Raw genomic sequence first — 54,203 nt, 5'->3', positions numbered from 1 at the left:
AGATCGGACGAAAGAAAAACGCGCATATAATCCGTCTGAAACGTAGAGAGAAGTGTTTGCGCGTCGCCAACGCGCCGGTGTCCTGCGCGCGGTGCGCTGTCCAGTCCTGAAATAAGGGACATCCCGAGTCTTAGTGGCAAACACGTTTGCCACTGCAAACGTGTTCTGTTGTAAAGGCACATTGAATGATATAACGGCATGGCACAGTAGAGTCCTGGCGAACAGAAAAACATTACAACTCTTTGATTGGCCAAACGGCATCTACCCATAGGCAAACTGTGTCCATGTTGAACGATCTGACTACCAAGGTTACATAAACACAACCAGTAGATGCACTGATCTGGAAACCAAAATCAAAGCACCTCAAGCAGTGATAGGAAAACTGAAATATTTTACCCTTGGGAGTAACCTAGGCAAACCTGCCTCGGAAACATCACACCCTGTTGATAGTGAGGAAGAGTGTGGTCACATCCTAGGAGCAGGTGACGAAGAGTCTGCTTATGCTTCGCCCTACTAACATTTACAAGCATACACACACACACACACACACACACACACACACACACACACAAAAACACACAGTGGTAGGGACAGTGGTGACAATGTAGACATCCGTGGCGGTAGAGGGTGGAGGGGATGATGGTAGTGGTGTATTTAATGGTGGTGATGGTGGGATGGATATTGTGGTGTTGAAGTTAAGGTGATGCTGGTGAGGATGATGGTGGTGGTGATGGTGGAAGTAGTGATGGATGTGGTGTTAGTGAGGTGAAGGTGGTGGTAGTGGTGTTTCTGGTGATTGTGTTGACGTTGTTGGTGGTGTTGGTCCAAAGTGATGATGGGGATGGTTGAAGTGGGTGGAGGTGTTGGTGGTGATGGAGATGGTTGAGGTGGGTGGGGGTGGTTATGTGGGTTTGTTGGTGATAATGGTAAAGCGGTGCTGGCAGTGCTGACAGTGGAGATGATGGCAGAGGAGGTGGTGATGGTGAGAGTAAATTAAGATCCCATCCGTGGTCTGGAGTAGACCGCGTCTCTGATACTTGAGGAGGATCAGATTACTCTTCAGTATTTCATCATCAGTCCCAGGACCCTTCCTCTGTCCCAGAACCAGTCCCCCAGGACCCAGAAGGGGCAGACTCTCTAACCTACACGCTCACAGCCCCCGGAATAATAATTGAGAACTGATCTCAGAGCTGGGGCGTGAAAGGTTTCTTATCATCAAAGCAGAGAGATAAAAAGTCTTTAAAGATTCTCCTTAAAGCAACCCAAAATAAACGTATAAAATAGAGCAATCTATGAGTTCTCAATTCCTGGAATCTCAGCGTAGCGATTATTTCTAGGTACTTCCTGCTAAGTGTTGAGTTATTTCAGTCCAGGGGACCCACTGCGGGGACGAGAGGGGCTTTACACCCAAACTCAGACTCACAGGGCTGCTGGCTAAGCCGTGCGTGTGACTAAACCTCAGCAGCTGCCTGCCACCACGACCGTCACTAGCCATAGAGTAGGCAGGATTTTATTAACATTCTGGTTTCATTTCGTAATTTCACGCTTTTATTTTGACGTCACTGTTTCTCTTCTAATACACACACATGTGAAATGATGTGTGGACTGGAGTATATCACACCTGTACACAACTGAAGGGAAGAGATAATCCGTAGAGATGGAATAAAATAGAGAGAGAGAGTGAGAGGTAGAGGGAGTGGGGGGGGAGACAGAGAGGTGATGATAGAGAAAGAGAGAGAGCGTGAGGGAGAAGAAGAGTGTGAGAGGTAGAAGGAGAAAAAGAGAGAGAGAGAGAGAGACTGAGAGAGAAGGAGATTGCGAGAGAGGAGTAAGAGAGACAGAGAGAGAAAGGGTGAGAGAGAGAGAGAGAGAGAGAGAAAGAGAGAGAGAGGGGGGGGGGGGAGAGAGAGGGAGAGAGGGAGGTGTCATCTTTAGCCGGCTAATCAGACAGGATTCAGAAGGCACTAGAGGACATGAGAGTCTGACGTATAACAAATAACCTCTCTGTCATAACAGACACATACACACACACACGCACACACACACACACACACACACACACACGCACACACGCACACACACACACACACACACACACACACACACACACACACACACACACACACACACACACACACACACACAGACACACAGGTTTATGTGTGTGTTTCTTCATCTGTGTCTTCATCTGAGAAGCGTGCCGTCGAAAGTCATTTCCCCCCCCCACACTCCCTCTTGCCCCACCCCTCCCGACCCCAGTGGCTGGCGTTGTCTCCCTCCTGCTTCATCATCATCCCCAGCTGGCTCCCAGGGGCCCAGGGCACCGCCGATGGATTCACTTCCAATACACACCCTCTCCAATCCTTATCAGCAGCATCTTGGTCTTTAACTGTTGACCTACAAACAGCAAGTAGGCCACCGCCGATCGCACAACCCTAGCTCCTCCTCCTCCTCCTCCGCGCCTGTTATCCTTTTCACCCATGAAAAACGCGGCAGGTTTGTTTGATACGCTATATTATAAACTGGTACAGGATATACACTCACCGTGCCAATGTGGAAACGAGACACAGGGTTTATCGTAGGACACACATTTGGTTCACTGCTAAGCGGGTTGGAGATATCTGTTACCACGATGGGTTTAACTTGAAGTGAGCAGTGTAGTAGTATAATCATTGCTACAGTATATTAAGTACCAAGTAAAGCTGCCTCAGTGTTCAATAAATATCTGCTCTGTTGCGTCATTTGATGTCATTGCTGTGCTCCTTCCAGACTCAGATGATTGGCTCATAGATATATGCTAAGTGGTGTATGAGATAGGCTTATGGTAGGCTTCATGTAGGATACATGGAGATGGCTACATGCTTTGGGAAATAGGATAGGATATATTCCATATGCTATCTGCTCTACGTATTGGGACATAGGCTAGGCTATATGCTAAATGGTATGAGAGTTATTATATGCAGTATTAAGAGAGGACTATATCCTATGTAGGATATCACATAGGTTATATGTTTAATGCTATATGCTATATGTTTTACATTTATTAAGGAAAACATCAACAGTTCTGAATTTATGCAAACAAAGCACACAAAAAGCTTATTTTGCTTTTTTTATTTTTCATTTCTGTTATATTTATCCTCTGGTCTGACAGGCCAGCACCAATTGAAAAAAACATTTAGGTAGGCCTAAATATCCCCACTGAAAGAGATTAATCAGGAAGTAAAAGAATTTAAAACCCCATGCAAAGGGATACAATACAGGAAATCAATCCTGGTTTCATTGCTGCCTGAATGTTGCTAAATCCATCTCATGGATTGCTTGCGTACAGTATTGTGATACATCTGTCTCTGTTGGGTATTACTGGGTTTAACTGGTGGTATTGGTGGTATTGGTGGTACTGGCGATACAGGTAATCATGGTGTCAGGTTAGCTTTTTGGGCAATAAAAGAGTTGACAGCTGGACAAGTCCAAGACCTCGTTGACCTTTGAACTCTTGCATTCCTTTGGCAAACTCGACCTCAGCGCCATCTGTGTTGGTGCCACAGAGGTTTAAGCTTAGAAGACCCGCGGTGCACCTGTCAGCCATCGTTTAGGGTTTATCTGAGGTTTCATGCAATGCATGATACATGCAAATCTCTGGAAACTGTTATCATTTCCAAATGGAGGGAACACCCTGGATACCGGATTAGAGTGAGAATGATATGATGTGCCAGGACGCACTCGTAGAACCGTGAAAAACACACCCTAACACACACACACACACACACACACACACGCACACACACGCACACACACGCACACACACACACACACACACACACACACACACACACACACACACACACACACACACACACACACACATACATACTCTTTAATGATAATGGGGTCTTCTCGGACCCTGGCCAGTGCCCCAAGGATCTTAGAGCTAGGTAGATATTGACCATCCATTGGAGAACAGCTGATTCATTACAGGCCGAATCACAGATAAGTGTCTGTGTTGATGAGGAGATGAGCTCTTTTTAATAGGCTGATCATTAAGTGGCTGATGTTTGAAATACAAATCACTCATTTGTTCCAGGAGCAGTTCCATCTGTTGCCACCATTTTCTTTTTTAGACAGAGAAACATGGGAACACAAACACACAGACAAACACTTGGAAGCAAACATGCATTTGCACATGCATGCACAAACAGCCAGGTGCTCATGGACAGAAACAGCCACACACACAGAAACAGGCGTCTCACAGACACTCACAGGCGAGCACACAAACACACACAGAAATAAACACATAATGTGTACAGACATAAAAAAACGCAGAATGCAATTTTACATTCCGAATGACTGCATTTTGGAAAATTACAACACAACGTCAGGCTAGAACTGTCTATCTCAAAATACTTTTTTGGTTGAAACTCCAGTATAACTGAGGTTTTATAAATGTAACCCTTAGAATTATATCAGGAAACCACATAGAACGGTGTTTTACCACTCAGTATTTAAACTTTTTGTGTCCAAACCCTCTGTAGGAAAACTGTGAGTACTTCCGCCGTGTTAGAAAATGAGATTAAAACTCGATGTTCTAAGACATTTAGGACTGAGTTACCTTTAATGTTTGTCACAGCAGATAGTAATGTCACCAAGATCAATACTAGCTTGATGATTTCCCCTTGAGCTCTCCATATATATTTTGCTCTTGCTTCTCCCTCCCTCTCTCTGTCCCTCCCACATGCCTTTTTCTCTTTCTTTCTTTCTCCCCCCCAACCTCTTGTCTCTGTCGCTTTATCTGTCTGTCTCTCTTTCTCTCTCTCTTTCTCTTTTTCTCTCTCTCTCTCTCTCTCTCTCTCTTGCTCTCTCTCTCTATCTCTCTATCTCTCCCTCTTCCTCTCACCCCTTCTCCAAGGGTAGATGTCTGAAGCTCACTCAGCAAAGTTTGCACCACACTTTTAAGTCGTTGTGGTCGCGAGTCATTAACCATGTTATCACTCCCGCCAAAGTATTCATTGACAAACCCGGCAACAGGATCATCAAGTCGTAGTTTGCTCAACCCAAAGAAGATCTATATATCACTGAGTATGAAGATAATAACTGTAGCTTATGTGTTTTGATTGGTAACAGTGGTTAGATAAGCAGCAGTATCGACAATCCTGTGATTGAATGTATTAATACATTTATGCATGAAGACATATCATAAAATGTATTTGAGGGAGCATAGTATAGTGTGTTTGTGTTGGTGTAGATAAGGTATGTTCCAGGTCAAAGGTTCTGGTCCTTAATGATTAGATCACTGTTGATTTGAACAATAATATTAATATACATCACATCAAATGAGAGATGAAAACTCACAGAACATGAGCCGAGATAGCTCAACAGCTCCAGATTATTTTCCTCGATGATGTTTAATTATTTTTCAGCTTCTCGCCACGGGCGTTCTTCCGAAGACAGTTATCAAGACATGTCTAATTTCCAATTCCCTCCCGCTCCTCTTCATCTTCTTCATCTCCCTCTTCATCACAGGCCTTTGTGTGACGTATTCTAGAGGGACGAGACTCACACACACCGCACACAGTTCTGTTAGCTCAGGTGATTGGACGATTTCAGTCAGTCTTCCTCTTTGTTGAAGACTGACTTGGCTCCTGTGGTTTTATGGTAATTGTCAATGATCTTGTTTATCTTCAGTCTAGATTTAGTTATAAAGATTGAAGCTGTTAAGGATGGTTAAGTTTAAGTTGGAAATGGATGGGTTCAGGGATAGAGGCGATTAAGTCAAGGTATTAAGTTCAAGATGGTTACGTTTAGGTATTTGATATAATAATATATATAATATATATAATAAATAGCCTTGAGGGGCAAGGCAGTATGAATAAGCATTGCATTATCAAAATAAGAGAAATATCAGTAACATCAAATAATAGTAAAAGCACAATACAATTCCCCCTAATACCCCCCCCCTAAAAAACATCCATCCTCCACCTAACCCTCCCGTGTATGTCTAGACCCCTCATAATATTCTCTGCAGCCTGTTTTCCTTCAAGAAGCTTCCCTCCTGTACAGGAGCAAGGTCAGCCATGTCTTTATGTTGTTCCACAAAGGGACACGCCCTCTCCTCGCGTGGATGGCACCGCAGCGTGGATGGCTGCAGTTAATTACATGTCATTTGAGGTAATGAACGTTGAAATGAGAGCCTCCCTCTCTTTCTCTCTTTCTTCCTCCCTCTTCTATGGCTATCTTTTATCCCCCCCCCTACACCATTCCTCCTCACACCCCTCCCCTCCTTACCCTTCGTCACCTCCACGATTGAGGGTGAACACTTATCACTATAGAGAGAGAGGGGGGGGGAGAGAGGGAGAGAGGGAGGTGTCATCTTTAGCCGGCTAATCAGACAGAGAGAGAGAGACTAAGGTGGTGAATAAGGTGAGAGATTATATACAGTGTGACTATTTAAAGGATTTAGTGTTCGGTACGTTTGATGTGTGATTGATTGATGATTGATGATGCTGCTAATCACAAACTACAGTTAGAGGGCTTTGGTGGCGACATCCAGGATGTGTGCTGGAAAGGAACTGGGTTCGATCCCCCATTTTGCAGCCTAAATGCTAAATTACTCAATAGTAATGAATAGTACAATTCTATGGTTCTCATGGTATTCACGGTTAATGTTTGTGCTCAAATTATTCACTGTTCCTTATCTGCAAATTTATGCAAACATATTCAATGTGATACATGCACACATTTCACCTTTCAATGGATGCATTTATTCATAGAAACATAGACCTCCTATCGATGGCTATTGGTCCAATAGTTTATACCCCGAGCGGCTGAGATGTTAATGGGGACTTTTTGTTTTAGCCTAACTTTGTTTCTCCAGGGATCTAATTTGTCCCCTGCAGCTTGTCGTAGTAGCGGCCTAATGGAGGGAGAGCAGAAGGAGATGGAAGCAGTTTGTCAGGATGGGAGAGTATCTATGGCCGCGTTGCTTTACTTTACAGCGAGCAAGTTAGCTTAATGTCGTTAGCGCAGCACTGATGGAAATATCTGGCCGCTGCACGGTCTGGTCGGACTTGGGATGTCACGACCCGCCTCACCCAACATGGAACACAAAATAAATTGGATCTCTCACCCCTCCCCTCCCCTCTCTCCCTTTCTCTTCCAACCTCTCTCTCCCATTCTGTCTCCCTCTCTCTTTCTCTCTCTCTCTCTGCCTCACTCAATTATATGTAAAGCTATATCTCTCTCTGTGTTTCTGTTTCTCTCTAGCTCTCGGTCTCCCTTTTCTTCCTCCTAAAATTTTCCCTCTCTGTCTCACCAACCTTTCGGCAAATGGGTCCCCTCTCTTAACCTCTCTCTCTTCCCCATCACCTTCTCCCTCATGCTGTATTTTCATTTCCTATCTCTTTCTCTCTATCTTTCTCCTGTCATTTCTCTCTTTCCTTTTCTCTTTCTCTCCCCCTAACTCTTTTCCTTATTCTTTCTCTCTTTCCCAATATCTCTCTCGTACATTATCGCTCTCCCTTTCTTTCGTCTCTATTTATTGCTCCCTGACTCTCTCAATACATCCTTATCTCTCTGTCCCCTATCTCCGATGAAAGTGAGCAGACCCTACAAAAACGTATAAATAAAAATGGATGCCTCCCTCCAAATGTCCCCTTTTCCCTACCACTCTTTCCTTTACATCTCACCTTCTCCCTCATGCTTTATTTTCATTTCCTATCTCTTTCTCTCTATATATTTCTCCTGTCATTTATCTCTTTCCTTTTCTCTTTCTCTTCCACTATCTCTTTTCCTTATTCTTTCTCTCTTTCCCAATATCTCTCTTGTGCATTATCGCTCTCCCTTTCTTTCGTCTCTATTTATCACTCCCTGACTCTCTCAATACATCCTTATCTCTCTGTCCCCTATCTCCGATGAAAGTGAGCAGACCCTACAAAACATATGAATTAAAATGGATGCCTCCCTCCAAATGTCCCCCTTTCCCTGCCACTCTTTTACTTTACTTCTCCCTCACTCTCTCCCAACCTCTCACTCTCCCTCTCTCTCTCTCTCTCTCTCTCTCTCACACACACTCTTTCCCTCCCTCTCTCTCTCTTAGATAACTTAAACTTTAATGGTAGTGCCCGTACAGTAATGGCTGCCCACAGGATTCAGAACCATACAGATAGGAATATCCAATAACCAATGATGATGTATTCGCTTGTTTGATGTGATTATTTTTAGTGGATACATTTAATTCAGATTTTGTGTTTGTATGTGTGTGTGTGTGTGTGTGTGTGCGCGCAACTGACTGTGTGTTTGTGTGAGACGTGTCTGTGTTTAAGTGATTGTGTGTGTTAGTGTGTGTGTGTGTGTGTGTGTGTGTGTGTGTGTGTGTGGGGGGGGGGTGTGTGTGTGGACGTGTGTGTGTGTGTGTGTGTGTGTGTGTGTGTGTGTGTGTGTGTTTGCTTATCTCAAAAATGCAGTTTTTAGGTTCTGCTGTTAGTCTGTGTACTAACACTGTTGCACCATGAAACTAGATTCATATTTTTCTGGTGCTTATTCCCATGATGCATTGCTCTAACCTAATACCTAAACGTAATCAGCTCTAACCTTAATACCCAAACTGATCATTGCTAATCCATTATGACTATTATTTACAAGTCACTTCATTTCCGATACATGTCATTAAGGCCCAGGTTTATAGGGTCAGGTGCCTTGCTCAAGGATGCCTACAGGTAGACTGTGGACATTGGGGCTCGAACCCAGAACCTGTCAAACTTGACCAGTACGTGTGTGTAGCATCTGATCCTTTGGTCAGGTTGATACTCACAGCTGTGCTGGTGGAGGGAGGTTGTTCTCAGATGTTTCTGAGCTCTGGCATCTTCTCTACTGATCTCTAGTGTTTTTGAGAAGGGGCTACTGGGGGGGGGGTTAGAGAGGGGAGTCCTGGTTGGGGAGGGTGGGGGCGGATTGGGAGGCTTGGGACGGCTAGATTCTGCAGTGTGGGCTTTGCTGGCCCTTTATGTCCTCTCTCTCTCTCTCTCTCTCTCGCTCTCTCTCGCTCTCTCTCTCTCTCTCTCTCGCTCTCTCTCTCTCTCTCTCTCTCTCTCTCTCGCTCTCTCTCTCTCTCTCTCTCTCGCTCTCTCTCTCTCTCTCTCTCTCTCTCTCTCTCTCTCTCTCTATGTCCATCCATGTCTCCCCCTCTGCTTGCCTCTGTCTCTTTCTACCCCTCTCTCGCTGGGTCTCTCTATCACTCCTTCTCCCACTCCCTTCCTCCGGTTTCTTCGATCTCACTCTCTCCCTCGTTCCCGCTCTCTCCTTTTGTCAAAAGGTTGTCGTTTCAATTTCCCTGCTGCCCTTGTTCCAGTGGCAATCTGAGAAACACAGTGTGTTGTGTGTGTGTGTGTGTGTGTGTGTGTGTGTGTGTGTGTGTGTGTGTGTGTGTGTGTGTGTGTGTGTGTGTGTGTGTGTGTGTGCTTGTGTGCATGTGTGTGTGTGTTAGTGTTTGTGTGTGTGGAGGAGGCCCCCTATATTGTCCGGACACCCAAAACATGTCATTAGTGATCTTTCTATCTGGAAGGGGTGCAAGGCCATACTATTAATTCCCTATTCAAACTCTACAATCCAATTAAAAAATAGACCCTATCGGAACAATGTACGGGAGGGGTGGGGGCGATATAAGGGACGTCCCCCCTCCTCGAGAGAGACAACAAGAGGTGTGTGCGTAGGATGGACGGCGGACGCGCCATATGGCCGTTGCGCGGCTCATCGACTTGATGGAATACTAATAAACGGCCATGTGACAACAGCATACTAAGCGCGCAATTAATATTCAAAGATATTCCGGCGCCGTATGAGGGCGAAGACCCGCTCGCGACTTTCCTCGCCAGCCGCGTGACAGCCCTGTCGCGTGAGATGTCCTTATTAACCTTTTCTCCCGCCGCACTTCCGCCCAGCCGCCCGGCCGCCCGTGGCACCCGGCACACTGGCGAGGCGCAGTCGGCGGGACGGTGGGTTCTTCCTCTGCCACGACATGGAAACAGAACTTCTGCAAGGCGGTTTCTGACAACCGTCGGTGACAGTAGGTGAATAAGAACATAATGTACCACAAAATGTTGTTTTCGCTTTAGGAAGTGGAGGAATGAAAGTAAAGCTGTGGGTAAGTTCCCTGTCATATCAGACACTTTTATCCAAAGCAGCTAACTTCTTCATTGGGCCGGTATGGGTAAGGGCGTCTAGGGCGTCCCAGAATTATGAAAACCTTGGGAGTTGCCGGTTCGATTTCCCAAATTGAAGGGTACTGGGTTCAATCCCAAATATCGGCACCTTCAGTGGAGGCATCCTTTAGCAATACGCCCTAATAACCAACGTGTTTATCAGTCACCTGTATATGTAAGTTGGTTTGGATAGCGAAAGTTTGTAAAGTTTCTGTGAATTCACTGAAATAGTAAACAATTAGTAAAAGTAAGTAAATAATTGAATAAACTATTTTTCTTCTCTGGATAACAGCGTTTGAATAACAGATTTTTGTGTTTTCCTCTGCTTATGTCTCTGTTGTTTAGTTATTCTTGCTAGGAGACCCCCGCAGGGGTGTTCTGTCACACATCACACAACACCTGCTCTGTCTCCCGAGGACGCTGTGCTAAACAGATGCTAAGCTAGGCTAAACAGATGCTAAGATAAGCTAAACAGATGCTAAGCTGAGCAGATAACGCAAGCATAGGAATCCCACAAAGGGTCCGTCACTGCAGATGACTGTCAGTGTGTGAGGTGTCACTTTAGCAACTTTAGCCATTAGGGCAAAAGAAAGCTATTATCTTGGCTACGTTTATTGTTCCGCCCTGCTGAGCTTTGGCTGTCAGATTTTGTGATAGGGATCTCAGTTCTATCCATCCATCTGGTAAAAGTGCAGCACAGAGGCAGAAATGGTAATGGTTGATTCAGTTACAGCTTCAAACAGCCTCCTTAAACCTCACCCAAAAACAATATTTTCCCGAAATTATGGCTAGGAGGACCCCACTAAATGGGTCCCCTGAAATGCATTTAGGGTCACATAATATTTCTGGCGGCAGATTGCTGTGTTATAAGCAATAGATATTTTCAGGTACAAGAGTTAAGAAGACGTGAAAGGGCTTAATCATTCATAGCCACAAGCAGAATGTTACTTTAACTACTTCACTGGTATAGTGATATTATGGGCAGATGTTGACAGGGCTAAAATAATGTGCAGTGAAGCAGATGCACAGCAGTGTGATGGTTGTAATGAACACTTATGACACCCATGGTATTTAGTGGTAGTGGTACCGTACAGAAAATCTCACGCTGGTGTTGCCCACCGCTGCCGTTCAAAAGCAGGTCACTTTGAGTGCTACCGGGTCTCCCTGTCCGCCTTGCAGGGGTCAGGCAAAAGCAATTTGCATTTTAACACCGGGGGCGGGCACGTGCCGTGCCAAGTCGCCGAGTGACAGTTCCACTCATGGTGCCCTCAAGGGCGGGCGCCACAAGATCACTCCTGACATCCACTTAACAGGCTGGCGAGCGGCCACCGGGGGGGCAAGATTTACGGCCCCGCATACCCCATACATTCACGCCTCTCAGTCGCATCTCTTTTAACGGCGCGATTTGCTGATGTATGCGAACACCAGTGTGCGTTGCTGTTGCTCGATGATGGATCGTAACTTTTAAATTATTATTTATGTTTCAAAGGAAGTTTAGTTGGTGGGGGGTAGCTCCTGTTGATGACCTTCATCAGAACAGAATGGTGGCAGCGAGGCCTCTGTGAGGAGCTGTCAGTGGACATCTTGCTGCGGTGGACGTTTTCTGTTCAAGGTGGTTTATTGATGATGGTTGTAATGTTTGAAGGTTAGCCAAAATGGGCTGGTAAACGACAGTCACCCGGCTCTTGAGGTGCAGTTGCATAAGATGTCTACGGTTGGCAAACTAACATGATCAGTCTCAGGCACACTTTGTATTCTCTTTATTAAAGGTCCCATGACATGACACCAGGTGTGGGCTGATTAGCCGTTACAAGCCGTTTTGGAAATCTGTCCCTTATGACATCACAGGTGGGCGTGTCCACCTAGATGTGTGCTGAATAGATCAGTCTACCAGCCTACTCAGTGGACTGTAGCAAACGTTTCTCATCTATCCGCATGAGCGTCACTAGCAATTGAAAACCTTCGGGGCTAAAGCCCAGAAGTTAGAGTCCTTTTAAAAGGGGGGTTCGGGGGTTTCTTCCCCGAGAAAATTTGAAAATCGGGCTGATGAAATATGCAATTGTAACGTAGTTTGAGAAGGAAAGGAAAGACCAATTGTCATGTCTGACTCACGTTGGGGCAGGCCTACTGAGTAGGTTAATGTTTACGTTAAGGAATAGGAAAGTGCACCACATACACCAGCAGCCAAAATGAGACATTAGAAAAGCTTGTAGCCAAATAAACACTGTCATGCGCCTACCCAATGAATTCAACCGGGTTGAATTCACTGCGGGTCTCCTGAATCTGTGCATGCAGCACTAAACAGCAATATCGAAGTGGTGGCTATGCATAGAGAATACAAATTGCAACATTTTGCAACACATGATTCTAAATCTGCCCATAAATGTACACGTCAGAATTTTGCGGTTTTCACTGGTTACAATATTGCATCTGTCAGTTGCCAAATTTGCTGAACAAAATGTTAAACTTCAAAAATTGTTCAGTCAATTTATATAGTCCATTAATTTAAGCTCTCAAAAGCATAACCATATCCTTCGCCACATCGGCGGGAAAACACGGCACACGCAAAGTACATAAATGGAATCAGCCGTTCAAAGCCAGTCTGCATGAATCGTATGACAACTGGATGGCAGGGGTTGCGGGCAAGGAATACACCGCAGGGGGGAACATGAGAGCCCCAGCTCGCCGCATACTAGTAGCCTGGATGCTTTAAGCGTGGAACAAGCTGGATACGGAGCGGGTGAAAAACTCCTTGTGTGTGTGTGTGTGTGTGTGTGTGTGTGTGTGTGTTTGTGTGTCACTCTGTTCGAGCATGCATGAGAGTTCAATGTTGTCATTAGCTGTTACGTCTTTCTGACCAATCGCAGTTCAAGGCCCACCTGGGCTCTACCACTTCAGGAGGGGGCGCTGCAGTTACTCCCCTCTAGACAAAATCGACTTGGTTGCGACGTTGACAGATTATATGTGTTGCGTGTGTAGAGTGAGTGAGAGGTTGTGGTTGCACAGCTCAGGCTGCCGGACGGCGGTGCAAGGAACTTTTATAAACGCAATATTGTTATCCCGCAGTAATCAGCCCGGCGGCCCCGAAACGTTAACGGCCCACAGGGAATTCTCCTGACTCGCCCGATTACCACTCCGCCTGTGTGTGTGTGTGTGTGTGTGTGTGTGTGTGTGTGTTAGCATGCATGCAGGCGTTAAATAATACATTTGATACTATTTCCCATATTTGCTGAGCAAGAGTTTCGTTCGAAAGTTCAGTGATTGAAACAAATAAAATCCCGGGCTATTGAAGTTTTACGGTACCACTGTCATGCACCTACCCGATGTGAAGTGGACCGGGTTGAATTCACTGCGGGTCTCTCTTCTTATATCCATCTTACAAAACATATTTTAATACTGTCCTTCTCAACACTCTGATCTCACTAAAAGGCTAGCAGCACGAAACAGCAATATCGACGAGATGCGCTATGCATAGAGAAGAAAGAATACCGACGTTGGATTTGTAACATTTTGCAACAAATTATACAAAATCTGCCCATATATGGCCACGTCAGAATTTTGCGGTTTTCACTGGCTACAATGTTGCATCTATGGCTGCTGGAAATGCAACCACAAAGAAGTATACTCTACGGGGCTATTTTCATCATTATTATTATTTTTATTTTTTTTGACGGCACAGCGATCCGGGGCTATTCCCAAAAGATCCGGGGCTATAGCCTCGAATGCCCAGGTCTAACGACGCACCTGTCTATCCGTCACACATCTAGGTGGACACGCCCACCTGTGATGTCATAAGGGACAGATTTCCAAAACGGCTTGTAACGGCTAATCAACCCACACCTGGTGGCATGCCATGGGACCTTTAAAGGACAACTACCCACAGGACAAGAATTAATGAGTTTGCTGGCCCCTAAAGGTTAGCAAGATAAAGGGTTGTTAGGCTAGGCTCAAGGTTAGTGAAAGCATCTATGGACAACAAACGTCTTAGGTCACATCACATACCACCACATTTAGCACATTTTAAACTTCTAAAGGAAAGCCATCTCACAAACGTTTTCAGTAAAGGGTTACAAAATGTAAACTACCACCCTCTGAATTGACCAGTGCAAACTTTGCTACTCTGCTTTTGTCTTAGAGCCGACCCGTAGGCTAAACAGCACACATTTGAGGGGCATAAAGCAGTGCCATTATTCAAGGAGGAATATTTGACAAGTAGTCATCTATAAAAGTAAAGCTACATGATGCTGTGGCACAGAGCAGCAAGAGGTGATGGATGACACAGAACGCACCAGGAGTTCTGCAGGCCCCGGACACAGAGCAGTGATCCATGGCTCTCCTTCCTCATCCAAGCAGGTGATGAAGCGCCTGCCACAGACGTACGCTGTCCGTTTATCCAACGCATCGTTTGCACACTGGCAAAGGTTAAGAGACGCAGGAACCAGCCGTTCATTTACAATTGATCAATCTTCATTTTGTCCCACTTTCTCCATGAAAAAGTTGCTGACATTTTATAACTTATAGGCGTGCACAGCTGTAAACTTACTTTATAGGTGAACGAACACATGTGCCACTTACCCACTCCCTGCCTCTGATAGAAAAACCTTTCTTCTCTCTCTCTCTCTAAGCCTATCTGACTTTCCCTCCTGTGTAATTTGTCTGTTTTATCTCATCTGTGGGGATTTAGCCGACTTTGGGTGCATGTTTAGATAGCAGCGGCATCCATTATCAGTCTGAGGCAAACCCTATTTAGACCCTCTGTGAGAGAATTACGAGGGAGGAAGAAGGGATGGCTCTCAGGGCTCCTGTCCCTTCTGTTTAATTGGTCTGATAATCAATTAGGGCTGGTGCACTCCGATACTAACCATCCGAACGACGCACACACATAAACCCGGCCAACTGGGTGTTTCTGGGTGGAAAGTACGGCGGACCTCCTAAGTCATCAAGGTCCCACCGCATATTTCCGGACTTTTATGTGGTTGAGGGGTAGAAAATGATGAGGTTAAAGTTTCATCTATGGGGCGGGATGATGGAGGAGTGGAGAAGGGGTCCGTCTCTGGAGACGCTGAGGGAACCAGGGCAGCACTGGTCGATGGAGGAACACTTCAGTCGTTTAGCAGACACACTTTTATGCAAAGCAAATCTCCTTAATGAACAGGTAGGGGTTAAGGCATCTTTCTCAAGGTTGCCCGCAGGTAAAAAATTGTCCTATTTAATTCTCTTCAGCATCTCAATGTAGAAATAAGAAGTTTGTTTATTACTTGTTCCCTAAAAGTGGTTGCGAGAAAAATCGATTATGTGACGGTTCGCCTTTAACTTTTCTTCCATGATACATAAAAGCCCTTGGTCATTTGACATGGTTAAAACATAAAACTAGATTAGACTTAAAACATTGTCATTTCGGTTTCAAGGCATACTGTACATTTACAGTAGGCCTACAGTTCGTTTTTTAACATCCAACCATGGACATCAGACTTCCACAATCAATACCTTTTTCACCCCGGTGGTTAGAATTTCACAGCATCTCCAGATGGGTCTTTCATGATTTCCCTGCTACTAATTGGGTTCTCTGCTGGAATCAAAACAACATCCAACTCCTTAGAGCAGGAAAACATTTTTGAGTTTCGGTTTCATCACCAACTCTTCATGTTTGACTTTCACACTCCGGTCTCGTTAAGGTGTTTAATGGGACCGACCAGCAATCTGCAAAAGACTGGCCAGCCGTTTTCACAGACATTAGGATTGTTAATAGCTTTGTTCCCACTAATCAAAACCCGGAGAATTCAATGCCAACTCTAAATTAAAGACGTCTCCATCACCGCAGGCTATATTTAGATGTAATCCCGCACGTGCTCAGAAGAAGCCTTTGTTGGGTGCCAAGGGTTTACGGGGTCATAGGACTTAATGAAGCAGAAGGTTTCCTTAAGGTAAAGATTAATTAAGGTAATTAGACTACTCTTTTTCTCAGGCAAATGATCATGTCCTGGTGTTTCCCCATCACTGGGGGATGTTTAATTTCTCTTTTCCAATTAGGGATTGAATGGTTTCAAGGGATTTACAATGTATTATAAGTCAGTTCAAACACTTGTCTTTTCGCACATACATGGTAAACCTCAATGTCATATTTAAAACATAATATACATTTAAAACGACTTTAATGCTATTAAAAGTAGAATTGTGCGTTCTGAAAAATAGAAGATGCGCAAACATCCTGAATTGATTATTGTTAAGTTACGGAGGAGACAATGTAAACAAAAAAATATATAAATCTGAAGATCATGAAAAAATCAAGCCTTGTTTTGTTTGATCCTTTGTTTAATTATGATAATCTTGATTCCAGCCTTTGTCTATTCCATCAGAGTACTTAAAAAATGTAAGTGGTTGTTAGTTATGTTGGATGATCAGCTATTGTTTATCCCTTTTATATTGTTTACTTGCATAAAGATTGTTATATCTAGCAAATGCTGTATCACACACACCATTTTCTGGCTTAGGGAGATACGCTAGTGTGCCTGAGAAAAAAGAGATTTGGAAAAAAGTGATGTCAAAATCACTTGCCGCAAACAAGAAAAGGAACTAGGAGCCAGAAGGTTGTAAGGGACAAACTTATCGCATATTCACTTGAAACCTGCATGAAAAACAACACTCTTGATTGCACTAGCAGCTGTAATGTGATCCACTTATATGGTAGGTGAATTCCCCTCTTAATTTAGAAGTTTTAGAAAAAAAAAAACACTTGCTGTAGGTCAAATCTAGACAAGAACCCCATCCACCCCTTGATGACCACCAGTCTTTTGGGACACGAGGGAATTTTGGATAAATTAGCTTGACAAGACACAATTTATAATACAAGGTTTTATTTGGGTCCCTTATACGTGGAACTTCAAGAATTAGCTCCTGACATCAATAGTTTAGGCATCAAAGGAAAATTGCATGTCATATTCTGAATAATAATCTAAATTCAACAGCAATATGGGATGTGTTATAGGTTCTCGAAATTCAGCAGAATTGGGTCATATATAAAGAAAATAAAGGTTGACCAGCTGGGATGTACAAATTTAGCAAAAGAAAGAAAGCGAACACAATATGTTTTTTCTTTGTTTATTTTTTTTCGGGTTTAGAATTTTTCGGGATTTTTTCAATGCATTTTTTTGGCACTACATCATTAGGGGTGACATGTTAGGTTGTTTTTAAAACAAATCAAGTTTATTCAAAGCCTTCGTTTTGGCGGAAACGTATGAATACAGCTAATAAAAATAAAGGTTAACCTTTTTTTTTTTTCTTCCTTACTTTACACATTAAAATAAAAATGCTTTTTTGGACCCCCTCAAAAATGGGGGCATTAAAATATTTAACATTTGTATCACAAATCAATGCAATGAGACAAAATAAAAATAAAAATTAAAAACTGTACAAAAATGATAAAGTTCATTGAAAAAATCCTGGTGACCAAATTATGTAAAGTTTACATTACATTATTTTGTTTTGCTAGGGTACCGAATAAAACTGTGCGGCTGAATTTATTTCTTCTGCTGGATGAAGTTTAAGTTTACATGGTGGCGGACATGTTGGACCATTGGAAAGTTCTGGTTGGGGTTTCCAACGGAACCTGAAACACATAAAAACAGGTACAATATTTAAGAAACGATAGCATTATATTAGACATTTTCCTATTTTCCATCAAATTCAATTACTTTAAACAACCTTTCAAGTCAAATGACAGATTATACTAAATAGCTGGAGAAGAATAGTCCAACCAATACCAACATAGTTCAGACCTGATTTACATTGAAAGAAAGACAAGCTGGAGTGGCCTCCTGATTCATAGCTCCCTATTCGCAGCTAGTGTGTGCACCTAGGAAGGAAATGTAGTCCGAGCATCACCAATCCAACCCCTCCTAGTCCCGCCCCACATCCTGCTTGTAGGGCGGTGGGGATTGGGTCAGTAGTCGTATGATGACAGGGCTCACCTGGGCCCTGGAAGGCTTTGCTGTGTTGGTAGGCTCCATTGCCCTGCTGGAGGAAGCCGTGGGGCATGCGGTAAGGCCAGGACGGGGACATGGAGAAATGGGGCCCCGCACTGGGCTCCCAGCTCCGGGAGCCCTGGCTCCCAGCCCCAAACTGGCCCTGGAAGCCTGGCTCTGTGCACAAACGAGAAGGAGGCTTTAAGGATATCGATGAAGGAAAGAAGACACAAAGCCTGGCGTTCAGATCGGAAGACATCGGGACAAAATACAGTGTGTCTGGCTAGAGCTGGGCCATACAGGAGAAGTTTTAACAATAATAGCAAGACACACTCGATGTCAAGATATATCACTATATTTTTAAGATGAGTCACCAGTATTCCATTAACCCCAATTGGGATTAGTGGTGTTCCAATCCCATTTTGTTGTCTCTGTATTGCCCAGCCCAATCCAGATCTACTTGTGTAATAAAACCAAAAGGTGCCATCACCAAAGTGTCATTCTGTCAAGAAACGTTCTCAACGAGTAGGATTTCCCCAAAAACCGAAAGCAAGTCCTCTGGCGTTTCTGATATCAGGTTGCACCAGATGAACCAATCCGAAAAGCCAGACTCCATGAATCAGGTTTGGTGCTGCCATAGGGGCTGGACGTGCACTGTGTAGGTGCGTGTGTTCAGCCGGTGCTCAGTATACCTGACTTGGCTACAGTGCCGTTGCCCACCAGTGCCCCGGGTTGTGCCAGGTGATTCTGCCAGTGTGCGTCGCGGCCCGCCCCCCCCAGGCCCAGCGGCCTCCCCGAGGGCTGGGCGAAGATGATGCTGGGGTCATTCAGGTTCACGGCCCCATGACCACTGCCGCCGCCGCCGCCGCCGCCCACCCCGGGCCCTTTCGGGTTCCCGCTGGGGCGCAGGGGGAACTTGAGGCCGGGGGGCGAGGAGGCGGCGGCGGCAGCAGGGGGGAGCACGGGGCCGTGGATGGGCCAGGAGGAGTTGGGGGAGATGTGCACAGGGTGGGGGTGGGGGTGGGGGTGAGGGTGGTGACCCGGGCCCTGGGAGGGGTGGGGGGCGAGGAGACCCAGGGCGGAGAGTGTGGCGGCGGCCCCAGGGTGGAACTGAGCCGGTCGGGCGGCGGGGAAGTTGAAGAGGGGCAGGGGCACCTTAGCTGGGCCGCCGGCGTTGCTCTTACACTGGGCGGTCTGCGGGGAGCCCGCCGGCTGGGCGGGGCTCTGGGAGAAGGGGGAGGGGCTCTGGGAGAAGGGGGTGGGCTGGGGGGAGTAGGGCGGGGTCTGGCGGCTGTCCGACTGGTGATAGGAAACACACACAGAGAGAGAGAGAGGGCTGTTACAGGGCTTGGTCCACATCCTCATCAGACTGACGATGTATCAGAGGGTTGTCTTTTGAACCCCCCCAAGTACTCACGCATTCAGAAGACTGTCTGGTCCTCGCGGTGCGGTCCGACTGGGGGATGGGGATGGAATGAGAGCTCACCATGTTGCGCACCATGTGGGCCGCTGGTCAAACAACACAAAGAAATACGGACAGCCGTTAGCGCATGTAGATCTTTACATTGTACTGTTTCCATCTGGCCACGGCTTCAGCGGGAACGCACAAGCTTGTTCTACTGTCTCTAAGTCCAGACCGGGGGAGCAAAGGACTCGGTTTGAAAAGCTTCTAATGCACTTTGCCTGGTCCACTGTCCAGCTCTTACTGACGTTTAATCTTAAAAAGTGAATAAAGGGTCAAGGTCAAATATTGTTCAGTGCTGTATGTGTGAGCATGTGACTGTCTGTGTGATTGTGTTAGTGCGTGTGTGTGTGTGTGTGTGTGTGTGTGTGTGTGTGTGTGTGTGTGTGTGTGTGTGTGTGTGTGTGTGTGTGTGTGTGTGTGTGTGTGTGTGTGTGTGCGATTACATGCATGACTCAGTGAGTGAGTGGGTGTGAGAGCCCCTGTATGTGTTATCATGCGTGTGTACCTGGACCCCCGGGGGCCCTCTGGCGGAGGTGTCTGTAGTCTGGACAGTCCCGGCGGACGTGGCCCATGTCCCCACACTGGAAGCAGCGTCTCTCCCTGGGCTCCCGCTCGTCCTCCTTCACATCCTCCTCCTTCTCCCCCTCCTTCTTCTTGACCCTGGGGGAGGAGGACACAGGACACGGGTTAACCTTCAGGCCCGACACTCATTCATCCCGCTCATACGAACCTTCACGCACATTCACCCATACACACGTTCACCCCGGCATACCAACCTTCACAAACTCACAGACACACTCAACCGGTCATACCAACCCCCACAAACTCATACCGTATTGGTCCTTCTTCAGTGCTTTGACCATATATAGCCCGGCCCCACTATAGCCTGCTCTATACGGGGAGCAGAGAGCAGAGGGCAGCTGTTGCACAGACCTGCGTCTCTTGGGACAGTCCTTCATGTAGTGGCCGATCTTCCCGCAGATCCGACAGCATCGGTCGTTGGGCGCCAGCTCCCCGTCGGTCAGCACTTTGGAGTCAAAGAAGTAGTCCTGAGAACAAAACACTCAAAGTAAGGAACCATGGGAGGTTGCAGAAGAGGAGATCAAATTCATCGGTCAGAGTAGATATCTGATTTCAAAAGGAGAGTTGACCCACCGCTTCCGTGCCAGAAAGGGGATAGAACGGAGTGCCAAACAACTTCCTGCCGTTGATGAAGGCCTTCATGATGAAGTTGGTCACTGAAAACCAGAGTAAAGGGTAAGATAAGATGAATGCATTAATCGTCCAAAATAATTATACATAATAAAACCGATCAATAAAAGAAAAGCATGGATGCTGAGGAGTAAGGGAAATTAGCGTGTGCGCGTGTGTCCATACTTTTGCGTGAAACGCCAGCCCCCAGGTTGTGGTTCAGATCAAAGGGGTCTGTGGAAGCAATTGGTGGAGTGAGCAAGGGTTTGAACAGAAATCAAAACACTGTGGTTACTGTGGCAAGGCCAGTGGGCACTCTCTGCTTTACAAAATTAAAAGTCCTGCCATGTTTCCGCCTCCCAGCCCACTGATTTAATCATTAGCCGTACCCCTGGGTTGTTGTTAATTATCAAATCCAGATGGTCGACTCAAAACAGAAGAAGGGATACTGGGACTTTTATTTTCTTATCCTGACAGTTTCCCCAGCACTACTGGGAAGGGACTTTTATTTTCTGGTTCCTACTCTCTTACTGGGAAGTTGGTTTGACTTTTCTAAATTTGACTTAATTCATATACCAGACCGCATCCCCCCTCCCAAAACGGCGGAGGGACTTTTATTTTCTAAACCTGAAAGTTCCACTCACTACTGGGAAGGGACTAGTACAGAAGGACTTTTATCGTCAGACTCTGAACCCCCGTGGCCATCAGCTGGTGAGAACAGCTTGTGTTGCGAGGAGCACCTTCGATGGCGATGCATTTGCTGGTCCACTGTTTCTCGAAGGTGGTGAGGCGCTTCCTCTGGCGGATGCTGATGACGTGCTCCTTGAAGTCAAACTCTTCAGTGTAAAAGCGCAGCAGGCCCAGCCATAGCTCCCCTACAGACTCCTTGTTCTGCTGCAGCTCAGGGAGACGGCGCCGCTGTGTGGTCGAGAGTAACATGCACACACAAGCCTGAGACACGCCTTGGGATGTTCTGTTGCGAATAACAACTCCTATTGCCAACAATAAATACAAAAATAAAACTGAATCAAATCTTTTTACCTAACTAGATGAATCTGGGAGTGTGGATTGGATGGGTAGGTATCTACATGTAGGAAGGTAATCTGTAGGTAGTCAAGTAGTTAGGTGGGATGTGTAATCAGGTAGGAAGATAGCTACCTACCAACTTACGGTTTGTCTCTATGCTGGAAGAGAGATGGGTAGCTGTAGGTGGGTACTATTAAAGTAGGAGGCAGGGAGATGTAGGTGGGTACTATTAAAGTAGGAGGCAGGTAGCTGTAGGTGGGTCTAGTCAGGTAGGAGGCAGGTAGTTGTAGGTGGGTCTAATCAGGTAGGAGGCAGGTAGTTGTAGGTGGGTCTAATCAGGTAGGAGGCAGGTAGATGAAGGTGGGTCTAATCAGGTAGGAGGCAGGTAGTTGTAGGTGGGTCTAATCAGGGAGGAGGCAGGTAGTTGTAGGTGGGTCTAGTCAGGTAGGAGGCAGGTAGTTGTAGGTGGGTCTAATCAGGTAGGAGGCAGGTAGTTGTAGGTGGGTCTAGTCAGGTAGGAGGCAGGTAGTTGTAGGTGGGTCTAGTCAGGTAGGAGGCAGGTAGTTATAGGTGGGTCTAGTCAGGTAGGAGGCAGGTAGTTGTAGGAGGACACTAGAAAGGAAGATGAAGGTCTTACCAGGTCTTCAATGTCGTTGAAGAAGAAAGCATTCCATCCGTCCACCATGCATTCTGGAACGTTGCTCCCATCAAAGATCTGGACAATCCCAACATAGGAACATTTTAACATGATATCCCACAACATTTACTGTTGGTGATAGAAAGTTACTGCCCCTATTGCAATCAAAAACATATTGGGGGCCCAAAGATAGGCTCTTAAAATCTGTCTCAGTTCGTCTTTAAATAAAGTTAAATGTAGAATCTTATTTAAAATCAGATCAACTGTAAGTCAGCCATCTCGCCTTCAATATGTCTGGGCTATCAAGTAGCACATGTAGCATCGTTGATAGCATGTAGCCTCTGGAATAGCATAGAGCCACAGAAAAAGCTTGTACTCTCTGACCGCACGTAGCTGGATGGCTAGCGTTACCTCTTGCAGGACAGGGATGACGGGGGGCTGTCTCTGCTGCAGGAAGTAGAGCACCATGAGGATGTACGCGTAGGACGACAGACTGCCCCGGGATGCATCGCCAATGTCACAGCGCTGGGAGCACACACACACACACACACACACACACACACACATTAATTACCTAGGCATTTACTCGACAGTTCTTTCCAAGGTAGGTGATGATGACAATCAAAGAATAGAGTCAAAAACAATATTGGACTACTAACAAAGAATTCAATTAATAAAGTTCCCAAACTCAAGGCAGGTCGTTGTGTCTTCTGTCGGAAGCTAAAAGGTATAGGTCATAATAATATACCAATAATATCCCATTATCATACGTCTGTTATTTTAGATTAGAACACATCCCTGCTGTGCTTCCATTATGTTCTTAAATTTATTTTTTATTCATTTTACTTTACTAATTAACTTATTCATTACCTTCATGCCCCTCGGGGCAGAACTACGTACCTAACTCGATCCAAACCCATTAAAAGGGGATGGGATATTTCCCTGTACAATATGAATTTGCATTCCCAGATATCCCTCCCCTGATTGATGAAGCATCATCTTATACAATATGTACCAAACACATTGGTCAGGAAAACAAACTTATACGTTGACTCGTCAGAAAACGATGTAACCGACAACTTTGATTCACGGATGAAGTGGCAGGATGATTGTCTAGAGTGTGTGCGGTACCGAGTGTGTTTGGTACAGAGTATGTTTGGTACAGAGTGTCCCGTCTAGAGTGTGTTTGGTAAAGAGTGTGGTGTCAAGAGTGCGTTTGGTACAGTGTTTTTTGTACAGAATGTGGTGTCTAGAGTGTGTTTGGTAAAGAGTGTTGTGTCAAGAGTTCGGTTGGTACAGAGTGTCTTGTCTAGAGTGTCTTAGATACAGAGTGTGGTGTTTATAGTGTGTTGCTGGTACCTTAGCGAAGACCTTCATGGTGTAGCCCAGGAACGTCACTCTGGGATCGATGGCAGCGTAGGTGGCCAGCATCCTGGTGTTGTGTTGAGCCTGAAACACAGAGTACACCTTAGATTACATCACTGAAACAATACAAGGCATATTCGAATATGGCATGGACATGTGTTACATACACAAAAGGTAAAAATATTTCTACTTGGAAACCCAAGTACAATATTTGCACTTGGTTTCCAAGGACAAATATTCTCACTTTCATTTTATTGTTGAGGAATTTGAGTCGGTCATTTGAAGAATGTAAAAGTTTGAAACCCCATACAGGGCATACAAATACTGTCCTGTATCATTCAACCTTAAAAATAACCTAAAAAACATATGACATATCTGGGCCAGGGTAACCTGCCCCAGTTCAAGTTGACAGGACGCTTAGTAAGAAGTTGAGGTCGGAGTAGCAGCAGGAGGTGTAAAACACAAGACTCACCAGGGTGTTGTAGAGACTGATGTCTCCCTCCAGCAAGCTCTGCCGGTGCTCAAACTTCACAATGGGCACTTTAGCTGTGGTGATAGGCAGGATGTTCTTCAGACCTAGGGACACAAAGAGCATGTTAAAGAACACAAATTATTGAAATATGCAGATATTGATCTATATCCATATTACCTTTATTTATTATAATCATAATAATAACGTTAAATTTTTTAAAAAAAAGTAAAATTACATTAAGATATTCAAGCAGTTAACTTCTAAATATGTTCAAATAATTGTCTTGTCAGTAAAAAGTGAATCTACCTGTGTGCTTCTTGAGCACTTTGGCGAGTCCTTCGATGATCTCCTTACAGTTTAACCTCTGCAAGAACAGATGGGACAAAGCGGAGAGTGAATTTCCAGTGGTTTTCCCACTCACTCAGGGCATGCTGGTGTTTTGCCTTCTATAAATATGAGCCTTGCTCCTAGAAGAGCTCTTAGCTCTGCATCCAACCATGGCCATGCCTTCAAAAAACATACTGTACATCAATGCTTGTCTACTGTCCCACAAGCAGTCGGACTGAAGATTTCTTCAACCAATGTTTATGCAGCTATAAAAACATATTAAATCCAAGTGTGTTTGCCAAAGTGTAGGTTTCTGTACAAGTATGTGTCCCCTCTTGACCTCTGCAGTGTCGTGACCTTCCAGGGTCATGCAGATGTCCAGGTCGCTGTCACGGAAACCAAAGCCGTTCTTGGACGAGCCGAACAAACACAGCAGAGCCTTATCTGTTGGGCAGTGGGACGGCAAACTCAGTGAGAAGGATGTTGTATTTACAGGTGATATGCTCTGTGCAATACAATAAATGCAAGGGTATAACTGGACAGTGGATTTGAATGGAAGATATTTGGGATCGGAGACCCAGTGCTCACCGTTGTACTCCTTCCTGATGAACCTCTCCAAACCAACAAGGATCTGCTCCCTCTTCTGCTGGTCGAGCAACGAGGGAGAAAGCTCATCTAGAACACAACAGACATTCGGTGGTAAACCTCAAATATATTCACCAATCTATGAAAGATAAAATATATGAATATGAAAACATTTGTGGTCTTGTTGGTTGGATTGTAACATTTGGTCACATGACTACCTTCACACCACGTCTAACCATCAGTAAGTAATACATAGCAATAACAATAGACGGCATAGTGCTGCGGAGGACGCACGGTAGCAGAGCCTGCAGAGGCCGTCCAGGATTTCCCGGAAGTGGTCGCCCATGGGGGGCAGCGGCTTCAGCTCCATCTTCTTGAAGTCCTCGGGACACTCGTCCTTCAGGTGACCGTCACGCTTGCAGATGCTGCACACCACTGTCGGAGGCTGGGGACAGGAAGTCACCCAAGACACAGAAGGTCAGAGACGCAAGAAGGAAAACAGAGGAGGTCAAACTCAAATGGAGTCGAAGACCTGGGACGTCAAACTCAAAGGAAGTCATGGGAACTCATGGGAAGACAAAAACAAGGGTACGCAAAATGAGAGGGAGTCAAGGACACAGTAAGAGACACCTGAAGTCAGAGACAAAGGAAATCAAAGACACAAGAAGTCAAAGACGCAGGAAGTCAACGACACAGTAAGTCCAACGAATGTCGATTTCAATAATGCAGTTTTTTTTTTTAAATAACATTTTTCTGGGCTAGGGATGGAATTGATATATATTCAAATTACCTTTCCGCCCGTGAAAATCATCCTATCGAATATATAGTGCAGGTCTTCTGGCAGTACGAGCCTGTTCTTCTGTGAGACGCGGTTCTCCTCTTCCTCCTCCATCTCTTCTTCATCATCCTCCTCCTCTTCCTCCTCCTCCTCCTCAGAGTCACTGTCCAGCACGCCGTTGGCCGCCAGGGTAAGCCTCTTCTCTTCGGGGCTCTCCCCATCGCTGAGCCCCAAGTCCTGCAGTCGTCCCTCCAACAAATCCCCCTTCTTTCTGCCAGAGCCACCTGCTCCTTCCTCCTCCTCCTCTCCCTCAACCTCATTCATTCGCCTCCGTCCATCTTTCCCAGCTTCCTCTTCTCTTGGTTTCTGGGCCCCCCCAGTGCCAGGCCTTCTGCCGGCCTGCTTACCCCCTCTTTGGCGCCCCCTGGTGCTCAGACTCTGGGGGCAGGCAAAGTATTTGTATGCAGTGCGGAATCGTTCCTGGATGTACTCAAACACCATCTGGCTGTTGAGACTGCGTGCCACGTTCCTCTTCACAGCAAACGGATCTGAAAAAGGAAATCAGCATATTTACATATAGGTGGATGACTTTAGGCCAGCTGAGAATAAAGGCTTTTTAAAATCTTTACGTTGTCCATTTGTTGTCTGTAAAAGTCACCACATAAATTGGATTGGAGGATTGAGACTCAATATACAAGTCTTTTGCCAAGCAAATTTCTTCTAAGTGAACCTTAATTAGGATTTTTCAAACCCCGGCTGAAAAGTTCTGGGATTATGAACCCCAACACTTACCTGCAACGAGAACTACATGACAATGGTAAATGGGTCAAGAGTGAGTCCAAACCAGTCAATCCCAGATTGTGTGTGTACCTTCGATGGCCAGCCTGCGGCGCGGCCAGTTCTTCTGCTCCCTGGTCAGGAGCTCCTTAAGGCGTATGCTGATGATGTAGTCCTCCAGGGCGAACTCCAGGGTGTAGAAGCGCAGCAGCTCCAGCCACAGCTGGCCCAGGGACTGACCCTGACTCACGCCCATGGTCAGACGGGTCTGTAGGGGGGCAGCAAACAGATTGTTATCTTAGCTACAAAGGTGGGACTTTCATCCCATCTCCGCTTTGTCGACCAGCGCCTCTGCTGCGATAATCAGACAGAGGCGCTTCCAAGAGGCTATTTTCTACCCCAGGTGATAACCCATTAGGCTGTGTAATATCATTACAATATATTATATATTTTGCATATTTCTAATGCCACAAAGTTATGTTAAACAACACAAGTTGCTGCAATAAGCAATAGGCGCCACATTGTAATTCGTCATGACGTCTCATGATGACCCATCCCGGTACAGTCTGTTTGCACACAATGAAACCTGTCCGAGCTCGCACGCCGCACCGATAGAACTGGAAACGGCCAAACCCAACCCACCAGGCCCTCCCCGTCCGCCTTGGTCTGCTCCGGCTTGGGCTTGCCCTCCACCCGGTGTTCCCCCCGGTGCTCCCCCCGGCCCTCCGTGGTGCTGGGGGTTCTGTGCTCCCAGCGCACAAACACATCCAGAGCGATGCCAGTCAGGTGAAACTCGTCCACGCGCTTCACAGTGAATCCATCAATCTGAGAGAGAGAGAGAGAGAGAGAGAGAGAGAGATTAACTATAAATTAACTACTACCTAGTTCATTAGCTGCCAAATCAAGCCTACATCTAAACTATGAAAAAATGATCTGATGCCATCCCATTTGATGTTATATTTGTTATGTTTACAATCACTTTCTCTTTATATCCACGTCTGTTAATGCCCATGTCCATTGTGGCAATAATTCATAAATTCCTAGGCCAACTGTTTTATTCCAATTTATTAATCTAGGAGATGAAGGTATCCAAAGAAGCTTACAGTCTCAGGCATTTCTACGGACATCACAGGATCAAACCCAGATCCTTTCGGCTGGGTTGAACACCCCTTGCCCCTAGACTACAGCATAATAGAGTGTGTGCTGTATTATACCCAGTGTCCCAGGTAGACGGGGAGGATGGGCTCTCTCCTCTGCTGCAGGAAGAAGATCACCATGAGGGCGAAGGAGTAGGACGGGATGCCTCCCTCGGCCTGACAGTCGATGTGGCACAGCTGAGCGAGAACACAGAGACACACAGCGGAATGAAAACCCAGAGGAACACAGGGATTACAACGCAGAAATACACTCAGGGATTAGAGCACAGATATACAAAGGGATTATAACACAAAAAAACACAGGTGCAGCGATTAAGACACAAGAGTCCAATCTGCAGGGATGAAAACACTAAAGAAATCCCATCCGCGGTCAATAAATCAAATACAGGGAGCTACAGGGATTACAAAACACACATACAGAATATAGAACACCACTATTGTAGAATTTAACTAGTACAAGATCATGTGATGCATTTCCAAATAAATACTGAAACAGTGGATTTGTGGAAACTAATAAACCATATTTACTAGGGCTGGGTAAAAATATCGATTCATCAATGCACTGCAATTTATTTGTTCTCGATTCAATTTCGATTCAGATTTCTTTTGAAATTGATTGTTTCCATTAAAAAAAAGAAAAAGAAGCATACTCAGTCATTGTAATCTAGAAGCGAGTAGCCTAAATGTACATGCCCTTTTACATTTGTCCATGTTACGATTATTACTTTTATACTGCAAGTTTAGCTCAGGAACAATACTATACAATGGTGTATTCCCTTTTTGCTAGTTAAAGCACAATGAAATGGTTAATTCATTTTTAAATGGTTCATTCTAAATAATATTTAGGTATTTTTGTCATCTGCACGTATTATTGAATCGATATCGAAGCAATTGGATCCATATCAAATCGAACCGAATCTATATCAAATCGAATCAAGACCTAAAGAATCTAATTGAATTGAATTGTGCGGTACTTGGCAATACCCAGCCCTAATATTTACTATCATGCCATCTTGTCATTTTTGCAGACACTTTTATACAAAGTGAATTGTAGTAAATTCAGGCAAACTAACTTATAATCAGTCGGGTAGGGGGTTAGGGAACATTTTCAAGAATGCCTACAGTTAAACTGTAGGCATTCGGACATAAGAGTTCGAACCCAGAACTTTTTGGCCAGGAGTCAAGCACCCATAACACCTTCAATTCTCTGCTCTGGAAGTTAAGTTGCTATGTCTCTGCTCTCCCCTTCAACACCACTAGTCTCAGAACAAAGAAATGTAAGTAAGTGAGTGAGTGTGGGCCGTACCTGGGCCCAGTAGCGGAAGGCCAGCACCAAAGGGACCAGCCTAGGCTCCAGTCTGGCCAGGGCCGCCAGGTGGTTGGTAGTGAGGCAGGCCAGGTCGTTACCGGCGCTCACCTTACAGGCCAGCCCACTGCACACATTGCAACCACGGACAAGCATCAGAGACTTGGACTTTAAATTAAACAGAGCAAGTATTAACTCAAGAAAATATTTCATTATGATTTCTTTATTGGATGGACGTCGATTTTTTCTTTATTCAAAAATTATGAGAAACTTAATTTGACAATGACATTCAAAAAGGCGTTCAGATCATTTCTGGTATGCAACATACTTCCTTATTGTACATTCATTACATCTTCAACACAAACCAAAAAAAATTTCAAGCCTGTTAATGAACACGTAGTGAAAGAATATCACAATTTACAAAAAGGGTAATATTCCAGGTATTGTTACTTAAACATACACAGGTTATTCATTGAGCAGACTTTTATTAAAAAAGAAAATTCATCACATTTCTAGAATGCAACATGTTTCATTACATTAACCATTAATTATGAACAGGAATAACCAAGTCAATTGCTGTTTAATGGACAATAAGACACTGACCTGCTGGTGTCTCGACAGAACACGACAGGTACTTTGGCGTGGAAGTCTGACTCCACCTCCAAGAATTGAGCTGGATGTGTAAAAGTAGAAGAACAAGACAGTTCATGATGATTTAGCTTTAGGATTCCCATTAGGAAAATGTCTGAAGTGATTTGAAGTGAAAAGGGGCAGGAACTCCAGAACAAAGTTCTAAGTATTGAAAACATATTTAAAAGACTCACGGCTCTTCTTCAGGATTTCAAGCACTTGTATCAGCACATCAGGTTGAGTCATCTGGGAGGAAGAGGACATTAGCATTCAGAAAGATTAGAAGAGTCATCAGTAACACAAATATTACCATTTTATTTTAATACTAATAATCAATATACCACAGGGGACTGTTCCCAGTGTGCAATCAAACAACTATTAATATACACTTAGTCATTCATCAGATTATTTTACCTAAAGCCACTTACAAGTGAGGTTTAGAAACGATAAACAAAAGGTGCTGCATCACATAATTTAAAACTTGACAAAGTGCAGAGTAGCTTTAAGAATCACAACGCAATGTTGGCTGACGATATGTCTTCTACTTTGTTATGAGGGCATAAAAGTCCCATCTGCCTACCGCCTCCGTATATTCTAATGAGATTTGGGCCTTCCTGACAGCATAGTCACTCACCGTTGCAGGGTAAGCAACGTCGATGTTGACGTCACTCGTCTTGAAGGCGAATCTGGTGAGGCAGGAGCCATAGAGGCGGAGGGAGCAGGCTGGAGGAAAACCGAAAAAATGTTTATTCTTAAACAACATGAATTAAAAGGTTTGCAGGAATAATTTGGTTGTCTCTTTGTTTTTAATTGTGCATAGCATTACCTGTCTACCAGTGAGCTGTTGTGTTGCCAAATAATATGCTCTTTTATCTGGTTGGCCAAAGTCCTTATTTATCCAAATGATATGGATAATAAGTTCCCCCCTTCCCCTGGGACATTAATCTCACCGGTGAGGTGTTGCTGGATAGTCTCCTCCATGCGGCTGACCACAGCCTGTCGCTGCTGGAAGTCCTCCTCCGAGATGCCCTGGACCCTGGCGGCCTCCAGCACCGCTGCGTCCACGGCCCGCAGCTGGGCCACGGACGGCGGAGGCAGGGCCCGCAGCTCGTTCTCCTCCTGCTTCTCCTGGAATAACAACAGGCCTGAGAAACAACTCACTGAGGAGAGAGAGCCAATTCAGCGCATTAAAGAGAGAGCACACGACAACCTTTCAACTGTTAAGTTTTGCCGTCTTATGTCGACGTGTTGGGAATACACACAAATATTGTTTTGCCATATTTTGTCAGTCAAGCGTATACAGACTACAAAACAATATCTAGACCCTATGCCTGAATGAGAGTTTAACATCAAACTCCCTGTTCATCTATATGAAAGTAAATATCAGAATAATTTAGGGTCACATCTTTCAGGGCGATGTTGCATACATTACATCACTCATTTTTACATTCTACTCCAATACCCATACGTTTCTACAGAGAAATGCCATGAAAAAGAAAAAAAAGTACAATTGTGGGGTTAAATACAACAGCACTAATGAAACCATAATGGAAATCCGACAATCTCTTTTCAATGTCTTTCAGAAAGTGTTTAAACGTTCATCTGACATTCAGCATGATTGAAACCGCACCATAATGTTCTTTTTGTGCCTCTTCTCCTTGATGTGTTTGTGGGCTCCCTGGATGTTCTCGATGTGCACAGAGCAGAGCTTGCATAAGTACTGAAAGTTGGGGTACTCAGGGGACTGCTGTGAAGACAGAACATAAATAATCATTTTAAAATCCATGATCCGACGATTGGCCCTTTAATGTGTTAACACGGCAATCTGAGGACGTTCAGTTGGTTCACTCGCATTATGTGATGCATCAACAGCAAGTTTTGGTAATGTATGACATTAGGAAGTGGGCCAGTACCTTCACTAATCGATGGATGTAGTCCCGGTACAGGCGCTCCTCCGCCTGCTGCAGGCCCAGCTGTTGCTCCGTAAGTTTTCCGTCCACCATCACTGCACCGACCTCCGACCCTTTCTCTATGGAATCACCCAGCGACGCTGCAGATAGACAGTCAAGCAGCTTGGTAAGCTTCTCAAGCTCCAAACCCATCATGTTCTATAGCGCAAAATTTACAGATTGAGAAATGAAAGTCTGATCATGTTCGATTGGAATATTTACCGATTTTTTTTAAATAAAAGTCCTAGCATGTTTTTTTTCCCTACTCCAACCATTTCAAAACCTTGTCTTCGGATGACTTAATTTCTAGTCTTGGCGTTGTTACAATTGACCAGACTCTCTCTCAAGCTATTTATTTATTCAACAAAAGAAGTGACTTCCATACGAGCCGTAGTACATTCAAAACATATAATCAACAATTGTACTACAATTGTACTACAATTACCAACCAATGAAAGCGCTTTAAGATCCAGTTTCCAAAACAATAACGCAAAAAGATGATTAATCTTCCACTAAAATCCCAGTCATCTCTCCAGGACCACAGCCCTAAATGTGGCCACTCTCCTCAAGCAGTTAACGTTACCCTAGCATGTAACCAAACCCGGCGAGAGACTTGCCTTTCCCTTGATTGGCCCTTGCTTGCTCCGGGATACCTCTCTCCGCAGCACAAAGCACCACTGAAGAAGAAGAACCACTCTCTCTGCCTCCTCCCGGGGGACCCCGGGACGCAGACAGAGGGGCGCTGGGGTGAGTCACCTGACCTGGAAGCTGCTGCTGCTGTTGTTGCTGTTGTTGTTGACCAGGCGCTTTCCCTTTGCCTCTGTCCCCCGAGCTGGTCCTGCCAGTAAGCCGGCGGGGACGACCTCTCCCTTTGTCCTGGTGACTGTCCGAGTTTCCCCTGCCCAGACCCCCGTAACTCCCCTGGTTGCCAGCGCTGTGGCTCTCTCTTGTTGCCTTACTGGGGTCGTTGTTGCTTCGACCGGCGGACTTTGTGACGTCTCGCGGAGGCTGGGGCTCCTTGTTGCTGCTGTTGTTGATGATGGGTTTTGTGGCCATCGGGCCCCGGGGTCCTGCTCTGGCTGGGGTACGGGATGGCTTGACTGTCTTCGAAGCGCTTGTGGACTCGTCCATGTTTCTGTGGTCCCTGCTGGAGTCAACAACAGCACCTCCACGCCGAGGAGGCGAGACAAGCCAAATAAAATCTGAAGAAAAAAAACATTTTTTATTTCAAATCGATCTCCGGCTATAAGCATATGTTGAACAATAAACCCACCAGCCGAGGAAAAAAAAACATAAACAGTGTATGGGGCATTCCCTCCACGCATACATACACACAGAGGACGTCACGTAAACAAGCGCATCCATACAGTGATGCTTCCGCTAGCTAGCTCTCGTTCAAAAGTAAACCCAGGGAAAGCCAGAACAGCATGTTGTATCGGCAGGCAAACAACAACACACTTCGGCAACACTGTGATATATTCGGACGAGGTGTATACTGGCTTGCCCGTGGTCCGTCTTTTGGAGACTTATATAGATCACTACTAGCACGTTAGCTAGCATGGCTAACGTGAGATAAACAACACAATAGTTTAAATGTTACACCATGGGGAGCGAGGACAGCGACAAAAACGTGGTGGGGGGCGACAGAAAGAAGGAATCGACGAGCATAAACTCACTTGTGTGTTCAAAGTCGAAGTTTATTGTCGTCCATGTCCCTACTGCCCGTGTTGTTTTTTATAGCGCACGGCCCGACGCCATGTAAATATATCGCGCCGCGGTGCATTGTGGGAGTGCACAGTGATGGTGGAGGAGATTCGGATTCGGCATCCTCATCCATTTCCAAAAGCTACTGTACATCTATAGGCCTACACACTGTATTATAACAAATGCCCATCCATTCCATCCAATCACATACTGTATATATATACATACATATATTGGCCTTTGCTGTATTACAACATCCTCACCCACTCACATACTCGATGTAGAGGCCTACATACTGTATAACAACATATCCCCAGCCATTCATATAGTGAATATCAATAGGCCTACATAATGTAACACAGCACTCCACATTCACTCATAAACTGCATATACTGTATGTCCCAATCTACTCACTAACTGTATGTCTACAGGCCTACATGTTGTACAACATATGTGTACATATGTAGTTGTATATATATGTAACAGTGATCCATGTCTGTTATAACAAGTAATTTAGGGGGAACATTTTATCTGAGAGCTTACCTCAATCAAAACTTTTGTCCAACAATATAACAGATCATAAAGTATACAAATGTGATAACACTCACATAATCATTACTATCCCATAATTATTTATCACTGCAACAATGAACATACATTGTTTACATGTGTTGATTTATGATAGATTTGCTCTCTTTGTAAGAGAGCAAATCTATCATAAATAGATTTGCTCTCTTACAAATACAACTTTCTTCCAAATACAACAATGTATGATTTATTTTACACTTTTTTCAAAGCTCAATGTTTTCTTAAAGCCTCTGTACACTTTCACTCTCTGAGAAAAAAGTGGCATTGTCTGCCGTTACATGCATGCTCTCACAATGTACGTTGACAAGGAAAAGCACTTAGATGCAGTTATTTATGATGTTAAGTGTGTGTAACTGCAAACAAACGTTATTGGAAGGACACACAATGAACCAAACAGAAGGAAATACCAAACTGATTACAGATGGAAACAGAAACAGAAATCCAACTGATAAAAGTCTTATTATTTTTCACAAAATATCCAGTATACTTCTCTGAACAGTATTGGAACCACTACATCACTAAAAATATATTTAAAAAAAAAATATATATATATATATATATATTTAATAATATGTCCATGGACATATCTACCATCTTCATATATTATCCATCTATCCCACCGACGGGAAACCGGTATCAGAATGTTTTCAGCATGTGCTTAATTCATTTTTGTGTGACAGTGCGCACCAGTTGTTCCCATGATATGATAATATGTAGATTATTACTACTAGAGGATGTATTAGGCCACGCCCACTCCTACTCCTACAGCAGCTCACATCTGGAGCACCGAGTGACGCGACAGGGTACTGCTGTCTGCAAAGTTTCTTCACTGCTGCTGGTGCCCAACTTTCTACAATGCTTTTCGGTGCGCTTGCTGCGTTAATTTCTTCTTTCCTCCTCATCGAGGCGAAAGAGAAAGACTTTTACACTTTTAAAGTAGTTAACAGCAGAGGCAGACTAGTGTCCCTGGAGAAATATCGGGGTTCGGTAAGTTGGGAAGGTGGGGAGTCAGATCCGAAACTTGGTTTTGGACCGGTGGTCTTGCATGTCAACATAATGAATGTATGTATATGATCAAAGGAATAGTTTGGTTTTATTCAAACTAGAAGTTTATTTTTTGGGTAGGCCTACTGTGTCGGTTACAGTAGTAAGCACGGTTTACATCACCAAATGAGGTCTCTTTGATTGTGCAGCGTATCCTTCATCAGGAGACTACGTGGCAAACGGCCGACAGCCCTAAGGGGCTTTACACGGCTTGATGTTAAACAAATGCACAGCTTGATAACTTACATTTGTATTCTCATCATCCATATATGCCGTTAGTAATCATCTCGAAGTCTAATTAGAATCGAATTCTGTGTTGCTGCATCCTGGCATGTTATGTTGATTTATTCGATACTTGTGATTACTTCATCCCGCCACTAGATGTCCCCGTAAGATAATATTCGTGCCCTTAACCACTGACACGGTCTACAATATTCAAAGTATAAATCCTTATTGCCAGTGATCAGTTTGTCTTAAAAAAAGCAATGTTTACGTAATTACAAAAAATAATATAGACGGAGATGATCAAAGACCTAAAACATATGCATATAACCTATACTATAATACAGTATACAAGTCATTACAGTTGGTAACTATAAATGCAGAAGAGAATAGAGAAAATACATGATAATCGAACTAGTAATTATTTTCATTACCTCTCTCGATAGAGGGGATGGTTATTTATGTTGTTACATCGCCATAGCGCTGTGTGGTGATGGGCCGTCCTACATGCAGGGAGGAGGGGAGGGTCTTACAGGGTCTGGGCGACTGTGGATTGCAAGGTCAGAGGTGCACTGGGTGGGGAGATAAGCCATCCAGTGAGATATAATCTCCCAGCAGCAGTTTGCCATCCATTCTCTGACCTGCTTGGTGCTAGGCTGTGGGGCGGTGGTGAAAAAACATCCAAGATGATGATTTGTATGGGTCATATGACATCAAAAACATCATCTTAGATATTCCCACACCGTTATCCCCCATGAACAGTTGGAGCGAAACGCTTGATCATGTTAACTGTTGTTGATGATAAAGCTTAGTTTAGTTGTAAAGATAGATGGATGGATTGATGATTTTAAAGATAGATTGAAGGATAGCTTGATGAAAATGGATGTATGGCGTATTTACTTGACCTGACAGTGATGTACTGGTTGCTATGACTACAGGCGTCCATGTTTGTGAGTGTGCAACGGTTGCCACGACGACATGTGTCTCTGGTGGTGCGATGAGATTGACGGTTACTATGGCACCGGCCAGTAAGGGTTTTAACAGTGTAGCAGTGTAACAGTGTGACGGTTACTATGACGACAGGTGTCCCTGGTGGTGAACGTGGCCGGCGAGGGTTGTAACAGTGTAGCAGTGTAACAGTGTGACGGTTACTATGACGACAGGTGTCCCTGGTGGTGAACGTGGCCAGCGACTGTGGCTTCACGGAGGAGCACTACCGGGACCTGCAGCAGCTGCAGAAGGACTACGGGCCGTACCACTTCAACGTGCTTGCCTTCCCCTGCAACCAGTTCGGCCAGCAAGAGCCCGGCAGTGACAAGGAGATCGACAGCTTTGTGCGCAGAGTCTACGGAGTGTCTTTTCCGCTCTTTAGTAAAATCGCCGTGGTTGGAACAGGAGCCAACAACGCCTACAAGTACCTGGCCGGTGAGTAGTTAAATAAGTACCCGAGTTGGGGGGCCAACACGCTGTGGAGAAAGTATTAGGCCAAAGGACGTCATTGAAAGTGGTTGAGGTTAATACAATCTTAAAGTACTTATTCAACAACATGACCACATATTTAGGATTGAAAGAATCAAATATTTGCCTTAGAATTTGGGTCAAATATTTTGCTTTAGGAAATTAAAAGGCTCAAATATCTCAATATAGCAATGTAGACAGAGTAGCTTTAACAACAGTACTTACAGTGCAGTCTAACGATACTTCCAAGTGATTTACCTTGAGGATGATAAGAGTATCTGTCTGTCTGTCTACTCAATCTAAGAGCTTTGTTGGCTTGGAAAACAAAACATTTAAATTGCCAAAGCAGTTGAGCAGTTGATCTATCAATCAGTCTTTCTCTCTCTTCATCTCTCTCTATCGCTCTATTCATCAATTTAATCATCTGAAACATCTCACGGTTCTTCTCATCGTTTCTCAGAGTCTTCAGGGAAGGAGCCAAACTGGAACTTCTGGAAGTATCTTATCGACGTGAGCGGGAAAGTACTGGATGCATGGGGCCCCGGCGTGTCCGTCAAAGACATCAAACCCAAAGTGGCTGATTTGGTGCGAGGGATCATTTTAAAGAAGAAGGAAGAGCTTTAAAGAAACCAACATTGTTCAACTTTATTCCTGTCCTTGCAAAGTGCAATCCACTGTAAACGTAAATACCAGGGTGTGGCTTCTCGACAGTTACTCATTTCAGAGTTTAATTTTCCTTTCTTTATTGTCAGATGTTTTAACCTGAATTTCAATATTGTAGTTGGTCCACAGTATATAATGCTATTTGATTCACTAGTTGAATATAGAAGATTACTCTGGGATTCAATTCATAATTTAATCATATTTGAGGCCAATGCCACAAAACCCTGAATTGGATGTGTTCTCCAAAAATGTAGGATTATTGGAATAATGAAAAAAAATTATCAAACTTTTCGCTACCTTTTATGAGCACTATTAACCCTTTATCACCACTATGTTGTCGAAAGTTCCCCGACCATCAGAGGTATTCAACATTTGTTTTTCATTGGAAGTCATTTTGTAAAGGAGCAAAATAAATGTCTTCCGTTTTGTAAAGTTATTGTGGAGTTTTTTAGAATAAACAATTCCTCAAAGAGTTAATGATATTTTACGAGGCAATTCAGATATGAACAGGTAGGGCCTATGCCGTGAAGCCAGAGACAGGTCATCGAGGAGATGGTAGGGGACGGTTAGACGATGAATACAGAGATCAGCCATTAAGGAGTATAGGTTGGACAGTTCAGAGACAGGTCATTAAGGAGCAGGTCGTGAGGCAGTGCAGAGACAGGTCATAAAGGAGCAGGTAGGGAGTGAATACAGACCAAGGTCATGAAAGACCAGGAGGGTTATAAATTAGGGGGCTAGGAATCTCTTATGAATGTGTATGGTGAGATTGACAATCAATTAAACTAGAAAATAAAAACAAACAAAACAGGGCTATATAAAATATGCCTTGTTTGGTAGTTTTATACCATAATAAATGTGTTAATGCTGCACATAGTATGATGTTATTTATTCAGACATATTAATACAGAACCATCTCATTGGTCACATTAAGTATTTAACTTTTTTCACCAAACAGATAAAGCAAACATGGTATCCAACCAAAACCAATGGCACTATGTCTCAAAATAAGATAAGGATACAAACCACCTTGCAATTCCTTCCTATATACCACAACATTGTGGTGCGGACCCTGCAGATTCTGCAGATCTTGGAACCAGACAAATTTGCAAGCTCATGTTTTATTTGCCCTGGCATTTGAGTCTGGCCCTACCGTCCAGACAGATTTCCAGCAGACCAGGCCTGGGTCAGGCCATCCCTACCATTTCTTTAATACAGAGCGGGTTTCTGCTACTGACAATATCTGTACAAACAAAGTTTCCCGAACAACACCTAAAGCACAAATACTTAATTACAAAAAAATTCCATTCACATCCCTCAGTTCATGTGGTTATTCCGATATCTTTCCCATGTTCCATGGGATGTTCCATGTCCATGTTCCATGTTCCATGTTCGAAATGGGTTGTGGGTGTCTAATTAAAAATAAATTATCTTAAATACAGTGCACTTTCTAAAAAGCTGATCTATTTTACTAATTTTTTGCATATGTTTTCTTTTAATTATCTATTACTTTATTTTATTGTATGACAATGTTTATATGTGAAGCACTTTGAGGCTGCATTGTGTATTAAAAGTGCTATATACATAAAGTTGCCTTGCCTTGCCTTGCCTTCTTCTCTGCAGACCATGAAAACAACTTGGAGCTGATGATTTGGCGGTTCGCAAATATATATTAAATCTGTATAACACAGATCAGCTTCACATTATGAAGGTTATGAAAATGTTAAAAAGTCAATTTGTGATGAGAAATCCTTTTGGCACTCAAAGCTCAGAAGGATCGATGCAGAACGGTGGACGCCAGGCTTAGAAAATACCAGTTGGTGCAGCCCACTCCAGGGTAGACACTGACAGCTATAGTCAGCTCTGGCCCCCTTTACTAGAAATGTCTTACTTCCTGTGGGCTGTGTACCTCAGCTGGGTGAACAGTCCCCGGAGCGAATGGAAGAAGAAGAGGTGAAGAACAAAAACAACGACAAGGAGAAAAAATGTTTTATGACAAAGCCTCCGCCTCCAGGTGAGTTTCCAGGTAAGATGCTGCCCTATGCAGGTCGCTCCACGTTGATGGTCGTGACTGTGGCCATGAAGCATCGCTGGAACAGGTGCTCCGGCTCCGGGGGCTGGTTCTCACAGTCCAGCTTCCCCCTCACAAAGTGTCTCCGCAGCCCCTGGGGTCCGGCAGGGGCTACCGGCTGGCTGGAGACATGGGGTCTGGGGTCCTTGGGTCTGGAGCCTGGGGCCAGGGGACGGTTTGATTAAAGGGGGAAGATACAGTTAAACACTCTTTTTTGGAAAGTTCTCAAAAAGAGACACCAAGACAGTGAAAGAAACTATAAAAAATGTGCAGGAAAATAGAATAATTGTGTTTAATTAAACACAACTATTCTATTTTCCTGCACATTTTTTAATAATAATCATCATCATCATTATTTTTAAATCCTGTTATTTTTGTTATTTTTCATGAAGAAGGATAACCTTGACTTCAGTTGAATAAATATAGAAAATATTTGTCTAAGCAGTAGATTTTGAGTAATGCTAACAACCAAGCTAAACTAAAAAGGAAATATTATTTAATGACAAGGAAAAGTCTTTCATCACAATATTTTGAAAACGAAAGAAGTGCACTTTAGAGGTAATTACTTAACTTCCACCTGACATTTTCCTATTCCTATTCCGATTGTTACAAAATAATCATACTGGATACATTTATTTGAAGTGTTTGATAGTTCAAATAACCTTTTGATGAGTTTTGTCAAATAAAATATCAGAAGTTTGTTTATAGCCATGTGCACAGCTGCAAATTGTTCCAAAGTGGATTATCTTCGGTTGCCATGACATTTGATGCGCACAACATTTCGCCAAGATCAGAAGTGAAGCCTAAGATGGCTGCCATACGTACTGGTTGTTCTAAGATGGAGGCCGTTGTCCAGGCCTCTGGGTTTAGTAGACATGAAGAGGTAGCACAGGACACACAGGGTGATGATGAAGGCCAGCAGCACCACCGCCGCAATGGACAGACCTATGAGCGCCCCTACACTGGAACATAGTTGCAAAAAAGAAGGAATACGGAAGAGGAAGAGGTGTTTATCAGTTGTTTGTTTTCTATTATGCACTTCTTGACCCCTGGTGCCCTTACCTTGAGCTTGACCGAAACCCTTACCTGGACGCACCCTTTACTAAACGGCTTCATGATAGCTAAACAAAACAAATTGCAATTAAAGTCAGGAACAGTTTATAGCATATAATATATGTAATATGCAAATTATTTCAGCATCAGCTAATAGGGCCGTGAACTGACAATACTTCTACTCATTTATTAGGTTTTTTGCATTAATATAATGTGTAGTTTTTTTTACTTCCTACTCTCTGCTGCAATACATGTACTGATGAATAACATTTGACATCTAACATTTTAAATTGCTGCTTTTAGCGGTACTTGGGCACATGTAATTATTCTGATGATTATCCAGGATGAAACACTCACACACTCACTGTTACATAAATAACACAGCAATTAACCCATAACGTACACTCAGATAAAGGTGCCTCCAGCAACCTCGAAGTATCGCCGTTGAGGAATAGTTAATCTAAACAGCAGTTGAATGGAAATCTCTGTTGCATTTTGTTATAATGTATAGACTTGTGATTTGTCAGCATTCACAGGCCTGTAGGAAGTAAACATGCCTTAAGTATACAGACATTCAGTTGGATATTTGCGTAATTCATTAGAAGTAGTTCAGTTAAAGTTCTTAAAGGTAATGTGAAGGTATTAGGTTAGAGATGGTTTGTTTAGATATTTGGTGAGAGATGGTCATCTTTAAGTTTTATGTGTGTGTGGGGGGGGGGGGGGGGGAGCCTCTTTTTATATATTAGGTAAAAACAAATAATTGCCGAAATTGAGTGATAGGTTATGCAATTAAGAAAAAAAACAACGGTGGGCCTCTTCATAACTAATTTATATATTTTTTTAATTCAATAATGTAATAATTATTTTTATTTTTTTATTTTTTTTACAAACCATAACTTTTGGTCCCCCCCCTCATCAGGTACTTGGTGCCCTACGCACTCTGCGTACTCTGCGTATAGGGAGCGGCGGGCCTGGGTATTGGGTTACAGCTGGGAAAGTTAAGGTACTATTGAGAGAACGATGGTTATAGGTGTTCAGTTAGAGATGGTCAAATTTAGGAATTTAGTTAGAAAGGGTTACGATTAGGTGGTTTGAGAAGGTTAAATTGAGGTATTAGATTAAAAGAGGATTACGGTTAGGTTTTAGGTTAAAAGAGGAATAGGGATAATTATTCGATTAGAAAGGGTTGCATGTGGGTAAGGGTTGGTTTGGTTCCCATACCGTATTCGAGGCAGCTGAAAGATAATTATCAATATATTAAACCACAGGTAATAAAAGTTGAACCATGTTATGCATGCTTGTCAGATTGAAAGTGTAGATAAGACTTCGTAGCATCCATTAAACCAAAACTGCACAATAAGTGCTCTTGACATTTCCTTCCAGCCAGTCACCCTCTCACAGTCATGTGTAAGAGGGTGAGAGGAAATCAAACCGGCCAACCTGAGGTCGCTAGACAACCTTTCCTTATCCCTCAGATATTGAAAATAAAATCCACTAGACAACATATATGTTTTCTAAGCGTGAATGGGAGTAATTTATAGTATATTACAAAGTTTTCAACTAAAGAGAATTATTCATTAAACTAAATGCAGGCTTGAATATGGTGTGGGTTGTCGCAGTGTGGAAGTTGTTGGGCATAAGGGTTGCGATAATTGACGGTATATATAATTGACGGTCAATTATAGGCTACAGAAAATAAACACACATAAAATCAAGAATACTCGTGATTTGACCAATTCATTAACATGACAAAAGTTACTTCTGGAAATAAATCGAAAAATTCTGATAAAAACAAAACAAAAAACATTTTATCATGCATAACATCGTAGCGCTAGTTTGAATATCTTTACAAGACCCGCCCTGGTTTTGTTACGTTCTTAATGTAGTTGTATTGTTCTTACCTCAGCCACCACATGTAGGCATACTCATAGGGGAAGAAGCTGTTGGGGTCGTCACAGCAGTACTTGCTGTCGTTGAAGCCGCAGCAGTAAACTGCGTTTGAACGGAGGTCCGGTTTTGGGCAAGTAAACGCTCCTACCAACACTTTTTCCGTGTTGTTATAACTCTTGCACACCGAGCTCATGCTTAAAACACGACGAGAGAGAACAACTACTACTGTTGCTCATATATTCAGATGTAAGCATGCTTGTGCGATCAGTCCGATTATGTTTACTCCCATCCTTCTCCTCATCGAATCCACCTCTTTTCTTATCCCGCCTTTTCTCCTCCTTTCCCCCCACTCTATATTACTTGTTCAAATCGAATAAACAGCAGACAGCACTTGCCCACTCTCGCCCTCTCTCCCCCCCCCCCCCCCCCCCCCCCATCCTATCTTATTTTTCAAAAGGCGACACAGTATAGTGGACGAATGATAAACAGTCATATATGAACATGTAGGGCTCCCCCCCAGCCTTCTCTCGCGCACACACACACGCACAAACACACACACACACACACACACACACACACACACACACACACACACACACACACACACACACACACACACACAATAATATCAACAACAGAATAAATTATGAATTAAAAGGACAAGGAAATAGAAAATAAAGAGTATAATAGGACAAAAGAAGACAATACTGTTGTTGCTGACTCTTTACCAAGAGCAAACATTTCAGGGCTAAAAAAATACATCTAAACACTACATGTCTTTACAATATTTTCCCAATACTTTGGACAGGACAGGGCATATACTTTATATGACTACGAGATGTCCTTAATCATAAATTAGATATTAGGGTTGGGGAAATTGGGATAAAAGGCGAAAATCACCATTAAAATAGTGCTTGGGAGCTTCTTGCCCATAAAAGATTGCTTGCAGGTATAATAGCTAAAGTCGCTAAGATATCTGAGAACCTCTGAACCGCCCTCCATTTGAATGACGTCAAGAGTAGTCCTTTAGTGAACCACAGCAGCATAATCCCAGATCAATCTCCTGGCATTACAGCCATCTTCAATCAAAACAGGACCGAAGCACGCCTTTAATAAGTCAACTACCCTGGCCTAGGTAACCTTTATAATGGGCAGCGCATTGTGTGTATTCTGCAAAAATCAAAAAGACATAAATAAAAATGGCAACATTTTTAAAATGACAGTGACCGAAAGATTATATACCCTGCTATTGCCAACTTGTGATATGGGCCCATTGGGATGGGTTGTGAAAGAGTGTTGAGTTGGATTCACCCCAGATTGGATGAATGTATGAATGAATGCATGCCATCTTGTGGGAGAGGATCTAATCCAGAGTAATCCCAGCCAGATGAAGGCAAAGAGAGAGAGGGAGAGAGATGGGATAGATGCCGGAACCACTATGGAGAGCAACAGGGATTAGGGAAACAGGGAAGTCTGGACCACAGGCCAACAGAAAAGCTGAGCACGAGAACATGCACATCCGATACACCCTCTCTCTCTCTCTCCCTCTCTCTCTCTACCCCTCTATCTCTCCCTTTCTCTCTCTCTCTCTCTCCCCCTCTCTCTCTACCCCTCTATCTCTCCCTTTCTCTCTCTCTCTCTCTCTCTCTCTCTCTCTCTCTCTCTCTCTCTCCCTCTCTCTCTCTCTACCCCTCTATCTCTCCCTTTCTCTCTATTGCTCTCTCTCTCTTTCTCTCTCTCTCTCTCACTCTTTCTCTCACTTACACATTCTTATGTGAAACATGCAATATGCATCACATACATGCAACTCCCTGGTGGACACAGAAAGTGTGCAAAAGCATACTCATTCATGAGTTTTGGCTGCTGAGAAATTAATAACAAGAGGAAGCAGATAGATAATGCTTAGTGGGTCGGGGAATCTCGATGTGGTTAAAGTAAATTCATTTTTATGGCGTTTGTAAAAATGATTCCACGTTATAAATGGAATGCCTAGGTTTAAATTACCAAAGGATTCAAAAGCTACTCCATTGTCGGTGTTTAATTTTTCAAGGTGTCTTCAAGGTCACAAGAAATGATTAGCAAAGTGTGCTCAAGTTTTAAACCATAAAGCTTCCATAATTGAAACAAAGGCTCTGTTCACAAGAGAAAAGCCTAGATTCTACAACTTTTGATGAAGTTAGATTTTTACTATCTAAATTCCAAACTCAACCTTTTAGGCAAAAGGTGCACCCTGCTCTCAGATGTCCCAGCCTATGTAGGGTCAGTTCACCAGAGATATTGGCTTGTTAGCGGTCGCATGTAGTACAGGTTTCAGATTTGTACCACGTCAATGGTTTCATCCATCTCAGAGAATGGCCAGGGGCGTAGCACCATCATGTACCAGTCTACATGGCTTTGGATGAAGCCGCAAATAGGCTCAATACTATTAGCGACTAGACTCTTTTTGTGTGATTATTGATTACAAATAATGAAATGATCAAATAATAAGGTGAAAAACGATGATTGAATTCAGGGTCCCATAGAGAGCCACAAAGGCGTACACCCTCAGTATTGTAGTACCGAGCAAGCTTTTTTTCTAATTGTCTGTGGGCCTTTAATCTAGCATCCAACCTCAATATTACAGCAGCACTCTAACTGGATTGCTGCTAAATCACCACAGCTGTCACAGCCCCCTAGTGCCCGGGGAGGGAACAGCAGGGGCCCTGATGGGCAGGGGATTGGGCAGGAGGGAGGCAGGGCCGGCTGTTGGGACGATGGGAGGGGAGGAGGATGATGATGATGATGATGATGATGATGATGATGCTGGAGGGAGGGATGGAGGGAAATCCTAGGGAAATATGCTGATCTTCTTAACTCCGATTGCAGATTGCCATGGACGTACGGCTGGTGCTTTGCTTGGTCCCAAAGTGCTTTAAACGTGGAGGTTAAAGGGACATCTCACGCCAAATTCCTGTTGTTTTCCCCCCCTGCCGCCGTCGCCGCCGTCCTCCATCCTCTCCCCCCAACCCCCTACCCTCAACTTGTCGCCACACCCAATCGGGGCCCTGGGTTCCAGGCTTCCGTGGTTTGGGGAACGGATGCGCTTGATGGGTTGGTGATATCCCGACAGGAGTGTGAACATGGCGGTGGCTCTGGACGCGGTGTGGCTGCGCGTGAAGAACGTGTGCAAGCAGAACGGGCTCCTCATACTGTCTGTGCTCGCCGTCGTCATTGGCTGCCTGCTGGGCTTCTTCCTGCGGACGCGACGCCTCACCGAGCAGGTGAGTCACGCACGCTCACACCGACCGCGTCACGTTTAGGAGACGCTGCAAATAAATACGTAGTGAGGGCTGATATGTTGTGAGCAGATAGAGGTTAGACATTGAATACAGAGCAAGTTCCTCAAGGAGCAGGTAGGTGTAAGACAGTGCAGGGACAGATCATTAAGGAGCAGCTAGGGGCTAGATAGTTCAGAGACAGGTCATTAGCGAGCAGCTAGGGGTTAGATAGTGAAGACAGAGTGGTCATTATGGAGCAGGTCGGGGTTAGACAGTTAACACAGACAGTTCATGACGCAGCAGGTAGTGGTTACACGGTGAATACTGTGACAGGTCATTTAGGGGGTAGGTGGGGGTAAGGTGCCTTGCTCAAGGATGCCCACAGGTGGCTATAGTGAGGATCCACTGGGATCCTTTTGGCTGGCTCATTCCACTTGACTGTAGTAGGTCGGGGATTAACACTGTGGTGAGTCGGAGATCTTCACTTAAAGAGTTAACGCTACCAGATGTTAGCTTGCGGCGGCCTCATTTGGAATCGCACCACTAACCATGGGAGTGTAAATGGAAGCCCAGCATCCAATTTGTTCCAATTTGGAGAAGGCAAATCCCGGATCAATGACGTCAATAGTCAAAGGTTTTTTGTGTGATTTGAATGCATAGCGGACAAGTCCCCATGACCCCCAGTTCTTAACATTAATTTGACTGCAAATGCAAGGGCTTTCATCATAAGGCCATAGGCTCAATCACCATTGTGTTACTTCATTTGATTTATATTTTGATATAATGTCTATTGCTCGCATTACAGCCCTATTCTTACTGGATAGCTTAGTCTAAAAGACTCAGACTGATGACTCTAGAGTTTTTAACCTGGTCCTGTATTGAGCAGGACTGTTTTGGCTATTGCAGGAGTCAAACAGGCTGCAATGTCACCCCTTGGGGCCATTGCAACCAATCAATGTACGTCCTCTAAAAGTGCTTGTTTTTGCCACTGGTTTAAATTGTTAGTAGTTATTAAATACTCTGTGAATACCTAGTGCTATTATAAGTGGATCCCCTGTTGTCATTACAATCCCGTCCCTCCATCATCCAAATCTTTGAGATAACACTAAGCTACGCTTTATGTAGTCCAACACAACAAAATCTGGCAGGCACACGTCTATCCAACTCACGTTTCAACCATTCCCTTCCTGCAACAGCTACTCTTGCGATATTTCAGAGCAAGATTCTACCTTAAGTGAGACATTCGAAAGGTAAAGAGCAACTTTTTATTTTTCTCTAGGGATCCTTTCAATAATGTCTTCAGAATCTTATAATAACAAGTTGAGCCTGGCAGATTTTCATTTGGTTCATGTAGCCTTTTCCTTTACACTATTTAATTTAAATAATACTAATGACAGCATGTAGCAGAACATTTATACATGCTGTCCTCTGGCTGGACCAGAGATAAGTGGTATTGGTGATGTGTTTCACCCAAAACAACTAATCATCCTTAAATTGTTTCTTTTACGTAAACCAGCGTGGTCCCTGGTGCACTATGCCCTCACAGGTTTAAACCTGTAGTACTGTAGAGCTTTTAACTTTATTAATCAGTGTTTCAGGAGCAGTTGAACATACTGTAGAGACGATACACCTGGATATAGACTTACAAATAGAATTCTATGCTAATTGGATCATTGCAAGTTGTTCTATAGTGTGTGCATGGGTGTGTTTGTTTATGTGTGTGTATGTGTGTGTTTGTTTGTGTGTGTGTGTGTGTGTGTTTTTGTGTGTGTCTAAGTGTGTGTTTTTGTGTGTGTGTGTGTGTGTGTGTGTGTGTGTGTGCGTGTGTGTTTGGGTGTGCATGTGTGTGTGTGTGTGTGTGTTTGTTCCCTTTGGGTGTGTGTGTTGGTGTGTGTGTGTGTGTGTGTGTGTGAGTGCATGTGTGTTTAAGCTAATGTTAATCCTACTGTCTATAGGATGTAGTACATTAAATTCATTGCTTCCAGAGCTGCCAGGTGGTCGAGGTGCTTAGCGTTTGTTGTCTATTAGCAAGATGGTGGAGGTGAACCCCCTTTTCTTTCCGTTTCACCTTTCCCTAAGTCTAATCACTTTCTCCTAGGAACTAAAAATAACTTTTTTCCGAGGGCCTTTCAGTATAGTCTCTCAAAGGAGGATTAAGGTTCAATCTAACAAATGCTTTTAGTAATTGTACCGAATATGTGAGTGCCAGGCAGTGGGTCTTATTAAGAGACACTAAGGGTGGTCGCGGGTGTTTGAGTGAGTGTGTGAGGTTGTGTGTGTCTGTGTCTGTGTGTGTGTGTGTGTGTGTGTGTGTGTGTGTGTGTTTGTGTGTGTGTGTGTGTGTGTGTGTGTGTGTTTGTGTGTGTGTGTGTCTTGAGTGTGAGTGTGTGTGAGTGTGTGTGTTTATGTGTCTATGTGTATGTGTGTGTGTGTTAAAACAGATTTGTCAAAATATGACCAACATATCTTATATATATATATGGATGTATATATATATATGTATATATATACTGTAATAAAATCATGTCATATCTTAAATCTATGATTATGGATTTTATCAATGAACTAAAGTCAACAATATAATTGCTAAAGCTACATTGCGCTTCCTTCAAACAACAGTATAACTGTGTAATGCTGATGGTTTCACACAAATGATAAATTAGACTGTTTAATAAAAGGATGAAAAGAAACACAAAACCCTGAAGCACATACTACATGTATGTATGTATGTATGTATGTATGTATGTATGTATGTATGTATGTATGTAAATGTCAATGTTAATGTAAGCACAGACTAATTATACTAAAGCACTAAGCCTGTTACCTGTCCACTCTAACATTATTGAATAAAATATTTATGACAAACAGAGCACATACCTGGTACACTTTGATTCAAAGAAGTATATTTCTCAGAGGGAGAAGGGAGAAAGAGAGAGAGAGAGTGAGAGAGAGAGAGAGAGAGAGAGAGAGAGAGAGGGGGATGGGGGAGAGAGAGAGAGAGAGATAGAGAGAGGGAAACAGGTGAGAGGTAGAAAATAGGACAGATTTCAAGGAATAAGAGAGCATCAAAACATAATGTTGAGAATCTGTCGAGAGCCAAAGATAATGCAGACATAAAGCTGTGTGAAAATGTCTTACATATTTTCAAGGAAACAGATTCTTGTTTTTGCTTCTGCATGATAGGCACCAAAGAGCTTCTTCCAGAGCTTTAAGATAAATGCAGTTGGAAGTGTAAGGTGTAAATGCAAGACAGTGATTAAGCTGTAATTTTCGTCTTTCATCAGCGAGCTACTAATTCTCAGAATGGTAAATGGATTGCATTTATGTAGTGCTTTTCCAAAAAGTGTCCATAAAGTGCTATACAATTATTTTCTAGCGTTCACACACACACACACACACACACACACACACACACACAGTGTCAGCCATTTAATGCAACAGCCAGCTGGTCGGGAGGAGTTAGTAGTTGTGTTGCTCAGGGACACCTAAACGCTCAGCTAGGAGGGGCCGGGGATTGAACTAGCAACCTTCCGGTTGCCAGTCACCCCGCTCAACCCACTCTATCCCCTGAGCCGCTTTCGTCGTCATCCCAACAACTAAGGTCAATCTGATTCAGATGAATCTCTTTAACATATTTGGTCTTTAACATATTGATGTTGTTTATCAACTTTAGGAATATGCCATAAAATATCCCTCCGGTAGTCACTCTTGAAGGAAGTGGAATCTAGGTTTTTAACTCTTTTTCTTTGGTGGGGGGGGGGGGGGGGGGGGGGGTCTTCTAATGTAATAAAGCAACTTGTTGTCGCTGTTTCTGCAATATGGTGATCTTTCATTGATACACCTTTATATACATGGCAATTCTGAGAGCCATGAAACTCAATCAATCAATCAATGCTGAATACTTAAAAACTAAAAACAGCATTGGTTGTGCAACTGTATTACTATTGTTATTTGATTATATATTCTGATCAAAAAAGTAAGGTTTCAAAGACTCATACAAGTCCTATACAGACCAACTTCTACAGCCGTAGACAAACTAATACAACATTAAAGGGGCGGTTTATCGGGGTTTTAAACAAGGTAATATGTTTTATATGATATCCAACATACATATTTAATGGCATTATGTCTCTGTTACTAAAATAATTCTGTCATTTCGAGAGAATCGCTGTCAAATCCTATGTCTATGCTAGTCTCCACTAACTAAAGTTCTAAAGCGATCTATTCTGCTCTGAACTCAAACCGCGTTCTCTTCGGGACATTGAAGTGCCAACTAAGGCACTTTGACGTCATGACAACGGCATGCCGGCGGTGAGGTGTGTGTGAGTGTGTGGAGACCTGTCTGGGCATTGAGTGATGTTGATGGACCAAAGGCGTAGGAACCGGGGGGGACGGATGGGACGTGTCCCCTCCAATATCGGAGACAGGCGCATTTGTCCCACCTAAAAATTATTATTATTAAAAATATATATATTATTATATATTATTAAAAATATTTTTTAATAATACCGGATCTGTCAGGTTTCCGATATGTGTCCCCCCCAATGTTAAACTCATTCCTACGCCCCTGTGATGGACGCTTCCGAGAGAAGGTTAAGCTCCTCAGACACTTATAATATAATACACGGTATAACACGGTGTGTGCCACATGGAATAGACGTCTACAACTTTGCTCATCATTACGCTCACAACCATGGTACTAGTTTAACCGTCATTCATTTCAACCCAAAACACATTATTATAAGGTACCTCCAGAACTATAACAATAACCACTGTTGTAACACCTCTGGGTTCCCTTGTGAACCAGGGTTCTACCTAGTACATCCAGGACCCTGGGGAACCGGGGTTCTACGTAATACCTCCAGGACCCTGGGGAACCAGGGTTTTATTTAGTACCTCCAGGACCCTGGGGAACCAGGGTTTAATATAGTACCTCCAGGACCCTGGGGAACCAGGGTTTTATATAGTACCTCCAGGAGCCTGGGGAACCAGGGTTTTATATAGTACCTCCAGGAGACTGGGGAACCAGGGTTTTATATATTACCTCCAGGACCCTGGGGAACCAGGGTTTTATATAGTACATCCAGGACCCTGGGGAACCAGGGTTCTACATAGTACCTCCAGGAGCCTGGGGAACCAGGGTTTTATATAGTACCTCCAGGAGCCTGCATCTAACTCAGTCTCACTGAGGCAGCTACCTGTCGACGTGTCCTTTGAAAACAGATTACTGCCAATACTATGGTCATAGACACTCACACACTCACACATACACACACACACAACACACACACACACACACACACATGCACACACACACACACACACACACACACACACACACACAAACACACATACATGTCAAGGGCACACTCACATTACGCGTATGGGTAATGTCAAAATGAATTCACACAGCCACACATGCATATACACACTCATGCAAGAACCTATATGCAGGCACATACATGAGCATGTTCACATACATTTGTATGTTCACCTACATTTGCATGTTCACATTCAAAAGGCAAACACAAGCACACACGTGCAATGACACACATGCCCATGTATCCAAGATGAGCACAGTGCATAGAAACGTCCTCTGAAGTGCTGATCCTGCTCTTATGAAGCACTCTAATCTCTGGCTGCTTAATGCTGCACCCAAAAGCTCTTTAGCTTCCATTACGCTCTCTCCCTCTCCATCCCACTGTGCTCTCCTTCCTCGGCCGTCCACCCAGTACGCCCCGGCCATTCCCTCCCAGCCTGTGTGTGTTTCTGAATAAGCCTTTTTTTGGTTGTTGTTTTGGTTGGGCACTGTGTGTGGTTGGTAACAAGAACATCTATTGCTGCATGTGCTTGTCAAAAACTAAAAAATAATGTTTTAACTGTATCTTATGTTGAAGATTAGACACATATACCTGGCTCTCTATTTTGTGATGTATTTTAGAAAAAATATGATCTATACATATACATATATAATATATATATATATGTATATATAGTGTATACAACTATGTAAACAATGCGTGGACCCATTTGTGGACATTTGATTGTTTTAAACCATAAATCCCATTCCATTGACATGTACAGACGATAGCTTGATATTGGGGTATTACAGCAGCTTTTTGTGCAGAATTCTCTGTCTCTCAAATTCATGCCAGTTTCAAACTGCATAATACATGCCATAAAAGATGACAGGCATTCCAGTGTTGGGCTGTGTCAATGTACCCACGCAGCACAATGGTAACAACAGGTTATCGGATGAACAGCCAAGCCAAGGCCTTTCTGCTGTGGTAACATTAACGCCAACACCTCTTACCATCACGGCCAGTGCATAAAATAAACGTGGTACTTTATGCACTGTGACGAAAACTTGTTGTGTTGTCGTCATTTGACATTATCAGCCACTCTGTGTGAAGACATCATGTATGAATTTTTTTTTTTTACAAGAAGCATACATACATCTTACTACTATAATAGCAGGCCTGTCACAACAGTTACTCAGGTTAGTCATGTGCGCATGTGCCAAGCAGCTTGCAGCTCACACACACACACACACACACACACACGCATCACGTGCAAACGCATACATACACCACAAGCACGCACATACACACCATATACACACACCCCACGAACATACACAGAAACACACAAACACGTGCGCACACACACATACACACACACACAAACACACACACACACACACATGCAAGCGCACACACCGCACATAAAGACAAAGGCAGCGAGACATACACGGAAGCGCACACACAGGCGCGCACACATACACACGCACACACAAGCACGCGCACTCAATGCACTCTAGTGATGGATTCAATGATTATTTTCCTTGATTCAGTTCGCGTCAGTCAGTTCGCCAAGGAGAGTCGGTCAGAATCGTTCGTTCGTTCGTTCAGTCGAGTTTCCGGTAGCGGTGAATCTAATCATGGAATGCACGGTTCTCAGCTGAGTCAGTCAGACTCAGCTCCTCCCTCGTTCTCATTCTCAAACGGTTATTATTCTCAAAGTTGATTATTGGATGTTTAACATATCAGCAAGATAATAGACTTGATTTAGCAATGATGGTGGGGGTGCCGGCTGGAGAACGAACCATGAAAGAACGAGCCAGATTGCCGAGATATTCAAATATTTGATTAATCTGGCATGACACAGAAAGTACAAAGACAGCATGCATTTACCATTTCACTGATATTGAATCGTATAATCATACACTCGCTCACTAAGCCTCTTCCCCCTTCACCACTCACAGTCAGTGAATGAACAGCGAGACAACGAGTCAGCGATTAGTGGGTCTCGGAGGAGTCGAGTCTGAGAACGAACGAGACGAACGAGAGAGAAGAATCAGTTTGGTTCGTTCTTGTTAAAGATTTGTTCATTCGAACCGATTCAGTCACGAATGACCCATCACTATGCACGTCAAGACAAAGGCAGCGACACACTCGCCGAGGTAAGACGTTATGTTTTTAATCATAACGGCTCCGCCATCGACACACGCGCCCAGGTAAGAACACACACGCACACACCGCAGCGACACACTCGCCCAGGTAAGACGTTATGTTTCCAAACATAACGGCTCCGCCGTCGTCAAACTCTCCCAGGTAAGACGTTCTGTCTATAGACTGTAGAAATTGCGATAAAAGAAGGGAAGAGACAATTTCTCACCTCGACAAGCAATGGCAGGTCGTTCATTTTGTCATATAAAAAACGTTAAATTCAGACATCACGCCGACCGGCATATCAACACACAAGTGACGTGATCTTAAAGAGACAGTTTCCCTATAACACAAGTCCACCACAAGACTACACTTTGTAGCTTAAATGTAATATTACTCCCCTCCTTGAGCCTCCCGAAATGTCTTTGCACTTTTTCTTGGCCAGGACACTGGAAGAGATGTTTAATCTCAATGATGATTATTATTTTCACCTAAACAATAGTAGTTGCCTTGCATTTTAAAATGTCAATGCACTTTTCAGCCCTGAATAAGAGTAAAAGCTATTTAATAATTGATTTGCATGCATAGTATACTATACTTTCCATTGAACAATTACCCCTGTTACCATAAATTGACTAATTTTATAATGTTATCAAATGCTCACACACTAGCTGCTTTCAGACACACGTGTAAGTCCGGATATTCTCCTGATGGGCCGTATGTTTGAACAACATATCCTGACATTTGTACCCTGAAAATCTCCTGAATAATACTACCGCTGAAGTAGCATTTTCTCCATAGGAAATGTAAATACCTTACATGTGAATGAGGTGTAGAAAGTCAGTATTTCTCACACCACTTCAGTGGGCTCGTTGATGACGCTTCTGCATGTCATTGACTGATAAATGATAATCAGCCTGTTGCCTTTTGTTCGCTGAATGGTTAAAAAATATTAAAATGTTGGCACTGCTTTTAAGAGTCACGAATGT

General features: G+C 43.8%; 4 protein-coding genes across 4 annotated transcripts in view; 2 read left to right on the top strand and 2 right to left on the bottom strand.

Annotated features, from left to right (window-relative positions):
• Positions 1-17,274: 17,274 nt before the first annotated feature.
• Positions 17,275-33,591, bottom strand: tut4 (terminal uridylyl transferase 4). The gene is made up of 30 exons (XM_079739858.1): positions 33,493-33,591; positions 32,434-33,018; positions 31,781-31,917; positions 31,498-31,614; positions 30,818-30,995; positions 30,502-30,590; positions 30,062-30,113; positions 29,841-29,910; positions 29,238-29,364; positions 27,989-28,108; positions 27,417-27,599; positions 26,868-27,042; positions 26,010-26,545; positions 25,514-25,664; positions 25,223-25,309; positions 24,975-25,078; positions 24,614-24,671; positions 24,308-24,411; positions 23,830-23,919; positions 22,882-22,995; positions 22,471-22,548; positions 21,548-21,725; positions 20,994-21,041; positions 20,772-20,854; positions 20,550-20,665; positions 20,122-20,276; positions 19,569-19,660; positions 18,844-19,450; positions 18,158-18,328; positions 17,275-17,796 (listed from the first exon to the last, which is right to left on the bottom strand). Exons 2-30 carry the CDS (start codon positions 32,945-32,947, stop codon positions 17,708-17,710), a joined length of 4,623 nt encoding a protein of 1,540 aa, XP_079595984.1. The 5' UTR covers positions 32,948-33,018; positions 33,493-33,591; the 3' UTR covers positions 17,275-17,707.
• Positions 33,592-34,934: 1,343 nt separating this feature from the next.
• Positions 34,935-37,456, top strand: gpx7 (glutathione peroxidase 7; the record flags this gene model as incomplete). The annotated part of the gene is made up of 3 exons (XM_079740479.1): positions 34,935-35,095; positions 36,538-36,799; positions 37,293-37,456. Exons 1-3 carry the CDS (start codon positions 34,964-34,966, stop codon positions 37,454-37,456), a joined length of 558 nt encoding a protein of 185 aa, XP_079596605.1. The 5' UTR covers positions 34,935-34,963.
• Positions 37,457-39,534: 2,078 nt separating this feature from the next.
• LOC307078386 (protein shisa-like-2A) lies at positions 39,535-42,702 on the bottom strand (the record flags this gene model as incomplete). Its single annotated transcript, XM_079740157.1, has 3 exons — positions 39,535-39,725; positions 40,392-40,528; positions 42,521-42,702. 3 exons carry the CDS (start codon positions 42,700-42,702, stop codon positions 39,535-39,537), a joined length of 510 nt encoding a protein of 169 aa, XP_079596283.1.
• Positions 42,703-45,628: 2,926 nt separating this feature from the next.
• The window catches only part of slc1a7b (solute carrier family 1 member 7b), a gene marked incomplete at both ends in the record, with an annotated part of 24,311 nt that continues 15,736 nt past the window's right edge, over positions 45,629-54,203 (top strand). The window contains one exon of the mRNA XM_079740428.1: positions 45,629-45,769. Coding sequence (XP_079596554.1) covers positions 45,629-45,769 — 141 coding nt within the window. The remainder of the gene's footprint in view (positions 45,770-54,203) is intronic.

Source organism: Pollachius pollachius, assembly GCF_949987615.1.
Source record: "Pollachius pollachius genome assembly, chromosome: 7".
In the NCBI taxonomy this organism is placed as follows: domain Eukaryota; kingdom Metazoa; phylum Chordata; class Actinopteri; order Gadiformes; family Gadidae; genus Pollachius; species Pollachius pollachius.
Note: the sequence above shows the minus strand (reverse complement) of the source record. Positions and strands in the feature narration are given on the sequence as shown.

Coding starts and splice junctions, on each gene's coding strand:
- tut4 (XM_079739858.1), bottom strand. CDS start 32,947: ATGGACGAGTCCACAAGCGCTTCGAAGACAGTCAAGCCATCCCGTACC. Junction 22,549..22,881: donor TCATCCCTGTCCTGCAAGAG/GTAACGCTAGCC, acceptor GGGATTGTCCAG/ATCTTTGATGGGAGCAACGT. Junction 18,329..18,843: donor CGGCACTGTAGCCAAGTCAG/GTATACTGAGCA, acceptor GTTTGTGCACAG/AGCCAGGCTTCCAGGGCCAG.